At 39.3% G+C, this 72,089-nt stretch overlaps 3 non-coding genes across 3 annotated transcripts; 2 read left to right on the top strand and 1 right to left on the bottom strand.

The window, feature by feature from the left end:
- Positions 1 to 24,203: 24,203 nt before the first annotated feature.
- On the top strand, positions 24,204 to 24,310 carry LOC112760320 (small nucleolar RNA R71). Its single transcript, XR_003180766.1, has one exon. It is a non-coding gene; the product is annotated as a small nucleolar RNA R71 (small nucleolar RNA).
- Positions 24,311 to 56,089: 31,779 nt separating this feature from the next.
- LOC112760838 (small nucleolar RNA R71) lies at positions 56,090 to 56,197 on the top strand. The gene has a single exon (XR_003181259.1). It is a non-coding gene; the product is annotated as a small nucleolar RNA R71 (small nucleolar RNA).
- A 3,798-nt stretch (positions 56,198 to 59,995) lies between these two features.
- On the bottom strand, positions 59,996 to 60,102 carry LOC112760776 (small nucleolar RNA R71). Its single transcript, XR_003181199.1, has one exon. It is a non-coding gene; the product is annotated as a small nucleolar RNA R71 (small nucleolar RNA).
- Between the last annotated feature and the right edge of the window lie 11,987 nt (positions 60,103 to 72,089).

The following is a 72,089-nucleotide window of genomic DNA, read 5'->3' on the forward strand; positions in this document are numbered from 1 at the left end:
CTGCTCCTTCAGATACTTGAGAGGTTGGACCGGCTCGACCAGCAGGCAAAGCGAAGAGAGCGCCGTAACAAGCGCTGATTTACATACCTCAAGGAGCTGATTGTTGGCATCCACCCACCTGAAGAAGACCCAGACACCCCGAATTCCACTTCATCCACCAGCACAGGGAGCCATGACAATCTTGACTGTGGAGATGCTGCTACCAGCCCCCCTTTGTTCCTGCACCGAGGACGGTGCCAAGCTTTAACTGTGGGGAGGTTGATCAGTACCTGACTTCTAGAGGTAACTGCTCTTTCTTAACACCAATAGGTTATTTTTTCTTTTTTTAGGATATGATAGATTACATAGTAATAGGTGGTTGCATGCATGTTCTATTTGGTTGAAAAATAATAAGTTTCTTTTCAAGACTCTATTTTGAAAATTGTAAATTGGAACATGAATTATAGCTAAGAACACACAACCTATGAGATTTGAGCATAATTACATGGTTACACTATTTAACCATAATATTTTATTCTTGTGTGTTTTCTTCTCTATGATTGTAATTTTTATTTTGTTCCATTCTATATGTCCAATCTTTAATGTGTTTATATGCATGCATATGATTGAGGCCATTAATTGTTTTTGCTCACTTATCCCAAATAGCCTACCCTTTCATTTCCCTTTGTTAGCCACTTTGAGCCCTTTTATCCCCATCTGTTCTATATTTTACTACATCACTAGCCTTAAGCAGAAAAATAATTAAGCACCCCAATTGAATCTTTGGTTAGCTTAAGATAGAGATTGTGTGTCAATTAAGTGTGGGAAAATTGTGGGAACATGGGTTAATAGGGAAGTGTTGAATTGATAAAATATCAGGAATTTGGGCACCTACTCATGTAAGACGAAGAAAAATTAAAGAAAAAAAAATCCATGTGCATTGATAATATTATGTTTTCTTTTACTTTAAAAAAAATTATTCAATAAATAAATAAATAAATAAGGGGACTGATGAGCGGATATTTTATACGCTTTTTGGGGATAATTTCATATAGTTTTGAGTATGTTTTAGTTAGTTTTTAGTTTATTTCCAGTAGTTTTTAGGAAAAATTCATGTTTCTGGACTTTACTATGAGTTGTGTGTTTTTCTGTAATTTCAGGTATTTTTCTGGCTGAAATTGAAGGAGTTGAGCAAAAATCTGATTCAGGCTGAAAAAGGACTGCTGATGCTGTTGGATTCTGACCTCCCTGCACTCAAAGTGGGTTTTCTGGAGCTACAGAACTCGAAATGGCGTGCTTCCAATTGCGTTGGAAAGTAGACATCCAGGGCTTTCCAGCAATATATAATAGTCTATACTTTGTACAAGAATTGACGACATAAACTGGCGTTCAACGCCAGTTTTCTGCCCAAATCTGGCGTCCAGCGCCAGAAAAGGATCAAAAACTGGAGTTGAACGCCCAAACTGGCACAAAAACTGGCGTTCAACTCCACAAATGGCCTCTGCACGTGAATTGCTTAAAGTCTCAGCCCCAGCACACACCAAGTGGGCCCCAGCACACCAAGTGGGCCCCAGAAGTGGATCTCTGCATCATCCATCATAGTCCACTCATATTTTGTAACCCTAGGCTACTGGTTTAGTATTTAAACAACTTTTTGAGACTTATTTTGTATCTCATGACATTTCAGATCTAAACTTTGTATTCTCTGACGGCATGAGTCTCTAAACCCCATTGTTGGGGGTGAGGAGCTCTGCTGTGTCTCGATGAATTAATGCAAGTATTTCTGTTTTCCATTCAAACACGCTTGTTCCTATCTAAGATGTTCATTCGCGCTTAACTGTGATGAAGGTGATGATCTGTGACATTCATCACCTTCCTCAAATCATGAACGTGTGCCTGACAACCACCTCCGTTCTATATACGATTGAATGAGGATCTCTTAGATTCCTTAATCAGAATCTCCGTGGTATAAGCTAGAACTGATGGCGGCATTCATGAGAATCCGGAAAGTCTAAACCTTGTCTGTGGTATTCCGAGTAGGATTCAAGGATTGAATGACTGTGACGAGCTTCAAACTCCTGAAGGCTGGGCGTTAGTGACAGATGCAAAAGGATAGTAAATCCTATTCCAACCGGATCGAGAACCAACCGGTGATTAGCCGTGCTGTGACAGGGCGCGTAAGCGTAGTTTTCACTGGAAGGATGGAAGGTAGCCATTGACAACGGTGATCCACCAACACACAGCTTGCCATAGGAGGACGTGCGTGCGTGAACAAGAAGACAGAGGAAAGCAGAGATTCAGAAGACAAAGCATCTCCAAAACTCCAACATACTCTCCATCACTGCACAACAAGTAACTTTTAATATATGCTCTACTGGTTACTCACAATTCAATTGATAAACATAATTGACTTCCTGACTAAGATTTACAAGATAACCATAGATTGCTTCAAACCAACAATCTCCGTGGGATTCGACCCTTACTCACGTAAGGTATTACTTGGACGACCCAGTGCACTTGCTGGTTAGTGGTACGCGTTGTGAAAAGTGTGATTCACAATTCGTGCACCAAGTTTTTGGCGCCGTTGCCGGGGATTGTTCGTGTTTGAACAACTGACGGATTATTTTGTTGCTTAGATTAGGAAAAATTTTCTCTTTTTTGGTTTAGAGTCTTTTATTATTTATCCCTTGTTAAAACACTTTAAATTTATAGCTCAGTTATTTAGAACGTGGTGTTTATGTTCATGATAATTGGCTATCATATTTTTTTAAAAACCTTTTTCAAAAATAATTTTTCTATTAAATCCTGTGCCAAACTTTAAGTTTGGTGTTTTCAAAAATAATCTTTCTTAAAATTTTTGAAGGTCCCATAACTCATTTGGCTAGAGCATTAATTTGATTGGGTTAGAATCTTTTATACTCTTTTCAAAACCTTCTTTTTCAAAAATATTTTTTCTATTAAATCTTGTGCCAAACTTTAAGTTTGGTGTTTTCTTGTTGATTCCCCTTTGATTTTCGAAAATTTTGGTTTGGTTTTCTAAAAATTTTAAGTTTGGTGTTCTTCCTTCATGTTCTTGTGTTCTTGTGAGTCTTCAAAGTGTTCTTGAGTTTCCTTGTGTCTTGATCTTAAAATTTTTAAGTTTGGTGTTCCTTGGTGTTTTCCCTCCAAATTTTTCGAAAACAAGGAGCATTAGATCTAAAAATTTTAAATCTTGTACTATCTTATTGTTTTTCTCTCTCCTCACTAAATTCAAAAATATCTTTTCAAAATATCTCTTCTAACTTCCTAACTTCTTATCTTTTCAAAATTTGTTCCAACCAACTAACTAACTTTTTGTTTGTTTCTTAACTTTTTCAAAACTACCTAACTAACTCTCTCTCTCTAATTTTCGAAAATATCTCCCCTCTTTTTCAAAAATTTCTTTTTTTCTTAACTAACTATTTTTTATTTTTTACGAAAAAAAAAGAGAAAAAAATATATATATATTTTATTATTTCAAAATTCAATTCCTTTTTAGTTATTTTATTTTATTTAAGTATTTACTTCTTATAAAATAAAATAAATAAAAAGGTAAATCAGTCCAAATTATATCCATATATCCATCATGGACATAAGTGAAGATGGACAGTCCAGGAGGACTTTGGGGTCATATTCTAACCCCTCTACTGCTTCATATGGGAGTAGCATCTGCATACCCTCCATTGGAGTTAGTAGTTTTGAGTTGAATCCTCAGCTCATTATCATGGTGCAGCAAAGTTGTCAATATTCTGGTCTTCCACAGGAAGAACCTACAGAGTTTCTGGCACAATTTTTACAAATTGCTGACACAGTACATGATAAGGAAATAGATCAGGATGTCTACAGATTATTACTGTTTCCATTTGCTGTAAAAGATCAAGCCAAGAGGTGGTTAAATAACCAACCTAAGGCCAGCATAAGAACATGGAAACAGCTGACAGAAAAATTCCTAAATCAGTATTTCCCTCCAAAAAGGATGACACAGCTAAGGCTGGACATCCAAGGCTTTAAGCAAGGAGATAATGAATCTCTTTATGATGCCTGGGAGAGATACAAAGAGATGCTACGAAAATGCCCCTCTGAAATGATTTCAGAGTGGGTTCAGTTAGACATCTTCTACTATGGGCTTGCAGAAGGAGCTCAGATGTCTTTAGATTACTCAGCTGGTGGATCTATCCATATGAGAAAGACAATTGAAGAAGCTCAAGAGCTCATTGATACAGTTGCCAGGAATCAGCATCTGTATCTAAGCAGCAACCCTTCCATGAATGAAGAGGTTAAAACAGTAACTGCTGAATTCAGTACTGTAAAACAAGCTGCTGAATTCAATCAGCAATTAGATTTTCTAACAAAACAGCTAACTGAATTCAAAGACAGGTTACAGGAGACAAGGATAGCTAATATACATATGGACGAACAGTTTAAGCAAACAAAGCAGCAGCTATCAAAGCAAATAGCAGAAGAATGCCAAGCAGTTCAATTAAGAAGTGGGAAAAAATTAAATACCCCACCTCAAGGCATCAAAAATTCAAGAAATGAGCGACCCACCAAAGATTCCCCTGAGGACAGTAAGAGCCCAGGGAAAAATAATTCTAGCACTAAAATGCCAGAAAATGGGTGGAAGGCTGGCGCTGAACGCCCAGACCATGCCCAAAACTGGCGTTCAGCGCCAGAAACAAGGCAGGATTGGCGTTCAACGCCAGAAATGGGCAAGAATCTGGCATTGAACGCCCAAAGGGGGCCTAATCCAGTGTTGAACGCCCAAAATGGGCACATTTCTGGCGTTCAGGCGCCAGGAACAGACAGTGAGTTGGCGTCTAACGTCACTCCAGCTTCTGACTCTGGCATTCAATTGCCAGTGAGGGATCAGACACACACAAGTGCTGATAACAACCCCTCTAAAAAGGCTTCTTTAACCACTAAGGTTGAGGAATATAAAGCCAAGATACCTTATCCTCAAAAACTCCGGAAAGAGGAGCAGGATAAGCAATTTGCTCGCTTTGCAGATTATCTAAGGACTCTTGAAATAAAGATTCCATTTGCAGAGGCACTTGAGCAAATACCTTCTTATGCCAAGTTCATGAAAGAGATCTTGAGTCATAAGAAGGAGTGGAGAGAAACAGAAAGAGTTCTCCTCACTGAAGAATGCAGTGCAGTCATTCTGAAAAGCTTTCCTGAAAAGCTTAAAGACCCTGGGAGTTTTCTGATACCATGCATATTAGAAGGTGATTGCACCAAGATAGCTTTATGCGATCTTGGGGCAAGCATCAACCTGATACCTGCATCCACTATCAGGAAGCTTGGCTTAACTGAAGAAGTTAAACCAACCCGGATATGTCTCCAACTTGCTGATGGTTCCACTAAATACCCATCAGGCGTGATTGAGGACATGATTGTCAGAGTTGGGCCATTCGCCTTTCCCACTGACTTTGTTGTGCTGGAAATGGAGGAGCACAAGAGTGCTACTCTCATTCTAGGAAGACCCTTCCTAGCAACTGGACGATCCCTCATTGACGTCCAGTAGGGGGAAATAACCCTGAGAGTCAACGATGACGAGTTCAAGTTGAACGCTGTCAAAGCCATGCAGCATCCAGACACATCAATAGACTGCATGAAAGTTGACCTTATTGACTCTTTGGTAGAAGAGATCAACATGGCTGAGAGTCTCGAATCAGAGTTGGAAAACATCTTTAAAGATGTTCAACCTGATTTGGAGGATTCAGGGGACGTGAAAGAGCCTCTGAACTTTCTTCTGAAAGAGGAAAAATCTCCTAAACCAGAGCTCAAGCCACTGCCACCATCCTTGAAATATGCATTTCTAGGAGAAGGTGACACTTTTCCAGTGATCATAAGCTCTGCTTTAAATTCACAGGAAGAGGAAGCACTTATTCAAGTGCTAAGGACACACAAGACAGCTCTTGGGTGGTCCATAGGTGACCTTAAGGGCATAAGCCCAGCTAGATGCATGCACAAAATCCTATTGGAGGATAATGCCAAACCAGTGGTTCAACCACAGAGGCGGCTAAATCCAGCCATGAAGGAAGTGGTGCAGAAAGAGGTCACCAAATTACTAGAGGCTGGGATTATTTATCCCATTTCTGATAGCCCCTGGGTGAGCCCTGTTCAAGTCGTCCCAAAAAAGGGAGGCATGACAGTGATTCATAATGAAAAAAATGAACTGGTTCCTACAAGAACAGTTACAGGGTGGCGCATGTGTATTGACTACAGAAGGCTCAATACAGCCACCAGAAAGGATCATTTTCCTTTACCATTCATAGACCAGATGCTAGAGAGACTAGCAGGTCATGATTATTACTGCTTTTTGGATGGCTATTCAGGCTATAACCAGATTGCAGTAGATCCCCAGGATCAAGAGAAAACAGCATTCACATGTCCATCCGGAGTGTTTGCTTATAGAAGGATGCCCTTTGGGCTATGCAATGCACCTGCAACCTTCCAGAGATGCATGCTCTCTATTTTCTCTGACATGGTGGAAAAATTTCTGGAAGTCTTCATGGATGACTTCTTAGTATATGGAGACTCATTCAGCTCATGTCTTGATCACCTGAAACTTGTTCTGAAAAGATGCCAAGAAACCAACCTAGTTTTAAACTGGGAAAAGTGTCACTTCATGGTGACTGAAGGAATTGTTCTTGGGCATAAAATCTCAAACAAGGGAATAGAGGTGGATCAAGCAAAAATAGAGGTAATTGAAAAATTACCACCACCTGCCAATGTTAAGGCAATCAGAAGCTTTCTGGGGCATGCAGGATTCTATAGGAGGTTTATAAAGGATTTTTCAAAAATCGCAAAACCTCTAAGCAATCTGCTAGCTGCTGACACACCATTTGTGTTTGACACAGCATGCCTGCAGGCGTTTGAAACGCTGAAAGCTAAGCTGGTCACAGCACCAGTTATTTCTGCACCAGACTGGACATTGCCATTTGAGTTAATGTGTGATGCCAGTGATCATGCCATTGGTGCAGTATTGGGACAGAGGCATGACAAGCTTCTGCATGTCATTTATTATGCCAGTCGCGTTCTAAATGATGCCCAGAAAAATTACACAACCACAGAAAAAGAACTACTTGCAGTGGTTTACGCCATTGACAAGTTCAGATCATACTTAGTAGGATCAAAAGTGATTGTGTATACTGACCATGCTGCTCTTAAATATCTACTCACAAAGTAGGATTCAAAACCCAGGCTCATCAGATGGGTATTGCTTCTGCAAGAGTTTGATATAGAAATAAGAGACAGAAAAAGGACAGAGAACCAAGTGGCTGATCATCTGTCCCGGATAGAGCCAGTGAAAGGAACGTCCCTCCCCTTTCTTGAGATCTCTGAGACGTTCCCTGATGAGCATCTATTTGCCATTCAGGAAGCACCATGGTTTGCCGATATTGCAAACTATAAAGCTGCAAGGTTCATACCTAAGGAGTATAATAGAATACAAAAGAAGAAATTAGTTACTGATGCAAAGTACTACTTGTGGGATGAACCTTATCTCTTTAAGAGATGTGCAGACGGAATTATCCGTAGGTGTGTCCCCAGAGAGGAAGCACAGAGAATCCTATGGCATTGCCACGGATCTCAATATGGAGGCCATTTCGGAGGTGAGCGAACAGCCACCAAGGTCCTCCAATGTGGCTTCTATTGGCCCACACTCTATAAAGATTCCCGAGAGTTTGTACGTAATTGTGACAGTTGCCAAAGAGCTGGTAATCTGCCTCATGGTTACGCCATGCCTCAACAAGGAATCTTGGAAATAGGGTTGTTTGATGTATGGGGATTTGACTTCATGGGACCTTTCCCACCATCATACTCAAACACTTATATTCTGGTGGCAGTTGACTATGTATCAAAATGGGTTGAGGCTATTGCCACACCCACCAATGATACTAAAACAGTGCTGAAGTTCCTCCAGAAACATATCTTTAGCAGGTTTGGTGTCCCTAGAGTGTTAATCAGTGATGGGGGCACTCACTTCTGCAATAAACAGCTTTACTCTGCCATGGTTCGGTATGGAATTCGCCACAAAGTTGCCACACCATATCATCCACAAACCAATGGGCAAGCTGAAGTCTCTAATAGAGAATTAAAGAGAATCCTGGAACGGACAGTAAGTACCCGTAGAAAGGATTGGGCAAGGAGCTTGGATGATGCTCTGTGGGCTTACAGAACAGCATTCAAGACCCCTATAGGGACCTTTCCATACCAACTCGTGTATGGTAAGGCATGCCACTTGCCCGTGGAACTGGAACATAAGGCCTACTGGGCAACCAGATTCCTAAACTTAGATGCCAAATTAGCAGGAGAAAAACGATTGCTCCAGCTAAATGAGCTAGAGGAATTCAGATTCACAGCTTTCGAAAATTCCAAGCTTTATAAAGAAAAATAAAAAAAGTGGCATGACAGAAAGCTGTCATCTAGAATCTTTGAACCAGGATAGAAGGTTCTGTTGTTTAACTCTAGACTCAGGCTATTCCCCGGGAAACTGAAATCCCGGTGGAGGGGACCATACGTGATTACAAGTGTATCACCATATGGTTATGTGGAGCTTCAAGATATTGATTCTGATAAGAAGTTCATTGTCAATGGACAGAGAATCAAGCATTATCTTGAGGGCAACATTGAGCAAGAATGCTCAAGGCTGAAGCTAGATTAAAAGCTCAGCAAGGTCCAGCTAAAGACAATAAAGAAGCGCTTGCTGGGAGGCAACCCAGCCATAGGGCAACAATCCTCTAAGCATTTTGCCCTATTTTTATTTTTAATTGTTTATATAAAGTTCACTGACACTAAGGTAAAGAATCATTTGCATAAGTTTACAGGGTTACAGAAGGAATCTACACACAAAACAGAGATAGGGAGCTTACTGGCAAGAAAACGCCAGTGAAGGCCATTTTGGGCGTTCAGCGCCCAAAATAGGCATCCAGTGGGCGCTGAACGCCAGTAAGGATAGCTATCTGGCGTTCAACGCCAGAAAAGGGCAACAACTGGGCGTTGAACGCCCAGGATAGCAGCATTTGGGCATTGAACGCCCAAAACAGGCAGTGTTTGGGCGTTCAAACGCCAGGATGGTGGGGAGGAGCTCTCCTTCTACCCATCTCCTTCTTTTTCTTTTGCTTGAGGACAAGCAAAGCTCTAAGTTTGGTGTGCTTATCCGTGATCACTAAGATCATGGCCCCTAAAGGAAAACAACCCACTCCAAGAGGAGCAAGGGCGTGATTTAAAGGAACTGAAGCGCCAGAAATTCTCTCTTGAAGGACCAAGCACCTCACAGACTAGAGGAACATCCACTTCCCAAACCTCAAGGTTGTTGAGTTCTAATCTTAGCCTTAACTCTGTGATAACTGTTCTTATTTTAATTTTACCTTAGGAGTCATATAGTAGTAATTAGTCTATTTTGATTTTATCTCCAATTAAGCTATAGTTTATTTTTCTCATCATCAGCAAACATGAATAAAATAGTAGATCTTTTAAATAAGAAGCAATAAAATTTCGAGTTTTAATAAGAGAAATTCTAATTAGTTAAATGTGGTGGCAATGCTTTCTGTCTTCTGAATGAATGCTTGAACAGTGCATATATCTTTTGAATTTGTTGTTTAAGACTGTTAAATATGTTGGCTCTTGAAAGAATGATGAACATGAGACATGTTATTGAGAATCTGAAAAACCATAAAAATGATTCTTGAAGCAAGAAAAAGCAGCAAAGAACAAAGCTTGCAGAAAAAAAAAAAAAGAGAGAAAGAAAAAAGAGAAAGCAAGCAGAAAAAGCCAAAGCCCTTAAAACCAAAAGGCAAGGGTAATAAAAAGGATCCCAAGGCTTTGAGCATCAGTGGATATGAGGGCCAAAAAGGAATAAAATCCTGGCCTAAGCGGCTAAATCAAGCTGTCCCTAACCATGTGCTTGTGGCGTGAAGGTGTCAAGTGAAAGCTTGAGACTGAGCGGTTAAAGTCAAGGTCCAAAGCAAAAAGAAGAGTGTGCTTAAGAACTCTGGACACCTCTAATTGGGGACTTTAGCAAAGCTGAGTCACAATCTGAAAAGGTTCACCCAGTTATGTGTTTGTGGCATTTATGTATCCGGTAGTAATACTGGAAAACAAAGTGCTTAGGGCCACGGCCGAGACTCATAAAGAAGCTGTGTTCAAGAATCATCACACTGAACTAAGAGAATCAATAACACTATCTGAATTCTGAGTTCCTATAGATGCCAATCACTCTGAGCTTCAATGGATAAAGTGAGATGCCAAAACTGTTCAGAAGCAAAAAGCTACTAGTCCCGCTCATCTAATTAGGATCTGAGCTTCAATCAAAAACTCTGAGATATTATTGCTTCTCAACCTATTAGTCTTCTATTTTATTTGTCTAGTTGCTTGAGGACAAGCAACAGTTTAAGTTTGGTGTTGTGATGAGCGGATATTTTATACGCTTTTTGGGGATAATTTCATATAGTTTTGAGTATGTTTTAGTTAGTTTTTAGTTTATTTCCAGTAGTTTTTAGGAAAAATTCATGTTTCTGGACTTTACTATGAGTTGTGTGTTTTTCTGTAATTTCAGGTATTTTTCTGGCTGAAATTGAAGGAGTTGAGCAAAAATCTGATTCAGGCTGAAAAAGGACTGCTGATGCTGTTGGATTCTGACCTCCCTGCACTCAAAGTGGATTTTCTGGAGCTAAAGAACTCGAAATGGCGTGCTTCCAATTGCGTTGGAAAGTAGACATCCAGGGCTTTCCAGCAATATATAATAGTCCATACTTTGCACAAGAATTGATGACGTAAACTGGCGTTCAACGCCAGTTTTCTGCCCAAATCTGGCGTCCAACGCCAGAAAAGGATCAAAAACTGGAGTTGAACGCCCAAACTGGCACAAAAACTGGCGTTCAACTCCACAAATGGCCTCTGCACGTGAATTTCTTAAAGTCTCAGCCCCAGCACACACCAAGTGGGCCCCAGCACACCAAGTGGGCCCCAGAAGTGGATCTCTGCATCATCCATCATAGTCCACTCATATTTTGTAACCCTAGGCTACTGGTTTAGTATTTAAACAACTTTTAGAGACTTATTTTGTATCTCATGACATTTTAGATCTAAACTTTGTATTCTCTGACGGCATGAGTCTCTAAACCCCATTGTTGGGGGTGAGGAGCTCTACTGTGTCTCGATGAATTAATGCAAGTATTTCTGTTTTCCATTCAAACACGCTTGTTCCTATCTAAGATGTTCATTCACGCTTAACTGTGATTAAGGTGATGATCTGTGACATTCATCACCTTCCTCAAATCATGAACGTGTGCCTGACAACCACCTCCGTTCTATATACGATTGAATGAGGATCTCTTAGATTCCTTAATCAGAATCTCCGTGGTATAAGCTAGAACTGATGGCGGCATTCATGAGAATCCGGAAAGTCTAAACCTTGTCTGTGGTATTCCGAGTAGGATTCAAGGATTGAATGACTGTGACGAGCTTCAAACTCCTGAAGGCTGGGCGTTAGTGACAGATGCAAAAGGATAGTAAATCCTATTCCAACCGGATCGAGAACCAACCGGTGATTAGCCGTGCTGTGACAGGGCGCGTGAGCGTAGTTTTCACTGGAAGGATGGAAGGTAGCCATTGACAACGGTGATCCACCAACACACAGCTTGCCATAGGAGGACGTGCGTGCGTGAACAAGAAGACAGAGGAAAGCAGAGATTCAGAAGACAAAGCATCTCCAAAACTCCAACATACTCTCCATCACTGCACAACAAGTAACTTTTAATATATGCTCTACTGGTTACTCACAATTCAATTGATAAACATAATTGACTTCCTGACTAAGATTTACAAGATAACCATAGATTGCTTCAAACCAACAATCTCCGTGGGATTCGACCCTTACTCACGTAAGGTATTACTTGGACGACCCAGTGCACTTGCTGGTTAGTGGTACGCGTTGTGAAAAGTGTGATTCACAATTCGTGCACCAGGGACAAAATTACCCCAAATGCTAAGTTTAATAAAAGATCAATGCATATGTGATAAAAATTAAAAGAAAAGTTGATGCATGAGTATGTGAAATATGCAAAAGTGGGAATTTTGGGTATCTAGGCATGATTTTAAAAGTATAAAGAGTGTATGTAGAGGTAAGAGCTTAGGTTAATCAAGGATTCAATTTATAGCTCACTTAGCCATATATATATACCCTCACCCTTACCTTAGCCCCATTACAACCTTGAAAAGACCTCATGATATTTGCATTGGTACATTAAATACTTGTTGATTGGTTAGGTGAAGAACAAAGTTTAGAAAGCATGACTAGAGAAGACTAGAGTGGATTACCCTATACACTTGAGTGATTAGAGTGCATATACACTATCAGTGAGGATTCAATGCTTGATTCTATGTTCCCTGCTTTCATGAGCTATTTTCTTACAAGTTTACTTGTCTTTACTGTATTATTTTAATTAGTGATATCTGACTTATGTTTGTCTTGAAGAACTTATTTACTTTTAACCAAGTAGGCAGGATCATCTTAGCATATAGTTGCATTCATACATAGGTTGCATTTCATGAGTCTTACTTTCCCTTATTTAGTCTTTTAATCTCCTTGAGCTAAGCATGAGGACATGCTAATGTTTAAGTGTGGGGAGGTTGATAAACCACTATTTTATGGTTTATCTTGTGTTCAATTGAGTGGTTTCATCAAGTCTCTACCCACTTATTCATACAATTTGCATGGTTTTACAATTCCTTCCTAGTTCTATTCTATGATTGAAAACTTGCTTCCTAAGCCCTTTAATTTGTATATTTTAAATCCTTCTTTATACTATTTAATGCCGTGATCTGTGTGTTCAGTGTTTCAGGTCTTATAGGGTAGAAATGACTTAGAGGATGGAGAGGAAGCTTGCAAAAATGGAAGGAGCACAAGAAATAAAGGAGACAACCAGCGAGCATCGACGCGCACGCATGGCTCACGCGTGCGCGTGACTTGAAGATCTGCACAATGATGTGCGTGCATACCTGACGCGTGCGCGTTGATTGGAGTTTTGCACGACAACACGTACGCGTGACATGCGCGATCTGCAGAAATAACAGAAAACACTGGGGGCAATTTCAGGCCGAATTTGGACCCAGTTCCTGGCCCAGAAACACAGACTAGAGCCAAGGAACATGCAGAGACTCAACACACATTCTCATTAGCATAGTTTTAGTTTTTAGATCTGAATCTAGAGAGAAAATTACTCTTCCTTTAGGTTTTCTTTACATTCACATGTTATTAGTTTTATGCTTTTGTTTTGGATATTGAGAAGAGTCATCACCTCCGTTGAAGTTACTATTCTAGTTTGTTTTCTTATTCCCTTACTATTCCATATTCTTAATTCTTGTTTAGAGTTACAATTGGATTATTTTTAGAATTTATTAATGCAAAGGATTACTTTTACTTTTAATTAATTTGTAGTTATTGTCTATCATGTCTTCCTTTTATTCCCTTTTATAATTTTGTGCAAGTAATACCCATGTCAATGGAGTAGACTCTCAACTTGACATGGGGGTTGATTAAAAGGAGACACTTGAGTTGGAATGCTCAAGTAATTAGTAAAATTGGAAGTTGTTGGCTAATTCTCTATTTACTATTGCTAGACCTTCCCAAGGGAGAGGACTATGATTTGTGAATAAGAGTAGCTCAATCACTTGACTTTCCTTTATTTAGTAAGGGTTAACTAAGTAAAAATAACAACCTCTTTATACTACACTTAAGAGAATTCCAACAAGGATAAAACTTCCAATTAATAATTCCCCGAATCAAGGCTTTTTATTCTGAATATATAATTCTCTTTTAATTTATAATTATTTATTTTCTGTCATTCAACTCTCAAATTTCTCAGAAAAATCCTGATTAATAAGATAGCACCCTTTTGTCAACTTGTTGGGAGACGACCTGGGACTCATACTCCCAGTATTTTTATTCTAATTTTGTAACAATCTTTCTAAATTGACGAGCAGATTTTTGTTGGTTAAGAACTATACTCACAATGTATTTCTATATTGATTTCTTAATTGGCTGACTTCTGCCCTCCGTCAGTAAGGATTACATAAGAAAGGTAAAACAGTCTTTTTAGTGCTTAAATCCACTTCTGGGGCCCACTTGATGAGTGTTTGGCTGAGTTTTGATGAGATCCACATGCTATGAGGCCTCTAGGGCATTGAACGTTGGACTCCTCCTTTGGGCGCTGGATGCCTGGAATGGGGCAGGAGGCTGGCGTTGGACGCCAGTTTTGGACCTTCAATTTTGAAGCAAAGTATGAACTATTATACATTGCTGGAAAGCTCTGAAGGTCCGCTTTCCAGATTTGTTGAGAACGATCAATTTAGATTTCTGTAGCTCCAAAAAAGTTCTTCCGAGTCTAAGGAGGTCAGATCCAGACTGCATCTGCAGTGCTTTCTCTGTCTCTGAATCAGACTTTTGCTCTAGCTCCTCAATTTCAGCTAGAAAATACCTAAAATTGTACAAAAACACAAAAACTCAAAGTAGAATCCAAAAGCTCTGGAAGTCAGCTTTCCAGATCTATTGAGAACGATCCATTTAGACTTCTGTAGCTTTAAAAAAGTTCTTCCGAGTCTAAGGAGGTCAGATCTGGACTGCATCTACAGTGCTTTCTCTATCTCTGAATCAGACTTTGGCTCCAGCTCCTCAATTTCAACCAGAAAATATCTGAAATTATACAAAAAACTCAAAAACTCAATGTAGAATCCAAAAATGTGAATTTAACACTAAAACCTACGAAAACTTAATAAAACTTAAACAAAACATGCTAAAAACTATATGAAAATGATGCCAAAAAGCATATAAAATATCCGCTCATCACAACACCAAACTTAAACTGTTGCTTGTCTCCAAGCAACTAAAAACACAGTAGGATAAAAAGAAGAGTAAGATACAATAAATCTCATAGTTTCCAATGAAGCTCAGTTTTAATTAGATGAGCAGGACTTAGTAGCTTTTTGCTTCTGAATAGTTTTGGCATCTCACTATCCATTGAAACTCAGAAGTGTTGGTCTTTTTAGGAATTTAGAATCCAGATGATATTATTGACTCTCCTATTTTAGTTCTTTTTTATTCTTGAATACAGATTTTAGAGTCTTGGTCGTGACCCTAAGCACTTTATTTTCCAGTATTACCACCGGATACATAAATGCCACAGACACTTTAACTGGGTGAACCCTTTCAGATTGTGATTCAGCTTTGCTAGAATCTCCAGATAGAGGTGTCCAAAGTTCTTAAGCACACTCTTAGGATCTTTGGATCCTTTTACTATTGCCTTTTGGTTTAAAGGGTTACTGGCTTTTTGCTCTTGCCTTTTAGTTTAAAGAGCTATTGGATTTTCATGCTTTTTATTTATTTATTTTTTGCTATATTTTATTAATTTTTGAATGCATTATTTTTTATTTTATTTTTTTATTTTTTATTTTTATTTTTTTTGCAACATGCTTTTTTCTTTTTCTTTTTGCTACTTTTTCTTGCTTCAAGAATCAATTTTTGGATTTTTCAGATTATCAATAATACTTCACTTTTATCATCATTCTTTCAAGAACCAACATTCTAAAATTTCAACTTCAAATATGCACTATTTATTCATGCATTCAGAAAACAAAAGCAATGCCACCACATCAAGATAATTGAACTATTCTTATTATAAAATTGAAAATCATGTATCTCTCAATTCTTTTCAAATAAAATTTTCTTTTAAGTAATGGTGAGAGACATATGGAATATTTTATAGCTTAAAGACATAGACGGAATGATCATGTAACAAGAACAAGAGAACAGACAATACAACATAACAGAAAATAGAAAAATACATAAGAAAAGGACGTAAAGAGAACGAATTCACCTTTAATGGTGGCGGCTAGTACTCCTCCTTGAGGATCCAATGTGGTGCTTGATCTCTTCAATGTCACTCCTTTGCCTTTGTTGTTCTTCCCTCACAGCTTTTTGATCTTCTCTAATGGATCTTTGGTCTTCCCTTATTTCATTGAGGATGGTGGAATGCTCTTGATGCTCCAACCTCAATTGCTCTATGTTAGAGCTCAATTCTCCCATGGCAGTATGCCATTGATCCCAATAGCTTTGAGGATGAAAATACACCCCTTGAGGCATCTTAGGGATCTCATGCTGAGGCGGCTGCACAGGCTCATATGCATGCTCTCTAGTTTGCTCCATCCTCTTCTTAGTGATGGGCTTGTCCTCCTCAATGAAGATGTCTGCTTCTATGACAATTCCAGCTGAATTGCATAGATGATAGATGAGGTGTGGGAATGACAACCTTGCTTTCGGGGAAGGCTTCTCAGCTATCTTGTACAATTCTTGAGGAATCACCTCGTGTACTTCCACCTCACTTCCAATCATGATGCAATGGATCATGATGGCTCTTTCAGTAGTCACTTTTGACCAGATGCTAGTGGGGATGATAGAGCGTTGGATGAATTCGAATCATCCTCTAGCTACGGGCTTGAGCTCAAGCCTTCATAGTTGAATGGGCTTGCCTTGAGAATCCCTTTTCCACTGTGCTCCTTCCACACAGATGTCTGAGAGCACTTGATCCAGTCTTTGATCAAAGTTGACTCTCCTAGTGTAAGGATGTGGTAGGTAAAGATGATGTAGGACCCACTGGTCCTGAGAGGCTAGAGAATTCAGATTCCCTACCCTCTGCACTGGCATTTGAACGCCCAAGGTCTGCTCTCTGGCTGGCGTTCAACTCCGACAACACTCCATCCAGAGTGTGCTGTTTTCACTACTGAACATTTTTGTCTCTGTTCTGACTGCTGTACATAATTATGAACCTAAAAAAAACTTTAAAGAAAAATAAAATTATGGAATTAAAAGAAATAGGAATAATTAATTAAGGTTGGGTTGCCTCCCAACAAGCGCTTCTTTAACGTCATTAGCTTGACGGTTAGCTCTTTACAGAGGTGAGTATGGGCTCAGAATTTCATCCCTTACAGTGAATTTTCTTCCTGTCTTTTCATGGATGAGCTCTACATGCTCTAGAGACAGGACACGACTCACTGTATGTGGTATGACTGGTTTCTTAGTGAAGAAACCTCTCATGCCAGGTGACAGGCCTTCAATGGGGACTTTCTTGTCCCTCTAGCCTTTAGGTACTTTCTTCTTAGTACGTTTGTTCTCAGTACTTATTAATGGCTGCCCAACACCAAACCTAGAATTGATGTTTGGGGCTTAGTAAAGCTCTGCACTGAAAGAGATGGTTGGAACACTAAGTGTTGCACCATTGTCTCTTGCTTATCAGAGGGAGAATTGGGATTGGACATCTTGAACAAGATGTAGTCCTCTCCTAGTTGGAAAACCATTTTTCCCTTTGCCACATTAATCATGGCTTTTGCAGTGCCTAGGAAAGGCCTTCCGAGAATGATAGAGTCATCCTCATCCTCTCCAATATCCAAGACTATGAAGTTTGTATGGATGTGGTGGTGTTCAACCTTTACTAAGACATCCTCTACTAAGTCATATGGCTTTTTTATTGACTTGTCTGCCATCTCTAGTGAGATGTTTGTAGCTTGTACCTTGATGAGAGGAACTTTTGCGTGGTCTAGAAATTTGCGGATAAATCCTCGTTGCAAGTATAGTTTCTAAACCTTCAAAAGTCCTTTTATACAAACGTTTTGGTTGGCACAAGTAACAAACCCCTTTAAAATTGATAACCGAGTATTTAAACCTCGGGTCGTCTTCTCCAGGAATTGCAGGGAAGTATGTTCTTATTATTGGTTATGAAGATTGTAAATTAGGATTGTGAAGATGAGGAGCAAGTAATTTAAATTGTAATTAAAATATGCAAAAGACTGTAAAATAAATAAATAACTGTAAAAACACACTTTTGGCAAGGTATGAGAAATTAGAGGTCCTATCCTAGCTATCCTTATCAATGATGATGAAAATTGAATCTTAATTCCACTTTGTTAACCTTTACTAAGGCAAAGGAAGGTTAAGGGATTAATTGGTTGATCTTCGGATCCTATTTATTTCCTAAGAAAAGATTGGGATTATTGAAGTTCAATTCAATTAACAAAGATAACAATTATCAATCATGTTTGAGTTTGATAACTCCTGAGTTACTGATTTCTTCACCAAGACCAAAAGGAGAAAAGTAAATCTACTGGAATAAAAATGTCTTCAGATTGGAATAACAATAATGTAAATAAAAGAAAGCAATAATAAACTGAAATACCTCAATTAGCACTAATAAAGATATCAAATGTAACATGGAAGAGTTCATAAATTAAATTAGAAAAATAAATAAAAGGAGCATTGAACCTGTGATGAAGAAGAAATAATCCTAAATCCTAAAACTAAATCCTAAGAGAGAGGAGAGAACCTCTCTCTCTAAAAACTACATCTACTCCTAAAATTGTGAATGTGAAAGCTTGTTCATGAATGGCTGCATTCCCCAACTTTATAGCCTCTAATCTGTGCTTTCTGAGCCGAAATCTGGGTTAGAAACAGCCCAGGAATCGCTGGTTGCGAAATCTGCCACGCTGGATTTTTGTCACTGCGATGCGTTCGCATGGAGCACACGGTCGCGTCACCTAGCGTCAGGGCAACTATAGCATATTATATATCAAATCGAAGCCCCGAAAGTTAGCTTTCCAACGCAACTGAAACCGCGTCGTTTGGACCTCTATAGCTCAAGTTATGACTGTTTGAATGCGAAGAGGTCAGGCTGACAGCTTTGCAGTTCCTTCAACTTCTTGTATTCCTTCCACTTTTGCATGCTTCTTTTCCATCCTCCAAGCCATTCCTGCCCTATAATCTCTGAAAGCACTTAACACACATATCAAGGCATCTAATGGTAATAAGAGAGGATTAATAATAAGCAAATATAAGATCAAAGAAGCATGTTTTCAATCATAGCACAAAATCAGGAAGGAGAATGTAAACTCATGCAAATAGTATGAATAAGTGGGTAAATAGTTGATAAAATCCATTCAATTGAGCACAAGATAAACCATAAAATAGTGGTTTATCATACCTCAAAGATTCCCAGCTTTTCCATTATAGAGAGTGGCATGAGGTTTATACTTGATCCTAGGTCACAAAAAGCTTTCTCAAAGGTCATGGTGCCTATGGTGCAAGGAATTAGGAAGCGTCTAGGATCTGGAAGCTTCTGAGGTAGCTTCTATTGAACCAAAGCCTTGAGTTCTTTGGAAAGCACTAGAGGTTCTTCCTCCAAAGGCTTTGTACCAAATAGCTTGGCATTTAGCTTCATAAGATCTCCCAGGTACCAAGCAACTTGCTCTTCTCTAGTGTCTTCATCCTCATTAGAGGATGAGTGTTCATCAGAGCTCATGCATTGCAGGATTGCATGCAAAGGAACCTCTATGGTCTCTATATGAGCCTTGGCTTCCTTTAAATCTTGGATATGGCTTTCTTGAGTAGGTATTGAGCACTCAGAAGGTGTGCCTTTACTGGCGTTCAATGCCAGTTCTGATGGCTCTTTGGGCATTGAACGCCCATGCTGTATACCCTTACTAGCGTTAAATGCCAGTTCCCTTACCATTTTGGGTGTTGAACGCCCAGCAGGGGTATCTTGGCTGGCTTTCAACGCCAACTTCCCTGTCTGTTTGGGCATTGAACGCCCAGTGAGGGGTTTCTCACTGGCATTTAGCGCCAGGCTTGCTGCCAGGTTGGGCGTTGAACATCCAGTGAGGGTTTCATCACTGGCGTTCAGTGTCAGCTCTGGTGCCATGATGGGCGTTGAATGCCCAGTAAGATTTTCTCACTGGTGTTCAATGCCTTCCCAGCCTCTCCAGATTCGGCCTCAGTGGTGATGACCTTGCACTCTTCTCTTGGGTTCATTTTAGTGTTATTTGAAAGAGTCTCAGGAGGAGTCTCAGGGATTCTCTTGCTCAGTTGACCATTTTGTACCTTCAAATTTCTGATGGAGGATCTTGTTTCAGTTATGAAACTATGAGTGGTCTTAGAGAGGCTGGAGACTAAAATGGCTAAGTCAGAAAGGCTCTGCTTAGGAGTCTCCATATTCCCTTGAGAAGATGCGAATGGTGGCCTGTTGGTGAACCTATTCTAGTTCCTTCCACCTTGATTATTATTGGAGCCTTGCTAAGGCTTTTGTTGATCCTTCCATGAAAGGTTAGGATGATTACTCCATGAAGGGTTGTAGGTGTTTCCATAGGGTTCTCCCATGTAATTCACCTCCTCCATGGTGGGTTGATCAGGATCATAAGCTTCTACTTCAGAAGAAGCTTCTTGAGTGTTGCCAGCTGCAGCTTGCATTCCAGTCAAATTCTAAGAGATCATATTGACCTGCTAGGTCAAGATCTTGTTTTGAGCCAATATGGCATTTAGAGTATCAACTTCAAGAACTCCTTTCTTCTGAGGGACCTCATTGTTCATAGGATTTCTCTGAGAGGTATACATGAATTGGTTATTTGCAAGCATCTCAATGAGTTCTCTTGCTTCTGCAGGTATTTTCTTCAAGTGGAGTGATCCACCTGCAGAGCTGTCCAATGATATCTTGGACATCTCAGAAAGACCCTTATAGAAGATACCTATGATGGACCATTCTAAGAGCATGTCAGAAGGGCATCTCCTGATTAGTTGCTTATATCTTTCCCAAGCTTCATAGAGGGATTCACCTTCTCTTTGTCTGAAGGTTTGAACTTCCACTCTGATTTTGCTCATCTTTTGAGAGAGAAAGAATTTAGCCAGGAAAGCATTGACCAGCTTTTCTCAAGAGTGTAGGCTCTCTTTTGGTTGAGAATCCAACCATATCTTAACTCTGTCTCTTATAGCAAAGGAAAAGAGCATAAGTTTGTAGACCTCAGGATTCACTCCATTGGTCTTAACAGTATCACAGATTTGCAAGAATTCAGCTAAGAACTAGTGTGGATCTTCCACTGGAAGTCCATGGAACTTGCAATTCTGTTGTAGCAAAGAGACTAACTAAGGCTTAAGCTCAAAGTTGTTAGCTTCAATGACAGGTACAGAGATGCTTCTTCCATAAAAGTCAGAGGTAGGCATGTTGAAGTCACCAAGAACCTTTCTTGCTTCTCCTTCAGGTTCGGCCATGTCTTCAATTTCTTGTTCAAAATTTTTTGAAAGGTTTCTTCTGGAGTGCTGTGCTTTAATTTGTTGTAAGCTCCTCCTTAAAGTCCTTTCAGGTTCAGGATCAAGATTAAAGAGAGGTTCTTTATTCCTGTTCCTGGTCATAAACAAGAAGAAACCAAAGACAGAGGAGAATGGGAGCTCTATGTTCAAGAACAGATGACTCCCTGTGAGATGTGAAGAAAGAAGAGAAAGATAGAAGAATGAGAAAAAATAGAAGTAGAGGGGAGAAGAATTAGAAATAGAAAAGATAAACAAGAATTAAAATATTTTTATTTTTATTTTATTTATTTATAAATTTCTAAAATAAAGGTTAATTAATTAAAAGGAATTGAAAATTTAATTATGAATTTCGAAAAAGAAGAGAGAGAAATAGAAGAAGGATTTTCAAAAATTAGGGGAGAGAAGAATTAGTTAGGAAGTTTTGAAAAAGAAGAGAGAGAAGATAAGTAACTAATTAAGAAAAGATTTGAAAACAAGATAAGATAGAAGATTAGAAAAAGATTTGAATTTAAAAATTGAAATTTGAAAATTAAATTTTAAAATTTAAATTTTGAATTTTGAAAAAGTCAACAAGAGAAGATAAAGATTTGAAAAAGATTTGAATTTTGAAAAGGTTTAATTTTTAAAATTTGAATTTGAGATAAGATAAGATAGGATTTTTAAATTTTAAATTTTGAATTTTTGAATTTTAAAGAAAGATAAAAAGATAAGATAAGATTTTGAAAAAGATATGATTTTTGAAAAGATTTGAATTTTGAATTTTAAAACTAAGATAACATAAAATAAAAATTTAAAATTAAAATTTGAATTTCTAATTAAAATAAAGATAGAAAAGATTTTTTTTTGAATTTTGAATTTAATAAGGAAAGAGAAAAATAACAAAAAGACACCAAACTTAAAATTTTTAGATCTAAAGGGATCTAGTGTGCGAAAATTAACAAGGAAAACACAAAGAGACACCAAACTTAAAAATTTTAAGATCCAAACAAAAGGAAAAACAAGAACACTTTGAAGATCAAGAAGAACACCAAGAACAAAACTCAAAGAATTCAAAGAACACAAGAACATGCAAAGGACACCAAACTTAAAATTTTTGAAAACCAAACACAATTTTCGAAAATTTAAAGAAAAGACACAAAAAGACACCAAACTTAAAGATTGACACATGATTTAAACAAAGAACCTATTTTTGAAAATTTTTAGAAAAAAAGACTCAAAAATTTTGAAAATTTCAACAAGAACAAAAACAAAACACTCAAACCAAGAATAAAGATTAAACAAAGAAAAAAAAATATTTTTTTTGAAAAAGGTTTTAGTTTTTTCGAAAAATGAAAAATAAAATAAAAGACTCTAACAAAATTAAAGACAATACCTGATCTAGGGAACAAGATAATATGTCTATTGTCCAAACTTGAACAATCCCCGACAATGGCGCCAAAAATTTGGTGCACAAATCCCACACTTTGTACAACTGAACCAGCAAGTGCACTGAGTCGTCCAAGTAATACCTGAGCGAGTCAGGGTCAATCCCACGAGGATTGTAGTTTGAAGCAAGCTATGGTTATCTTGCAATTAGTTTGATTGTCTGATTGTATAAAAGGAATAAAGAAAATGGTATAAAATACTTTGTGAATTCGAAGGTAACCAGTGATAAGAAATTGGTTAAGGTTTGGAGATGCTTTGTCCTTCTGGATTAACTCTGGTATTACTGTCTTCTTCAATTGTGAATGATTTCTTCTATGGTAGGCTATATGTGATTGATGCTGGTTTGAGCAGCCGCCAATACTCCTCTAGATCTGAATCCCAGGGTTAGTGCGGATCCATTCTGATTGAGGATCCTACTCAAAATGGCATAGACAAGGTCGAATCTTCTGGATCAGAGGATGCTGCGTCTTGGTTCTAGCCTCTACCACAGAGACCCTAATCTCCCTATACCTCGGCTGAACTGGTGTCTCGAGAAGTCCCCAATGAAGTCGTGGATTAGCTGTCTAAGAGATGTATAATCAAGCTAGCGGTTCATGCTTTCCACTTAAGTATTCACACAAACCCACGAAGAACATGGGTGGTTGTCAGGAACGTGGTCTTAGTATGAAGAACGAAGATGATTGTCACGGGTCATCCCATTCATCAAGTTGAAGAACGAATACATCTTAGGATTAAATCAAATACGGATTAAAAAGAAACAGAAATACTTTTATTAATCCATAAAACTCAGTAGGGATCCTCCCCTCAACCTAGGAGGTTTAGAAACTCATACTGATAGAAAATACAATGATGAACGAAAATATGGCACCCCCCTTATGATTATGTAAAATATCCCTTAAATACTAAACTAATGACTAAGGTTTACATAAGAAGGGTAAAACAGTCTTTTTAGTGCTAACATCCACTTCTGGGGCCCACTTGGTGAGTGTTTGGGCTGAGCTTTGATGAGATCTATGTGCTATGAGGCCTCTAGGGCATTGAACGCTGGACTCCTCCTTTGGGCGCTGGACGCTTGGAATGGGGCAGAAGGCTAGCGTTGGACGCCAATTTCGGGCCTTCTAATCCAAAGCAAAGTATAGACTATTACACATTGCTGCAAAGCTCTGGAAGTCAGCTTTCCGTAGCCATTGAGAAAGCTCCATTTGGACTTCTGTAGCTCCAGAAAATTTCCTCCGAGTGCAAGGAGGTCAGATCCAGACAGCATTTGCCGTGCTTTCTATGTCTCTAAATCAGACTTTTGCTCCAGCTCCTCAATTTCAGCCAGAAAATACCTGAAATTATACAAAAACACCCAAACTCAAAGTAGAATCCAAAAATATGAATTTAACACTAAAACCTATGAAAACTTAATAAAACTTAAACAAAACATGCTAAAAACTATATGAAAATGATACCAAAAAGTGTATAAAATATTCGTTCATCAGTATTCCTTGTCCTTAAATTTTGGGTAAAATCCGCCAAATCCATAATGACTTCCCAAGCTTCTTCTGCAGTTTTGTTCTTAGTAAGAGATCCTCCACTTGAGGCATCAATGAGGAGTTTGTCTTGAGGGACCAACCCTTGGCAAAAATAGCTTATGAGCACCAATTCATTAATGCGGTGGTGAGGACAAAATTCCAACAACTTCTTAAACCTTTCCCAATATTCAAAAAGGATTTCTCCATCCCTTTTCATAAGACATGAAATTTCCTTCCTTAGACGATCCATCTTTTGAGGTGGGAAAAACTTCTCAAGAAACTCCTTACGCAACAAATCCCAATTAGAAATCACCTCCTCAAGTTGGGTGTAAAACCATTCTTTCGCCTTTCCCTCCAAAGAGAAAGGGAAAGCAAAGACCATGACGACTATCTCATCTGAGCCATGTCTTCTTGCAGTAGAGGACACAACTTAAAAATCTTTCAAGTGCTTGAGGGGATCTTCACCGGGCAACCCGTGATATTTCGGAAGCAAGTTGATCATACCCGTCTTGAGCTCAAAGTTGTCATCGAGATCTGGGTATCGAACTTGTACCGGTTGCAAAGTGATGTCCAGGGCTCCGGCCTCCTTTGGAGTAATTCTCCGAGGTGGTGCCGCCATATTATTGTCACCTAATTCACTCACAGAAATTTCAGCACTTCTAATAGAAGAATACAAGGTTCCTTCGTTTAGTGAAGAATGAAAATCCCGGTTAGAAGGTGATAGTGACTCGGGTTACTCTTCAAGTGAGTCCGATTCACTATGCACAAATGCTAACCGGCGCCGAGCTTGCCTAAGATGTGTTAAAGTCCTTTCTATTTCAGGGTCAAAAGGGGCCAGGCTCGGGTCTGGAAGCGACCGTGTCATTCAATTGAGGAATCAATGAAATCATGCAATTACTGAAAGCAAGTCAAAAATAAGAGAATAAACAAAAATGATCTAATAGCTAATAACTATCAAAACTAGTTAGATAGAGGCGCCATCTACCAATTAGTGTCAAGTGACAAACCAAAAAAATCAAGTATTCACACTATTCACATATTCATAACAACGAAAATCATAACACTCATTGCACTTGTTTCCCCAGCAACGGCGCCGAAAACTTGGTGCGGGCCGCATCATCGGTTAGGAATTCTCTTTCTCCGAAAAGGGAGGAAAGATGGAATTTTAACGTTGCAGGTATAGTCCCAACCGACGAAGCGACTGACAACCGACGAAGCGACTCACAACCAAAGTTTAAATTAGATATGTCACAATTTAAAACCAATTAAATCCGGGAGTAGAATCCCGAGTCGTCTCCCAAGGAATTAGTAATCAATAGTGCACAGCTTCGGTTGTGACAATCAAGGGATTTTCAAAAAAGAGATGAACAATTAAAGGAATAAAAAAATATTCAAAATTGCAATTAATGAACTAATAAAGGAATTAAAGAACTAACTATGTAATATGGACAAGTAAGGTGTAAAAGTGATTGATGTGTGTGTGTGTGATTCAAAGTATAAATGGCTTCTTGGCTTGGAATAAGCTAGGGGATCCTTTCCTTGTTGTAACCACAACTATAACAATTATGATGGATTAATCTCACTTAGTTAACCCTTAACATCGAAGGATAGGTCAAGTGAGCATAATTGTTCTTAATCCCCAAATCCTAACTCACTTGCTAATTGCCTTAGCAACAAGTTATTGTTAGTGGAAACAAGAACAATTAACAATCCAATAATTATCAATAAATGTTGGACATTCCAACTCTAGGAACCCATATGCTCATTTTTCCCAAGCCAAGAGGTGGAAACTTACCTCATAATCAAAATTGACATTTCTACAAACACTTGGTGGGCATAAATACAAATCATGACAAACTTGAGAAAATGCTTGAAACTATGAGCAACAAATGATCAAAAGAAACAATACTAACTCAACCAAGCATATAATAATCATCAATCATCAAATTCATCAACATAAAAATCAAAATTGCAAAAAGTATATAAATTAATAATATGTCTTTAACTACAAGAAAGAGTATCAAAATTGTAGCAATAAAAGAGAACAATTAAGAAATACTTACAATGGAGGCAAACAAAAATCCAAGATCAAATCATCAAACTGGCACTGTTGCCGGAAATTTGCAAATGTGTGCCTTATTATTGGTTATTGTAAATATTGTGAATAAATTTGCTTTTTTGTTTCTTTGTTAGTTGTTTCTAGTTTTAGGAGTTTAGTTTCATTATCCCTTATTAGTTTTTGTTTTTATTTTCTCTTGATACTATGAATTCTCACCCCTTTGGCTATGAGTTTGGTTATAATCATGTTGTAGGAAGAGGAGATTACAATGAAAGCTTGCATTAAGGATGGGACAATCAAAGATGGGAGAGCCACAAGGATTTGATCAACCCTCTTGGCAACAACCTCCTCCAACTTACTATGAGCAACAGCCATTCCAAGGTGCATACCAAGACAATGGATATGGTGGACCCCTTGTAGTTACCAACAAGTCCCACTATATGCCTATGAACCCCCTCCTCTACTTAGCTTTGAACCACCATACTCACAAGCCACCCACTACCAAACACCCTCATATGATCCTAATCCTTATCAACATTACCAACCACCCCATGAGCCATATGAACTATACATAGAGCCACCCCAATTCTAACCCAATTACTTCCAAGAACCACCAGCTCCATATACACCATGTCCATATCCATCAATCCAAGAGCCATATGATCCTAATCATGCAATCCGAGTAGAAGAAGAATTAAAGGATCATCTCAAAGAAACAATGGATCGGTTTCATACAACCCTTCATTAATTGGAGCAAGTGGAAAATCGAAAAGCACACGAAACTCTCATGGCTAAAGAATCTCAATTTGAGAACCAAGGATTGAAGTGTGTTGTACAACAAGTGGAAAAGATGGAGTGTCTTAAACCACCACATCCTTGTTCTGATGAACCACCCTCATATTATGAACCTTTCCTCCCAAATAATGAACCCTCATATCCACCCCAATCTTCAATGAATGACACTCTAAGTGTTCTTCTTCAAGGGCAAAGAGAGATGCAAAGGACGACACAAGATTTTATAGCTACCTTGACCGAGGTAGTAGATAATTTAGCCTCTCTGTGCTTCGATACTCAAAGCACTCCCATGGCTACATGCGGAGAATCATTAGAAGAGCGTAGCATGAAGGAGATACTAGAAAATCTGGTGGAGAATAAGGAACATGACTTTGTATTGGAACAAGTGGAGGAAGCCATAATAGTCGAAGAGGAAGAAGTGGTTGACGACTTAGGAGATGCCGAACCTCCATGGGAATCTAGAGTTGTAGAGTATTCCTCCAAGAAGCTTGAAATTGATGTCAAGAAGGCCAGTGCATAACCTCCATGGCATATTACTTATGAAGACTTGGATAGGATAGATCAAGAAGCAAGTCCCCTTGGTGATGAAGATCATGAATCAAGTCCTCCTAGTGATGAATCTACAGCCACAAATGAACTCTTTGAATATGAAGACCCATCTCTGATTGAGTCTGAGAATGAAGTGGAAGTGAAAGTCCTTCGGAAAGGTTGGATGGGAGTTGAACATGCTTTGTCAAGAACGTTGGAGACTTCTCTACCTAGGTTGTTGTCTACTACATCATTTGAGTGGGTAAAACTTATCTCTATTCGCCTTACCGTTCCACTTGAATATGGTATTCTTGAAACGGATGGCCAACTTAGGAGGCTTTGTGGCATTAAGCGTAAGAGAAGGATGTTTAGTGGTTGGAGTTGGAAATCAAGGTTCATCACGGTTGATACTTCAAGAACTGGAACTAGTGAACATTTGGTTGGATCTAAAGAAAGAGTTTGGTATTGCATAAAGAATTCAGCCTATCTGTCACCCCATTGGAACAATGGTAATCCACTTCAAGACGGTTGTAGAAATAAGATTTGGGATCCGAGAATATATGAGGATCAATTTTGGGAGCTCAAAGCTTGTGAAGAACTCCATCAAAGCTTGGGGAATTTACTTGGAATAGATAGAGCGTATTGGAAGTCCAAGTATTGGTGGCAGTTTCAAGATGAGTTCAAGCACAAGCCACCATGACAAGGAGCTCACCAAATGTCCAACTTAAGGACAATAACTAAAAGTGCTAGGTGGGAGACAACCCACCATGGTACGATCTTTCATTTTTATTATTAGTTTTATTTTATTTTATTTTTATCAGTGTCCATTCATAATTTCTGCATCATCACCTGCATTATGCATAAAAAAAGAGGGAATCGACGCGCATGCGTCTACGACGCGCACGCGTCGTATGTGTATGCGCAAATGAACAGAGAGTTGTGCGAGAGCTGAGCGGGAGTGGTGCTTGGCGCATAGCCAGAGCCACGCGTACGCGTGCCTCATGTGTACGCGTCCCCTACGTTTTTGCCAATCCAGGCGTAAGCGTCAGCGATGCGTACGCATGGAATGAAATATTGGCGTAGTAAGGTCATTGAACAGAGAGTTGGGCTGCCACTGTGCTGGAATCGCGCGAGCAGTCACGCGTACGCGTGACCGACACTCATGCATCAGTTCCTATTTTTGGTCACCCATGCGTACGCGTCGAGTGGATATTTCAGTTTTCATGCATACGCATGATGCAGGCGCGCGCGTTGACTCCATTTCCTGTTTTCTATTTCTCTTCTTTCTTCTCTCCTCTCTTACTCCTTCTTCTTCTTTTCTCACTTTCTTCTCATCCTTATTCTCTTTCATTCTCTTTTACATACTACATTTGCATACTTTCCTTCATTGCATTTTAATTTTATTCATATTTTTATCTCCTTTTCTAATTTCCTATTTTAACATTGGTGTTAAATGTTCTTATTCAACTGTTGTATCTTTTCTGATATTATTTTGATGCTTAGTGACCTGTTTTACACTATTGGGTGATATTATTTATCTGTCAATGCTAATCTTTTATGATTCCTGTGTTCCTTTTGCATTGACATGAATTTATATTGACTCTCATTACCTACTATCTCTTCCCCATTATTGTAATTTTTGCACTATTGATATGCCATTTTCTTCTACTGTTTTCTCACTTGCATGTTGTAGCTACCGTGTAATTGAAACCCTCATTATTTGGCATTAACCTACCCATACTTTATTTTTTTCTTATCTTTATTTCTGGGTTACTTTTCTTCTTTTTCCTCTTCTTTCAGGATGGCCACCGAGAAGGGAAGGGAAAAGCTTCTCAATGGGGCGACAGATAAGTCCATCTACACAATCTTTGGAGAAAAGTATCAGTTGTAGCACCCGTCCACTTGCACATCTTAGCATGCACCGAGGACGGTGCAATCTTTACGTGTGGGGAGGTCGATACCGACTTCTGTGGGTTAGTTATTTTCTATTTCAACACCAATGTTTAATTTTCCTTGTTAAATTAGTTGTTGCATTCAGGGACGGATCCAGAAATGATATTATAGGGGGCCAATAACACATATAATATTAAAAATTATGTAAAAAAATTATATAATATAAGATGTATTATAAAAATATACGGATAGAGAATATATTTTAAAGTAAAAAAAATATATGTATACTTTTTACTAACGAAGTGATCGATTCTTCGTATCATAAAATTTACCGATAATAGAATTTGTGTCAAAATTTTTAACAATTTTCTTTTCAATATAATTAAAAGACAATTAACAAGAAATTCATATTTTATTTTGTTTCTAAGTTATTTTTCACAATATTCATAGTTGAAAAAGATCTCTTAATTATAGCAATTGAAACAGAGAGAATTAATACCAAACGAATAAAAAAACAGCCACAAGAAGAAAAAGAATTCATTTTATGAGATTTAAAATTTTTTATTTAATTAAAAAATATTAGTAATAATATCTTTTTCAGATTTTTTTAATATTATTACTTATTTTTTAGATATTAAAAATTATTAATATTTAAATTAGACTGAACTTTTATTTATATTAGACTAAATACTAAGTATTTTAAAAAAAATAAATTATACATAATAACTTATTACTATTAAAAAAGTTGGGGGGGCCGAGGCCGCCACTCGCCCCCCTTATATCCGTCCCTGGTTGCATTTGCATGTTTGATTGCATGTTTGTTTGATTTGGTGCATGTTCTTCTGCCACAACTTGGTTGGAGTGATAAGTTCTTTTTCAAGACCCTTTTTATAGCATTTCACTAATTTAAATTAAAACTTTTTTGTTAAACTTGTTTGAAGATTGTAATTTGGAACATGATTTATAGCTAAGAACATACAACCTGTGAGATTTTGAACTTAATTATATGGTTACATTATTTAACCATAATATTTTATTCTTGTGTGTTTTCTTCTCTATGATTGTAATTTATGGTTTGTTCCATTCTATATGTCCATTGTTGAGTGTATTTGTATGCATACATATGATTGAGGCCATCATTTGTTATTAGCTCACTTATCCCAAATAGCCTACCACTTCAATTACCTTTGTTTGCCATTTTGAGCCTTTTTACCCCAATTTGTTCTATATCTTACCACATCACTAACTCTAAGCGTAAAACAATAATGTCCTTAATTTGAATCCTTGGTTAGCTTAGACTAGTGAGAATGTTCATGATTTAAGTATGGGAAAGTTGGGTTTGGAAATATTTGATTTTAAGAATTGGGTGTTGTATATCTTTATGAAAATGTGAAGGAAATGTTTAGGACATGTTCATGCATTTAATAATTTAATTATATGCATTGAGGAAAACAAAAGAAAAAAATAAAAAAAGAACATAATAATAATAATAATAAATAAAATTAAAAAGAAAAAAAAAGAGATTGATAAACCACTATTTTATGGTTTATGTTATGCTAATTTAAGTGGTTTCTATCAAGCATTTGCACACTTATTCATACAATTTGCATGATTTTACAATTCCTTCCTAATTTTGTTCTATGGTTGAAAACTTGCTTCCTAAGCCTTTAAATTGTGTATTTTAATTTCCCTTTATACCATTCGATGCCGTGATCTGTGTGTTAAGTATTTTAAGGCTATATAGGGCAGGAATGGCTTAGAGGATGGAGAGGAAGATTGCAAAAATGGAAGGAGCACAAGAAATAAAGAAGATAAGCAGCGAGGAGCGACATGCACGCATGGCTCACGCGTGCGTGTGATTTGAAGATCTGCACAGTGACGCATGCGCATACCTGACGCGTACCCGTGACACGCAAAGAAGACCATCGACGCGTACGCGTGACTGACGCGTACGCGTGACATGCGCCACGTGAAGAAAACGCAGAAGACGCTGGATGCGATTTTCTGGGCTATTTTTGACCTAGTTTCAAGCCCGAAAAACACAAATTAGAGGCTGCAGAGTAGGGGAATCACATTCATTCATACAACTTTCATTCACATAATTTGAGGTTGAGATGTAGTTTTTAGAGAGAAAAGGTCTCTCCTCTCTCTAGGTTTTAGGATTCTTAGGTTTAGCTATTTTCAATTTTAGATTTCTACTCTATTTCAATTTAGTTTCTCTTCTACTCTTATTTGTTCTAGCATTATAGTTTATTTATTTCCCTTGTTGATTACTCTATGTTGCTATTTTAGTTTATGAATTCTCATGTTAGATTTGATTTCCTATTTAATGCAATTTGAGGTATTTTATATTTATGATTGCTTTCTTCAATTTATGTTATTGATGCTTTCAATTGGTTATTTGGATTTTATTATCACCTATTATTTTTCTATGCTTTTATGTTATACCTTCCAAGTGTTTGATAAAATGCTTGGGAGGGTTTTAAGTTAGATTTTTCTCCTCTTGGCTTTGGTTGAGTAATTGGAGACTCTTGAGTTATCAAACTCCTTTGTTGATTGATAGTTGAAAGTTCCTAATTGATTTGGATCCCTCTGAAGCTAGTCTTTCCTTAGGAGTTGACTAGGACTTAAGGAATCAAATTGATTTATCCACTTGACTTTCCTTCATAATTAGAGGTTAACTAAGTGGGAGCAATGGACAATTCTCATCACAATTGATAAGGATAGCTAGGATAGGACTTCTAATTCTCATACCTTGCCAAGAGCTTTCTTAATTATTAGTTTATTTTCTTATCATTTACATTCCTTGTTTAACCTTTCAAAAAACCAAAAATATACTATCTCATAACCAATAATAACTACACCTCCCTGCAATTCCTTGAGAGACGACCCGAGGTTTAAATACTTTGGTTTAATTTTATTGGGTTTGTTTTAGTGACAACCAAATTTTTGTATGAAAGGATTATTGTTGGTTTAGAAACTATACTTGCAACGGGAATTTATTGTGAACTCTTTACTAGCAAAAATCCGTTCATCAATAGCACTTAGAACATAAACTCTAAAGAAAACCCTAAGAGAGTTGAGAGAAAACTTAGAGAGAAAACTAAAACTAAAAGCCTCTTAATACTATCTAACACCACTCCTAATGGTATGCTATGTTTCTCCAAGTGTTGCCCATCAAATATGAGCTCTAGGCCATCAGATTTGGGCCTCCAAAGCTCCCAAAACATGAGTCACGTGCCTTTTTAATGAAGGCACGCGCTGGTACCTGTGCGTATGCACAAGAGGCTGTTTCTTAATGTTTCCTCCCTCTTGCATGCTCTTCTTCCATTCTTGCCAAGCCATTCCTACTTATTTCATCTAAAATCACTCACCAAAATATGAAGGCATCGAATGGAATGTAAATGGAATAAAATTGACTAAATTAAGCACAAAAGAGCATGTTTTCATAATCAAGGATAATTTGGGAGGAGAACTCAAAAGCATGCTATTTAAGGGAATAAATGTAGGTTTGCATGACAAAATCCATTCAATTTCAACAAAATATTATCATCAAATATGGATTTATCACCAAGCATAACATGCACATTCTCCAACTGTCTCAAAATATCTCCACCAGACAATTTGACAGGGGGACCTCTGTCCTCTACCTTGCCATCAAATCTAACCCGGCCTTGCCGATATCTGTGGCCTTGACTTAGAAAGCTCCGATGACACATGAAACACCATTTCTGATTGAAGGTGAGTCGGTTAGTCTCAGCATCCAAGTTTCACGTAGGACAAGCTCTCCCACCGTACGTATTCCACCCAGATAAGTTGCCCAATCCTAGAAAATCACTGATTGTCCGCATAATGCAGCATACATCTTGAATGTTTTTTTTCGCTAGTGTCGTACGTCTCATGGGCCAGATCGAGTACCTTGAGCTAAGATTTCCGAAGGGATTAGAACCATCGCTAGCTAAGGCTAAGCGAATGCTGCGCGGATCATTACTAAAGTCAATATATCTTCTGTCAAATGCCTTCCATGTCTCACTGTCCGTTGGATGCCTCAAAAGACCGTCTGAGTTAGGACCTTTCTTGTGCCACACCATGTCAGCGGATGTCTTACTGGACATGAACATCCACTGCAGTCGTGGAACAAGGGGAAAGTAATGAAGAACCTTCGCTGCCTGGGGCTTCCCATTCTTTTTAACAACCACATTGATAATTGTCATTCCTCCTAGTCTTTTGCTTCCATCTCGAGGTCCCACATCGCTTGCACCTAGACAATTCTTGATCGCTGCCCTGATATAGCATGTAGTCATTCGGACATGCATTTATCTTCTTGTACGCAATGCCGAGCTTTCTTATGATCCTCTTGGCATCGTGCAGTGAAGCCGGAATCTTTGCATGCTCAAAGGCGTCCCCCAGTAGCCCTAGTATCATTACGAAGGCCTTGTCGCTCACTCCGCACATGCACTTTATATGGTATAGCCTCACCAAGAAATCCAGCTTCGAGAATTTTGAGCATCCCAGATACAATTCTTGCTCTCTGGTGCACGAATTGTGAATCACACTTTTCACAACGCGTACCACTAACCAGCAAGTGCACTGGGTCGTTCAAGTAATACCTCACGTGAGTAAGGGTCGAATCCCACGGAGATTGTTGGTTTGAAGCAATCTCTGGTTATCTTGTAAATCTTAGTCAGGAAGTCAATTATGTTTATCAGTTGAATTACGAATAACCACGAGAGCATAAATTAAAGGTTACTTGTTGTGCAGTGATGGAGAATATGTTGGAGTTTTGGAGATGCTTTGTCTTCTGAATCTCTGCTTTCCTCTGTCTTCTGATTCACGCACGCACGTCCTCCTATGGCAAGCTGTGTGTTGGTGGATCACCGTTGTCAATGGCTACCTTCCATCCTTCCAGTGAAAACTACGCTCACGCGCTCTGTCACAGCACGGCTAATCACTGGTTGGTTCTCGATCCGGTTGGAATAGGATTTACTATCCTTTTGCGTCTGTCACTAACGCCCAGCCTTCAGGAGTTTGAAGCTCGTCACAGTCATTCAATCCTTGAATCCTACTCGGAATACCACAGACAAGGTTTAGACTTTCCGGATTCTCATGAATGCCGCCATCAATTCTAGCTTATACCACGGAGATTCTGATTAAGGAATCTAAGAGATCCTCATTCAATCGTATATAGAACGGAGGTGGTTGTCAGGCACACGCTCATGATCTGAGGGAGGTGATGATTGTCACAGATCATCACCTCCATCACAGTTAAGCGCGAATGAACATCTTAGATAGGAACAAGCGTGTTTGAATGGAAAACAGAAATACTTGCATTAATTCATCGAGACACAGCAGAGCTCCTCACCCCCAACAATGGGGTTTAGAGACTCATGCCGTCAGAAAATACAAAGTTTAGATCTGAAATGTCATGAGATACAAAATAAGTCTCTAAAAGTTGTTTAAATACTAAACTAGTAGCCTAGGTTTACAAAAACTGGATAAACTATGATGGATGATGCAGAGATCCACTTCTGGGGCCCACTTGGTGTGTGCTGCGGCCCACTTGGTGTGTGCTGGGGCTGAGACTTAAGCAATTCACGTGCAGAGGCCATTTGTGGAGTTGAACGCCAGTTTTTATGCCAGTTTGGGCTTTCAACTCCAGCTTTTGATCCTTTTCTGGCGCTAGACGCCAGAATTGGGCAGAGGACTGGCGTTGAACGCCAGTTTAAGTCGTCTATTCTTGTGCAAAGTATGGACTATTATATATTTCGGGAAAGCCCTGGATGTCTACTTTCCAACGCAATTGGAATCATGCCATTTCGAGTTCTGTAGCTCCAGAAAATCCACTTTGAGTGCAGGGAGGTCAGAATCCAACAGCATCAGCAGTCCTTTTTCAGCCTGAATCAGATTTTTGCTCAGCTCCTTCAATTTCAGCCAGAAAAATACCTGAAATTACAGAAAAACACACAACTCATAGTAAAGTCCAGAAATATGAATTTTTCCTAAAAACTAATAGAAATAGACTAAAAACTAACTAAAACATACTCAGAACTATATGAAATTATCCCCAAAAAGCGTATAAAATATCCGCTCATCACAACACCAAACTTAAACTGTTGCTTGTCCTCAAGCAACTAGACAAATAAAATAGAAGACTAATAGGTTGAGAAGCAATAATATCTCAGAGTTTTTGATTGAAGCTCAGATCCTAATTAGATGAGCGGGACTAGTAGCTTTTTGCTTCTGAACAGTTTCGGCATCTCACTTTATCCATTGAAGCTCAGAGTGATTGGCATCTATAGGAACTCAGAATTCAGATAGTGTTATTGATTCTCTTAGTTTAGTGTGATGATTCTTGAACACAGCTTCTTTATGAGTATTGGCCGTGGCCCTAAGCACTTTGTTTTCCAGTATTACTACCGGATACATAAATGCCACAGACACATAACTGGGTGAACCTTTTCAGATTGTGACTCAGCTTTGCTAAAGTCCCCAATTAGAGGTGTCCAGAGTTCTTAAGCACACTCTTCTTTTTGCTTTGGACCTTGACTTTAACCGCTCAGTCTCAAGTTTTCACTTGACACCTGCACGCCACAAGCACATGGTTAGGGACAGCTTGGTTTAGCCGCTTAGACCAGGATTTTAGTCCTTTAGGCCCTCCTATCCACTGATGCTCAAAGCCTTGGGATCCTTTTTATTTGCCCTTGCCTTTTGGTTTTAAGAGCTTTTGGCTTTTTCTGCTTGCTTTTTTTTTTTTGCAAGCTTTATTCTTTGCTGCTTTTTCTTGCTTCAAGAATCATTTTTATGATTTTCAGATTATCAATAACATGTCTCATGTTCATCATTCTTTCAAGAGCCAACATATTTAACAGTCTTAAACAACAAATTCAAAAGACATATGCACTGTTCAAGCATTCATTCAGAAGACAGAAAGTATTGCCACCACATTTAACCAATTAGAATTTCTTTTATTAAACTCGAAATTTTATTGCTTCTTATTCAAAAGATCTACTATTTTATTCATGTTTAATGATGATGAGAAAAATAAACTATAGCTTAATTGGAGATAAAATCAAATAGATACTAATTACTATTATATGACTTCTAAGGTAGACTTTTTATAAGGACACTGTCACAGAGTTAAGGCAGAAATTGGAAATTAACAACCTTTATTCTGGGTTTATGGGGGTTCCTCTGATCCTTGGGAGGCTTGGTATTACAGAAGACTTTTGGCGCTTCAGTTCCCTTAAGTCACGTCCCTGCTCCTCTTGTTCTTTAAACATATGGGTCAGCATTTGACTGTGTTTCTTCTGTTGTTTTATTATTTGCTCCATAGCTTCCTGTATCTTGGTGACAGACGTCTCAAGATATTCCCAATATTCCGCTTGAGGAATCTCTGGGAGGAATTCCTGTGCTCTCTTCTTGATAAGATCCTCCTGTGCTTGTTGTCTCTCCATTGATGCTTTGGTGATTGACTTTTCAATTAGGATATATTCAGTTATTCCCATCCTGACTCCAGCGTCCTTGCAGAGCAGAGAAATCACGCTTGGATAAGCCAATCTGGCCTCTTTTGAATTTTTGTTAGCAATCTTATAGAGCTCAGTTGAAATCAGCTGATGAACCTCCACTTCCTTTCCCATCATGATGTAATGAATCATCACTGCTCTTTTAATTGTGACTTCAGAACGGTTGCTAGTGGGCAACAGAGAACGCCCAATAAAGTCCAGCCATCCTCTGGCAACTGGTTTGAGATCCTCCCTCTTGAGTTGATTTGGGACGCCCTTTGTGTTGGTGGTCCACCTGGCTCCAGGGATACATATGTCCTCTAGAATCTTATCCAGGCCAATGTCTGCTCTCATCATCCTCCTGTTGAAGGAGTCTGGATCATCCTTTAGCTGAGGTAGCTTTAATATCTCTCTGATCTTGTCAGGGGTGGTATGAACAATCTTTCCCCTGACCATGGTCCGAAATTCGTAGCAGGCAATTCCAGATAGTCTTTGCTTGTTAGTCTGCCACATATTAGCATAGAACTCCTGGACCATGTTCCTTCCTACTTTCGTTTCAGGATTAGCTAGGACTTCCCAGTTCCTGATTCGAATTTGCTCCTGGATCTCCGGATATTCATCTTCTTTCAGATCGAATCTAACTTCCGGGATCACTGATCTCAGACCCATTACTTTAAGATAATGGTCTGAATGTTCTTTAGATAAGAACTTCCCTTGATTCCAAAGTGGTTTTGGAATGCTCTCTTTCTTGCCTCTTGGAGTGGATTGTTTTCCTTTGGGAGCCATGATCTTAGTGATACCGGATAAACACACCAAACTTAGAGGTTTGCTTGTCCTCAAGCAAAAGAAAAGAAAGGAGATGGATAGAAGGAGATCGAGGTGCACTTGGTGATGGAGGAGGGGGGAGGCCGAACCCAATTTTAAAGGGGTGGGGGGGTGGTATTTCGAAAGATTGGAAAAGATAAGATAAAAAGATTGAGTTGAAAAAGATAAGATAGAAGATATAGTGTAATTTTGAAAAGATAGGATAGATTTTTGAAAAAGATAAATTTGGATTTTGAAAAAGATAATATGAAGATAAAAAAAAGATATGGATTAGTTGAAAAGATTTTTGAATGAAAAAGATAGATTTGTTTTCAGAAAAGATTTTGAAAAGAGTTGGATTGAATTTGGAAAGATGGATTTTTAGAAATTAAGGTTTTTAGAAATCAGGGTTCTTGACATGTTCATGTAAAAATCATGCCTTGAAGTATAAAATTTGAAATTAAAATGGAAATACGTGTGGGATAAATGGATTTGGCTCCTCCCTGTCTTCCTGGCGTTTGAACGCCCAAACACTGCTTGTTTTGGGCGTTCAGCGCCCAAATGCTGATCTCCTGGGCGTTCAGCGCCCATTTGCTGCCATTCCTGGCGTTCAACACCCAGTGGGTGGCCATTTCTGGCGTTGAACGCCCAAATTGCTGCCATTACTGGCGTTCAGCGCCCAGTGGATGCCCATTTAGGGCGCTGAACGCCCAAAATGCCCCTTTACTGGCGTTTTCTTGCCATTGAGCTCCCTATCTCTGTTTTGTGTGCAAATTCCTTCTGTAACCCTGTAAACTTATGCAATTGATCCTTTACCTTAGTGTCAGTAAACTTTATATAAACAAATAAAAAGGAAAATAGGGCAAAATGCTTAGAGGATTAATGCCCCATGGCTGGGTTGCCTCCCAGAAAGCGCTTCTTTATTGTCTTTAGCTGGACCTTGCTGAGCTTTTAATCTAGCTTCAGCCTTGAGCATTCTTGCTCAATGTTGCCTTCAAGATAATGCTTGATTCTTTGTCCATTGACAATGAACTTCTTATCAGAATCAATATCTTGAAGCTCCACGTAACCATATGGTGACACACTTGTAATCACGTATGGTCCCCTCCACCGGGATTTCAGTTTCCCGGGAAATAGCCTGAGTCTAGAGTTAAACAACAGGACCTTCTGTCCTGGTTCAAAGATTCTAGATGACAGCTTTCTGTCATGCCATTTTTTTTATTTTTCTTTATAAAGCTTGGCATTTTCGAAAGCTGTGAATCTGAATTCCTCTAGCTCATTTAGCTGGAGCAATCGTTTTTCTCCTGCTAATTTGGCATCTAAGTTTAGGAATCTGGTTGCCCAGTAGGCCTTATGTTCCAGTTCCACGGGCAAGTGGCATGCCTTACCATACACGAGTTGGTATGGAGAGGTCCCTATGGGGGTCTTGAATGTTGTTCTGTAAGCCCACAGAGCATCATCCAAGCTCCTTGCCCAATCCTTTCTACGGGTATTTACTGTCCGTTCCAGGATTCTCTTTAAATCTCTATTAGAGACTTCAGCTTGCCCATTGGTTTGTGGATGATATGGTGTGGCCACTTTGTGGCGAATTCCATACTGAACCATGGTAGAGTAAAGCTGTTTATTGCAGAAGTGAGTGCCCCATCACTGATTAACACTCTAGGGACACCAAACCTGCTAAAGATATGTTTCTAAAGGAACTTCAGTACTGTTTTAGTATCATTGTTGGGTGTGGCAATAGCCTCAACCCATTTTGATACATAGTCAACTGCCACCAGAATATAAGTGTTTGAGTATGATGGTGGGAAAGGTCCCATGAAGTCAATTCCCCATACGTCAAACAACTCAATTTCCAAGATTCCTTGTTGAGGCATGGCGTAACCATGAGGCAGATTACCAGCTCTTTGGCAACTGTCACAATTACGTACAAACTCTCGGGAATCTTTATAGAGTGTGGGCCAATAGAAGCCACATTGGAGGACCTTGGTGGCTGTTCGCTCACCTCCGAAATGGCCTCCATATTGAGATCCGTTGCAATGCCATAGGATTCTCTGTGCTTCCTCTCTGGGGACACACCTACGGATAATTCCGTCTGCACATCTCTTAAAGAGATAGGGTTCATCCCACAAGTAGTACTTTGCATCAGTGACTAATTTTTTCTTTTGTATTCTATTGTACTCCTTGGGTATGAACCGTGCAGCTTTATAGTTTGCAATATCGGCAAACCATGGTGCTTCCTGAATGGCAAATAGATGCTCATCAGGGAACGTCTCAGAGATCTCAAGAAAGGGGAGGGACGTCCTTTCCACTGGCTCTATCCGGGACAGATGATCAGCCACTTGGTTCTCTGTCCCTTTTCTGTCTCTTATTTCTATATCAAACTCTTGCAGAAGCAATACCCATCTGATGAGCCTGGGTTTTGAATCCTGCTTTGTGAGTAGATATTTAAGAGCAGCATGGTCAGTATACACAATCACTTTTGATCCTACTAAGTATGATCTGAACTTGTCAATGGCGTAAACCACTGCAAGTAGTTCTTTTTCTGTGGTTGTGTAATTTTTCTGGGCATCATTTAGAACGCGACTGGCATAATAAATGACATGCAGAAGCTTGTCATGCCTCTGTCCCAATACTGCACCGATGGCATGATCACTGGCATCACACATTAACTCAAATGGCAATGTCCAGTCTGGTGCAGAAATGACTGGTGCTGTGACCAGCTTAGCTTTCAGTGTTTCAAACGCCTGCAGGCATGCTGTGTCAAACACAAATGGCGTGTCAGCAGCTAGCAGATTGCTTAGAGGTTTTGCAATTTTTGAAAAATCCTTTATAAACCTCCTATAGAATCCTGCATGCCCCAGAAAGCTTCTGATTGCCTTAACATTGGCAGGTGGTGGTAATTTTTCAATTACCTCTATTTTTGCTTGATCCACCTCTATTCCCTTGTTTGAGATTTTATGCCCAAGAACAATTCCTTCAGTCACCATGAAGTGACACTTTTCCCAGTTTAAAACTAGGTTGGTTTCTTGGCATCTTTTCAGAACAAGTTTCAGGTGATCAAGACAGGAGCTGAATGAGTCTCCATATACTGAGAAGTCATCCATGAAGACTTCCAGAAATTTTTCTACCATGTCAGAGAAAATAGAGAGCATGCATCTCTGGAAGGTTGCAGGCGCATTACATAGCCCAAATGGCATCCTTCTATAAGCAAACACTCCAGATGGACATGTGAATGCTGTTTTCTCTTGATCCTGGGGATCCACTGCAATCTGGTTATAGCCTGAATAGCCATCCAAAAAGCAGTAATAATCATGACCTGCTAGTCTCTCTAGCATCTGGTCTATGAATGGTAAAGGAAAATGATCCTTTCTGGTGGCTGTATTGAGCCTTCTGTAGTCAATACACATGCGCCACCCTGTAACTATTCTTGTAGGAACCAGTTCATTTTTTTCATTATGAATCACTGTCATGCCTCCCTTTTTTGGGACGACTTGAACAGGGCTCACCCAGGGGCTATCAGAAATGGGATAAATAATCCCAGCCTCTAGTAATTTGGTGACCTCTTTCTGCACCACTTCCTTCATGGCTGGATTTAGCCGCCTCTGTGGTTGAACCACTGGTTTGGCATTATCCTCCAATAGGATTTTGTGCATGCATCTAGCTGGGCTTATGCCCTTAAGGTCACCTATGGACCACCCAAGAGCTGTCTTGTGTGTCCTTAGCACTTGAATAAGTGCTTCCTCTTCCTGTGAATTTAAAGCAGAGCTTATGATCACTGGAAAAGTGTCACCTTCTCCCAGAAATGCGTATTTCAAGGATGGTGGTAGTGGCTTGAGCTCGGGTTTAGGAGGTTTTTCCTCTTTCAGAAGAAAGTTCAGAGGCTCTTTCATGTCCTCTGAATCCTCCAAATCAGGCTGAACATCTTTAAAGATGTCTTCCAACTCTGATTCGAGACTCTCAGCCATGTTGATCTCTTCTACCAAAGAGTCAATGAGATCAACTTTCATGCAGTCTGTTGATGTGTCTGGATGCTGCATGGCTTTGACAACGTTCAACTTAAACTCATCATCATTGACTCTCAGGGTTATTTCCCCCTGTTGGACATCAATGAGGGATCGTCCAGTTGCTAGGAAGGGTCTTCCTAGAATGAGAGTAGCACTCTTGTGCTCCTCCATTTCCAGCACAACAAAGTCAGTGGGAAAGGCGAATGGCCCAACTCTGACAATCATGTCCTCAATCACGCCTGATGGGTATTTAGTGGAACCATCAGCAAGTTGGAGACATATCCGGGTTGGTTTAACTTCTTCAGTTAAGCCAAGCTTCCTGATAGTGGATGCAGGTATCAGGTTGATGCTTGCCCCAAGATCGCATAAAGCTGTCTTGGTGCAATCACCTTCTAATATGCATGGTATCAGAAAACTCCCAGGGTCTTTAAGCTTTTCAGGAAAGCTTTTCAGAATGACTGCACTGCATTCTTCAGTGAGGAGAACTCTTTCTGTTTCTCTCCACTCCTTTTTATGACTCAAGATCTCTTTCATGAACTTGGCATAAGAAGGTATTTGCTCAAGTGCCTCTGCAAATGGAATCTTTATTTCAAGAGTCCTTAGATAATCTGCAAAGCGAGCAAATTGCTTATCCTGCTCCTCTTTCTGGAGTTTTTGAGGATAAGGTATCTTGGCTTTATATTCCTCAACCTTAGTGGTTAAAGGAGCCTTTTTAGAGGGGTTGTTATCAGCACTTGTGTGTGTCTGATCCCTCACTGGCGATTGAGTGCCAGAGTCAGAAGCTGGAGTGACGTTAGACGCCAGCTCACTGTCTGTTCCTGGCGCCTGAACGCCAGAAATGTGCCCATTTTGGGCGTTCAACGCTGGATTCTGCCCCATTTGGGCGTTCAACGCCAGATTCCTGCCCATTTCTGGCGTTGAACGCCAATCCTGCCTTGTTTCTGGCGCTGAACGCCAGTTTTGGGCATGGTCTGGGCGTTCAGCGCCAGCCTTCCACCCATTTTCTGGCGTTTTAGTGCCAGAATTATTTTTCCCTGGGCTCTTACTGTCCTCAGGTGAATCTTTGGTGGGTCGCTCATTTCTTGAATTTTTGATGCCTTGAGGTGGGGTATTTAATGTTTTCCCACTTCTTAATTGAACTGCTTGGCATTCTTCTGCTATTTGCCTTGATAGGTGCTGCTTTGTTTGCTTAAACTGTTCGTCCATATGTATATTAGCTATCCTTGTCTCCTGTAGCCTGTCCTTGAATTCAGCTAACTGTTTTGTTAGAAAATCCAATTGCTGATTGAATTCAGCAGCTTGTTTTACAGTACTGAATTCAGCAGTTACTGTTTTAACCTCTTCATTCATGGAAGGGTTGCTGCTTAGATACAGATGCTGATTCCTGGCAACTGTATCAATGAGCTCTTGAGCCTCTTCAATTGTCTTTCTCATATGGATAGATCCACCAGCTGAGTAGTCTAGAGACATCTGAGCTCCTTCTGCAAGCCCATAGTAGAAGATATCTAACTGAACCCACTCTGAAAACATTTCAGAGGGGCATTTTCGTAGCATCTCTCTGTATCTCTCCCATGCATCATAAAGAGATTCATTATCTCCTTGTTTAAAGCCTTGGATGTCCAGCCTTAGCTGTGTCATCCTTTTTGGAGGAAAATACTGATTCAGGAATTTTTCTGTCAGCTGTTTCCATGTTCTTATGCTGGCCTTAGGTTGGTTATTTAACCACCTCTTAGCTTGATCTTTTACAGCAAATGGAAACAGTAATAGTCTGTAGACATCCTGATCTATTTCCTTATCATGTACTGTGTCAGCAATTTGTAAAAATTGTGCCAGAAACTCTGTAGGTTCTTCCTGTGGAAGACCGGAATACTGGCAACTTTGCTGCACCATGATAATGAGCTGAGGATTCAACTCAAAGCTACTAACTCCAATGGAGGGTATGCATATGCTACTCCCATATGAAGCAGTAGAGGGGTTAGAATATGACCCCAGAGTCCTCTTGGACTGTTCATTTCCACTTATGTCCATGATGAATATATGGATATAACTTGGACTGATTTATCTTTTTATTTATTTTATTTTATAAGAAGTAAATACTTAAATAAAATAAAATAACTAAAAAGAATTTGAATTTTGAAAAAAAATTTTTTTTTTTCGTAAAAGAAAATAAAAATTAATTAGTAAAAAAAAAGAAATTTTTGAAAAAGAGGGAAGATATTTTCGAAAATTAGAGAGAGAGAGTTAGTTAGGTAGTTTTGAAAAAGTTAAGAAACAAACAAAAAGTTAGTTGGTTAGTTGAAACAAATTTTGAAAAGATAAGAAGTTAGGAAGTTAGAAGAGATATTTTGAAAAGATATTTTTGAATTTAGTGAGGAGAGAGAAAAACAATAAGATAGTACAAGATTTAAAATTTTTAGATCTAATGCTCCTTGTTTTTGAAAATTTTGGAGGGAAAACACCAAGGAACACCAAACTTAAAAATTTTAAGATCAAGGCACAAGGAAAACTCAAGAACACTTTGAAGACTCACAAGAACACAAGAACATGAAGAAAGAACACCAAACTTAAAGTTTTTAGAAAACCAAACCAAAATTTTCGAAAACCAAAGGGAAATCAACAAGAAAACACCAAACTTAAAGTTTGGCACAAGATTTAATAGAAAAATATTATTTATGAAAAAGAAGGTTTTGAAAAGAATATAAAAGACTCTAACCCAATTACCAAGAACACAGATTAACGCTCTAGCCAAATGAGTTATGAAAATTTTCGAAAATTTTAAGAAAGATTATTTTTGAAAACGTCAAACTTAAAGTTTGGCACAGGATTTAACAGAAAAATTATTTTTGAAAAAGGTTTTAAAAAATATGATAGCCAATTACCATGAACATAAACACCACGTTCTAATTAACTGAGCTATAAATTTAAAGTGTTTTAACAAGGGATAAATAATAAAAGACTCTAAACCAAAAAGAGAAAATTTTTCCTAATCTAAGCAACAAAATAAACCGTTAGTTGTCCAAACATGAACAATCCCCGGCAACGGCGCCAAAAACTTGGTGCACGAATTGTGAATCACACTTTTCACAACGCGTACCACTAACCAGCAAGTGCACTGGGTCGTTCAAGTAATACCTCACGTGAGTAAGGGTCGAATCCCACGGAGATTGTTGGTTTGAAGCAATCTCTGGTTATCTTGTAAATCTTAGTCAGGAAGTCAATTATGTTTATCAGTTGAATTACGAATAACCACGAGAGCATAAATTAAAGGTTACTTGTTGTGCAGTGATGGAGAATATGTTGGAGTTTTGGAGATGCTTTGTCTTCTGAATCTCTGCTTTCCTCTGTCTTCTGATTCACGCACGCACGTCCTCCTATGGCAAGCTGTGTGTTGGTGGATCACCGTTGTCAATGGCTACCTTCCATCCTTCCAGTGAAAACTACGCTCACGCGCTCTGTCACAGCACGGCTAATCACTGGTTGGTTCTCGATCCGGTTGGAATAGGATTTACTATCCTTTTGCGTCTGTCACTAATGCCCAGCCTTCAGGAGTTTGAAGCTCGTCACAGTCATTCAATCCTTGAATCCTACTCGGAATACCACAGACAAGGTTTAGACTTTCCGGATTCTCATGAATGCCGCCATCAATTCTAGCTTATACCACGGAGATTCTGATTAAGGAATCTAAGAGATCCTCATTCAATCGTATATAGAACGGAGGTGGTTGTCAGGCACACGTTCATGATCTGAGGGAGGTGATGATTGTCACAGATCATCACCTTCATCACAGTTAAGCGCGAATGAACATCTTAGATAGGAACAAGCGTGTTTGAATGGAAAACAGAAATACTTGCATTAATTCATCGAGACACAGCAGAGCTCCTCACCCCCAACAATGGGGTTTAGAGACTCATGCCATCAGAAAATACAAAGTTTAGATCTGAAATGTCATGAGATACAAAATAAGTCTCTAAAAGTTGTTTAAATACTAAACTAGTAGCTTAGGTTTACAAAAACTGGATAAACTATGATGGATGATGCAGAGATCTACTTCTGGGGCCCACTTGGTGTTTGCTGGGGCCCACTTGGTGTGTGCTGGGGCTGAAACTTAAGCAATTCACGTGCAGAGGCCATTTGTGGAGTTGAACGCCAGTTTTTATGCCAGTTTGGGCGTTCAACTCCAGCTTTTGATCCTTTTCTGGCGCTGGACGCCAGAATTGGGCAGAGGACTGGCGTTGAACGCCAGTTTACGTCGTCTATTTTTGTGCAAAGTATGGACTATTATATATTTCTGGAAAGCCCTGGATGTCTACTTTCCAACGCAATTGGAAGCATGCCATTTCGAGTTCTGTAGCTCCAGAAAATCCACTTTGAGTGCAGGGAGGTCAGAATCCAACAACATCAGCAGTCCTTTTTCAGCCTGAATCAGATTTTTGCTCAGCTCCTTCAATTTCAGCCAGAAAAATACCTGAAATTACAGAAAAACACACAACTCATAGTAAAGTCCAGAAATATGAATTTTTCCTAAAAACTAATAGAAATAGACAAAAAACTAACTAAAACATATGCAGAACTATATGAAATTATCCCCAAAAAGCGTATAAAATATCCGCTCATCACTCTCCATCTTCAAGCAGCTCATCAAAATCATGGGCCGCGTGACTAGGTTCGTTGTACAAATACGGCAACTCTTCAGCACCCCCCCAAATGTTCATTGCTTGAGTCTTCTTCATCGGCAAGGACACCTTGAAAGTTGAATGCTTCATGAACCATGTGGCGCATTGGATCTCGGTGGACGCTACACGGTTCACCTTCTTATCTCTCACTTGAGCTCTCTCCTACGTGTCTCTCACCATGATGCAACCAAAAGGTATAATTGGTAGGAAAAGGTTTTATCAGCAGATGATCATAGGCATCATCTCTAGTTTGGAAAAGCCGGAACCCACACGAAGGATATGGACAATGTATCATCCCATCGGATGATGCATTGGCAAATGCAAAGTCCAAAAATCTGTTCATGCCGGCCCTGTATTCGTAACTTCCTCGTGGCTTTGAGATCCAACTCTTATGTATATCTACTCTTTTGAAATCATGTAAACAAATGAATAAATATTTAAAAAGGTATTACAAATCGAAAATCTTTTAAAAAAATTCAGGCAAAGTGTCAAAAGAAATATTTAAAATTTATCACAATTATGTAATAGGAGAGTAATAATATATTTTAATTCAACAAGTAATCCTAGAGAGAGAACGGGAGAATAACTTAGAAATAAAACAGAGACAAAGGTACTTGTATCCCGGATAAACGATAGCATACAAATGGTATTAGGAAGGCTGCTTACTCATGGCCAAATTCTGTACTTTTAAAAAATTACTAGAAGAAAGAATTTCTGGTTCCAAAGCCAAAAAATGAACTGGAAAAGATAAGCTTCTTTAAAAAATAAAAAAGAAAGGAGGAATAAAAGTTAGAGTTTAAAAATATAAAAAATAAAAATATAAATAAAAAATGTTAGAGTTTATATAATCTTAAGAAGTTGCAAATAACAATTTCTTCAATACTACCATCATGGATAATAAACGCTTGCTGTTTCAAACATAATTGGGAAAAGAAATCATCATTTGTTCATGCAACTCAGAGAATATAAAATACAAGCTCATACTATATACTTTTAGGTTTGATGTATGTTGATAAACCCCATTTTTAGGGTTTATCTTGTGCTTAATTTAGGGAGTTTTATAACCTTTTACCCACATTTATTCAATGAAATGGCATGGTTTCATGATTGTCTCCCTAATTTGCGCTTAAGAGTGAAAATATGCTTTTTAGGTCCTTAATTGCTAATTTTGATTCACTTTTGATTCCACTAGATGTCTTGATATGTTTGTTAGTGATTTCAGGTTGAAAAGGCTAGGGATGGATCAAAGGAATGAAGAGAAAAGCATGCAAAGTGGAGAAATCATGGAAAATCAAGGATTGGGAGAAATTCACTCCACGTGCACGCGTGACAGATGCGCACGCGTGAAACGATGAGGTCACATGGCGACGTGTACGCGCACATGACGCGTACGCATGGATGGAAAATTGTCAAGCGACGCGTAAGCGTGCTGTACGCGTACGCGTCGGTGTTCGCACGTGACCCACTTAAAGTGAATCTGCTGGGGGCGAACTCTGGGCTTTCCAGGCCCAAATCCAACTCACTTCTGATGCTATTTAACCCAAGGAATGAAGAGAAATCAACACACATTGAACTTTTGAACACATTACATTAGTTTAGTTTAGTTTAGTTTAGTTTTGGAGTAAAGTTAGTTTCTAGAGAGAGAAGCTCTCACTTCTCTCTAGAATTAGGATTAAGTTAGATCTAGATTAGAATTTCTTAGATCTAGGTTAATTTCATGCTTTGATTCACTTTTACTTTTGTAATTCTTCTTCTTCTACATTTCCTCTCTCTAGTTTAGCCTTTAATTCTTGTAATTCTTTTCTTTTATGTTGATGCATTTTTGTTTCTTCTATTTCTCTTTTAATGCAATTTATGATTCATTTGTTTTTGTTTAATTCCTTGTAATTGAGTAGTATAGATTTACTTTCCTTTTTTGCACTCCAAGTGTTTGATAAAAAGCTTGGTTGGATTGTAGAATAGATTTTTCTCCTCTTGGTTTTGGTAGAGTAATTAGTGACTCTTGAGTTATCTAATTCCTTTGTTAATTGATAATTAGAAGTTGCTAATTGACTTGAATGCCACTAAAGCTAGTCTTTCTTTTAGGATTTGGCTAGGATTTGTGGAATCAAGTTAGTCCATCCACTTGACTTTTCTCCATAGTTAGGGGTTAACTAAGTGGGAGCAATGGACAATTCTCATCACAATTGAGAAGGATAACTAGGATAGGACTTCTAGTTTTCATTCCTTGCCAAGAGCTTTTCTAGTTGTTAGTTTATTTCCTTTGCCATTTATAATTCTTGTCTCTTATCTCAAAAACCCGAAAGATACTTCATAACCAATAACGAGAACACTTTATTGCAATTCCTAGGGAGAACGACCCGAGGTTTGAATACTTCGGTTTATAATTTTAGGGGTTTGTTACTTGTGACAACCAAATTTTTGTATGAAAGAATTATTGTTGGTTTATAAACTATACTTGCGACGAGATTTTATTAGTGAATTCTACACACACAAAAATCCATTCATCAAAATGGCACCGTTGCCGGGGAATTGCAATGGTGTTATATTATTAGTTATTGTACATATGTGAATATTGTGAATAGTTTGCTTGTTTGATGTAGTAGCTAGATTTTATCTCCTTGTTTTCGTGTTTTTTATTTTTGCCTTTGCTATCATGAATTCTCACTTTGGCTATGAGTTTGGTTCTAACTATGTTGTAGGAAATAGAAGCTTCAATGAGAATGTGCATCAATGATGGGACAATCAAAGGTGGGAGGAGCCATATGCATATGATCAATCCTATTGGCAACAACCCCCACCAATACACTATGAACAAGAGTCATTCTATGATGCATATCAATCAAATGGCTATGGCAAATCTCCTTGTGACTTTCAAGAACCACCACCATATGCCTATGAGCCATATCCTTAACATTTCCCTCAACCATACTCACAAGTCCCTTTCCACTAAACACCTCCATATGACCTTAACCCATATACACTATACCAACCACCTTTCGAGCTACATGAGCCACATATTGAACCACCACCATCTCAACCTCAATACTTCCAAGAACCACCTCCTCCATACTATGATCAAGATGAACCACCTCCAATGTATGAGAACTTTCAACCACAAGACGAGTTCTACCTTCCACCACCCTACATGGAAGAATGTCCATCTTTCGAGGAAGCAATGGATCGGCTTCAAGCAACCATCCGTCAAAAGTTTGATGCATGGGACTCACACCACATGTTCACGAATTGATACAATAGAAACCTCTGGTAAAATGCCCACCCGTAACCCGATAAAGTACATTACATAGTCCGTTTTAGGGATTGGCGACTTACCCATTCAATTACTTTTGCACCGGACATTCCCCAAATGGATACTTTCAGGTCGGGTGAATTCTATAATAGACACCTGGTGCACGAAATTGTGATCATCAACAATGGCGCCAAAGACTTGGAGCTCTCAAACGTGAATCACACTTTGTCACAATTCCGCATAACTAACCAGCAAGTGCACTGGGTCTCCAAGTAATACCTTACGTGAGTAAGTGTCGATCCCACGGAGACTGTCGGCTTGAAGCAAGCTATGGTCATCTTGTAAATCTCAGTCAGGAAGATTCAAATGGTTATGGAGGATTGATAATTAAAGATAAATAAAACATAAAATAAAGATAGAGATAGAGATACTTATGTAATTCATTGGTAGGAATTTCAGATAAGCGTATGAAGATGCTTTGTTCCTCATAAACCTCTGCTTTCCTATTGCCTTCATCCAATCATTCATACTCCCTTCCATGGCAATCTTTATGTTGGGCATCACCGTTGTCAATGGCTACTTCCCGTCCTCTCAGTGAAAATGTTCTACGCATGCTGTCACCGCACGGCTAATCATCTGTCGGTTCTCGATCATGTTGGAATAGGATCCATTGATCATTTTGCGTCTGTCACACGCCCAACACTCGCGAGTTTGAAGCTAGTCATAGTCATCCCTTCCCAGATCCTACTCAGAATACCACAGACAAGGTTTACACATTCCGGATCTCAGGAATTGCCGCCAATAATTCTAGCCTATACCACGAAGGTTCTAATCTTAGATTAGAAACCCAAGCGATACACATTCAAGCTTGTTTGCATGTAGAACGGAAGTGGTTGTCAGGCACGCGTTCATAGGTGAGAATGGTGATGAGTGTCACATAATCATCACATTCCTCATGTTCTTGAGTGCGAATGAATATCTTAGAGAAGAAGTAGGCGTGAATTGAATAGAAAAACAGTAGTACTTTGCATTAATTCATAAAGAACAGCAGAGCTCCACACCTTAATCTATGGTGTGTAGAAACTCCACCATTGAAAATACAAAAGTGATAATGGTGGTCATTGGCTTTGGCCCCAGAGAGGGAACTAGAAGAACTAAGATGAAAATACAATAGTAAAAGGTCTTATTTATAGAGAACTAGTAGCCTAGGATTTACAGAAATAAGTAATTAATGCATAAATCTTCTTCCGGGGCCACTTGGTGTGTGCTTGGGCTGAGCATTGAAGCTTTCACATGTAGAGACTTTTCTTGGAGTTAAACGCCAGCTTTTGTGCCAGTTTGGGCGTTTAACTCCAGCTTTTGTGCCAATTCTCGCGTTTTGACGCCAGAATTCTTAAGCTGATTTGCAACGCGGTTTGCGCCATCAAATCTTGGGCAAAGTATGGACTATTATATATTTCTGGAAAGCCCAGGATGTCTACTTTCCAACGCAATTGAGAGTGTGCCAATTGGGCTTCTGTAGCTCCAGAAAATCTACTTTGAGTGCAGGGAAGTCAGAATCCAACAGCATCTGCAGTCCTTTTTTAGCCTCTGAATCAGATTTTTGCTCAGGTCCCTCAATTTCAGCCAGAAAATACCTGAAATCACAGAAAAACACACAAACTCATAGTAAAGTCCAGAAAAGTGATTTTTATTTAAAAACTAATAAAAATATAATAAAAACTAACTAAAACATACTAAAAACATACTAAAAACAATGCCAAAAAGCGTATAAATTATCCGCTTATCACAACACCAAACTTAAATTGTTGCTTGTCCCCAAGCAACTAAAAATCAAATAAGATAAAGAGAATAGAATGTACAATGAATTCCAAAAACATCTATGAAGATTAGTATTAATTAGATGAGTGGGGCTTTTAGCTTTTTGCTTCTGAACAATTTTGGCATCTCACTTTATCCCTTGAAGTTCAGAATGATTGGCATCCATAAGAACTCAGAATTCAGATAGTGTTATTGATTCTCCTAGTTAAGTATGTTGATTCTTGAACACAGCTACTTTATGAGTCTTGGCCGTGACCCAAAGCATTTTGTTTTCCAGTATTACCACCGGATACATAAATGCCACAGACACATAACTGGGTGAACCTTTTCAGATTGTGACTCAGCTTTGCTAGAGTCCCCAATTAGAGGTGTCCAGAGCCCTTAATCACACTCTTTTTGCTTTTGGACCATGACTTTAACCGCTCAGTCTCAAGTTTTTACTTGACACCTTTACGCCACAAGCACATGGTTAGGGACAGCTTGGTTTAGCCTTTTGGGCCCTCCTATCCATTGATGCTCAAAGCGTTGGATCCTTTTTATTTTTCCCTTGCCTTTTGGTTTAAAGGGCTATTGGCTATGTTTGCTTGCTTTTTCTTTCTCTCTTTTTTTTTCTCTTTTTTTTCGCTTATATTTTTTTTTGCAAGCTTTTTTTATTCACTACTTTTTCTTGCTTCAAGAATCAATTTTATAATTTTTCAGATTATCAAATAACATTTCTCCTTTTCCATCATTCTTTCAAGAGCCAACAATTTTAACATTCATGAACAATCAAAGTAAAAAATATGCACTGTTCAAGCATTCATTCAGAAAGACAAAAGTATTGCCACCACATCAAAATAATTAATCTGTTATAAAATTCAAAATTCATGCACTTCTTTTTCTTTTTCAATTAAAAACATTTTCCATTTAAGAAAGGTGATGGATTCATTTTCATATCTTTGAGGCATAGACACTTAGACACTAGTGATCGTGTAATAAAGACACAAACATAAATAAACATAAAGCATAAAAATTCGAAAAATAGAAAATAAAGAACAGAGAGATTAAAGAACGGGTCCACCTTAGTGATGGTGGCTTGTTCTTCCTCTTGAAGATCTAATGGAGTGCTTGAGCTCCTCAATGTCTCTTCCTTGCCTTTGTTGCTCCTCTCTCATGACTCTTTGGTCTTCTCTAATTTCATGGAGGAGGATGGAATGCTCTTGGTGCTCCACCCTTAGTTGTCCCATGTTGGAACTTAATTCTCCTAGGGAGGTGTTGATTTGCTTCCAATAGTTTTGTGGAGGAAAATGCATCCCTTGAGGCATCTCAGGGATTTCATGATGAGGAATTTCCTCATGCTCATGGTGAGGTTCTCTTATTTGCTCCATCCTTTTCTTAGTGATGGGCTTATCCTCATCAATAAGGATGTCTTCCTCTATGTCAATTCCAGCTGAATTGCAGAGGTGACAAATGAGGTGAGGGAAGGCTAACCTTGCCAAAGTGGAGGACTTGTCCGCCACCTTGTAGAGTTCTTGGGATATAACCTCATAAACTTCTACTTCCTCTCCAATCATGATGCTACGGATCATGATCGCCCGGTCTATAGTAATTTCAGACCGGTTGCTAGTGGGAATGATTGAGCGTTGGATAAACTCCAACCATCCCCTAGCCACGGGCTTGAGGTCATGCCTCCTTAGTTGAACCGGCTTCCCTCTTGAATCTTTCTTCCATTGAGCGCCCTCTTCACAAATGTCTATGAGGACTTGGTCCAACCTTTGATCAAAGTTGACCCTTCTAGTGTAGGGGTGTGCATCTCCTTGCATCATGGACAAGTTGAATGCCAACCTTACATTCTCCGGACTAAAATCTAAGCATTTCTTCCGAACCATTGTAAGCCAATTCTTTGGGTCCGGGTTCACACTTTGATCATGGTTCTTGGTGATCCATGCATTGGCATAGAACTCTTGAACCATTAAGATTCTGACTTGTTGAATGGGGTTGGTGAGAACTTCCCAACCTCTTCTTCAAATCTCATGTCGGATCTCTAGATATTCACCCTTTTTGAGTTTGAAAGGGACCTTGGGAATCACCTTCTTCTTGACCACAACTTCATAGAAGTGGTCTTGATGTACCTTTGAGATGAATCTCTCCATCTCCCATGACTCGGAGGTGGAAGCTTTTGCCTTCCCTTTCCTCTTTCTAGAGGTTTCTCCGGCCTTTGGTGCCATAAATGGTTATGGAAAAACAAAAAGCAATGCTTTTACCACACCAAACTTAGAATATTTGCTCGTCCTCGAGCAAAAGAAGAAAGAAGAGAGTAGAAGAAGAAGAAATGGAGGAGATGGAGGTGGGTTGGTGTTTTGGCCAAGGGGGAGAAGTAGTGTTTATGTTGTGTGAAAATGAAGGAGTGAAGATGGGTTTATATAGGGGTGGAGAGAGGGTTTGGGTTCGGCCATATAGGGTGGGTTTGGGAGGGAAAATAGTTTGAATTTGAATGGTGAGGTAGGTGAGGTTTTATGATGGATGGATGTGGATTGGTGAAGGGTTTATGGAGAAGAGGGTAGGACTTGATAGGTGAGGGGTTTTTGGGGAAGAGGTATTGAGGTGTTTGGTGAATGGGTGAAGAAGAGAGAGAGAGGTGGGGATCCTGTGGGGTCCACAGATCCTGAGGTGTCAAGGATTTTTCATCCCTGCACCAAGTGGCGTACAAAATGCCCTTTTCTGACAATCCTGGCGTTAAATGCCAGGTTGTTGCCCATTTCTGGCGTTTAACGCCCAAAATGGTGCCAGACTGGGGGTTTAACGCTCATTCTGCTGCCCTTACTGGCGTTTAAATGCCAGTAGGCTTCTCCTCCAGGGTGTGCTATTTTTCATTCTATTTTTCAGTTTGTTTTTGCTATTTCAATTGTTTTTGTGACTTCACATGATCATCAACCTACAGAAAACATAAAATAACAAATAGAAATTTAACATAGATAAGTAAAAATTGGGTTGCCTCCCAACAAGCGCTTCTTTAATGTCAGAAGCTTGACAGTGGGCTCTCATGGAGCCTCACAGATACTCAGAGCATGATGATGGCCTCTCAACACCAAACCTAGAGTTTGGTTGTGGCCTCCCAACACCAAACTTAGAGTTTGAATGTGGGGATTTTGTTTGACTCTGCATTGAGAGAAGCTTTTCATGCTTCTTCTCCATGATTATAGAGGGAGATCCTTGAGCTTTAAACACAAGGGAGTCCTCATTCACTTGAAGGACCAATTCTCCTCTGTCAACATCAATCACAGCTTTTGCTGTGGCTAGGAAGGGTTTGCCAAGGATGATGGATTCATCCATACACTTCCCAGTCTCTAAGATTATGAAATCAGCAAGGATGTAATGGTCTTCAACTTTTACCAAGACATCCTCTACAAGTTCATAAGCTTATTTTCTTGAATTGTCTGCCATCTCTAATGAGATTCTTGCAGCTTGCACTTCAAAAATTCCTAGTTTCTCCATTACAGAGAGAGGCATGAGGTTTATGCTTGACCCTAGGTCACATAGAGCCTTTTCAAAGGTCATGGTGCCTATGGTGCAAGGTATTGAGAACTTTCCAGGATCTTGTCTCTTTTGGGGTAATCTTTGCCTAGTCAAGTCATCCAGTTCCTTGGTGAGCAAGGGGGTTCATCCTCCCAAGTCTCATTACCAAATAACTTGGCATTTAGTTTCATGATTACTCCAAGGTACTTAGCAACTTACTCTTCAGTAACATCTTCATCCTCTTCAGAGGAAGAATACTCATCAGAGCTCATGAATGGCAGAAGTAAATTCAATAGAATCTCTATGGTCTCAGTGTGAGCCTCAGATTCCCATGGTTCCTCATGAGGGAACTCCTTGGAGGCCAGTGGACGTCCAGTGAGATCTTCCTTAGTGGAGATCACTGCCTCTTCCTCCTCTCCAGATTCGGCCGTGTGGGTTATGGTGATGGCCTTGCACTCTCTTTTTGGATTCTCTTCTATATTGCTTGGAAGAGTACTAGGAGGGAGTTCAGTAACTTTCTTACTTAGCTGACCCACTTGTGCCTCCAAATTTCTAATGGAGGACCTTGTTTCAGTCATGAAACTTTGAGTGGTTTTAATTAGATCAGAGACTACAGTTGCTAATTCAGAGTGGCTCTGCTTAGAATTCTCTATCTGTTGCTGAGAAGACGATGGAAAAGGTTTGCTATTACTAAACCTGTTTCTTCCATCATTACTGTTATTGAAGCCTTGTTGAGGCCTCTGTTGGTCCTTCCATGAGAGATTTGGATGATTTTTCCATGAAGGATTATAGGTGTTTCCATAGGATTCTCCCATATAATTCACCTCTTCCATTGCTGGGTTTTCAGGATCATAAGCTTCTTCTTCAGATGAAGCTTCCTTAGTACTGCCTGGTGCAGCTTGCATTCGAGATAGACTTTGAGAAATCATATTGACTTGCTGAGTCAATATTTTATTCTGAGCCAGTATGGCATTCAGAGTATCAATCTCAAGAACTCATTTCTTCTGATTTGTCCCATTATTCATAGGGTTCCTTTCAGAAGTGTACATGAATTGGTTATTTGCAACCATCTCAATGAGTTCCTGAGCTTCTGCAGGCGTCTTCTTCAGATGAAGAGATCCTCCAGCAGAGCTGTCCAATGACATCTTGGACAGTTCAGACAGACCATCATAGAAGATACCTATGATACTCCATTCTGAAAGCATGTCAGAAGGGCACCTTCTGATTAATTGCTTGTATCTTTCCCAAGCTTCATAGAGGGATTCACCTTCCTTCTATTTGAAGGTTTGGACTTCCATTCTAAGCTTACTCAATTTTTGAGGTGGAAAGAACTTTGCCACGAAGGCATTGACTAGCTTTTCCCAAGAGTTTAGGCTTTCTTTAGGTTGTGAATCCAACCATGTTCTAGCTCTATCTCTCAAAAGGAAAAAGCATAAGTCTATAGACCTCGGGATCAACCCCATTAGTCTTGACAGTGTCACAGATTTGCAGGAATTCAGCTAAGAACTGATGAGGATCTTCCATTGGAAGTCCATGAAACTTGCAATTCTGTTGCATCAGAGAAACTAATTGAGGCTTAAGCTCAAAGTTGTTTCCTCCAATGGTAGGGATTGAGATGCTTCTCCCATAGAAGTCGGGAGTAGGTGCAGTAAAGTCACCAAGCACCTTCCTTGCATTGTTGGCATTGTTGTTGTTTTCGGCTGCCATGGCTTCTTCTTGTTTGAAAATTTCTGTTAGGTCCTCTACAGAGAGTTGTACTTTAGCTTCTCTTAGCTTTCTCTTCAAGGTCTGATGCCAGGGCATTTTGGCCAGTTTCACTGACCTTTTCTTTACTGTTTTTAGGGTAGTTTCATGCATTTCTTTAGGAAATAAGCTAGTTTTGGGTAGATATTCACTTACATCTTGATTCAAGCATACATTGTGCACTTTACATGATTTCATGAGGATTTTGCATGAATTTAAGGACAAAATTGGATGTTGCATTTCCCATGACTTGGACTAGAACTTTGATGCACGTTATTGCTTGATTTCAGGACAAAGGAAGCAAAGAAGAACCACATTAGTGGCTACGTTAGTTACACTAACGTTAACACTAACGTGGAATGGGTGTAACTTGCAAAGTTAATGAGAAAAGTGATTGCCAATAACGCTCTCGAAGCCATCATTGCCCACGTTAAGAGTCACGTTAACTAAGTTAACGTGAACTCTAATGCGGAAGTAAAGAAATGGAGCCAACGTTAGTGACACTTAACATTATCACTAACGTTGGACCAAGATTATTAGTGGCCTCTAACGTTAAGAAGAAAGGGGGGAGCCAACGTTAGTGACACTCAACATTGTCACTAACGTTGGCCAAAGCACATTAAGCCACGTTAACTCCCACGTTAACCTAAGCTAACGTGAAGGAACAAAGTGGTCGACAACGTTAGTGACACCCAACATTGTCACTAACGTTGGAAGAACACAAGCCCCCAATGAGCCATGTTGACTCCCACATTAACCTAGTTAACATGGAAGCTAACGTGAAGAAAGAAGGTAATTGCCAACGTTAGTGACACCCAACATTATCACTAACGTTGGAAGGAGCCACACATGCCACCATGAGCCACGTTAACTCACACGTTAACTTAGTTAACGTAGAAGCTAACGTGGATAAGGGAAAGATGAGCCAACGTTAGTGACACTCAACTTTGTCACTAACGTTGGAGATGGCTAGCAAGGCCACGTTAGAAGCCACGTTAACCTAGTTAACGTGGACTCTAACATGGAAAATAGGGGTAATTTGGAACGTTAGTGAAAATGGTAAGTGTCACTAACGTTCTCGAAGGATGGCAAGCCTACGTTAAAAGAGCCACGTTAACTAAGTTAACGTGGACTCTAACGTAGGAAGGGGGAGGCTTCTCAACGTTATTGGGAAAGTTGAGTCCCAATAACGTGTGCGAAGGACATAGTAGAAACGTTAGTGGCAACATTTGTGCCACTAACGTTGAGGTTAACGTGGCTTTTAACTTTGGTGAGGAACGTTAGTGAAAAAGGTGATTGTCACTAACGTTCTCGAACCCATATTTTCACTGAACGTTAACACCACTAACTTCCTGAGCCAAAGGCCCTGCCCACTTCATACTTTCTCTCTGCAAGTAAAAGCTAAGCCCAATGAAGAAGAAAACTGCTTCAAACTCAAGATCCAAAGGCCCAAGACTTGAAGAATCAACAAGAAGAACAGAAGAGTAGTATATATAGGAGTAGCTTTGAAATATTTTAGAGAGTGGGAAATTATAGGGAGACTCTTAGCATAGAACTACTCTCTGTATTTACTTTCTCTGCACTTCTAAGTTTTCATCATGTATTCTCCATCTTTGTTTTCATTTTTCAGAGCTATGAACAACTAAACCCCTGTCATTGGGTTAGGGAGCTCTGTTGTAATTTGATGGATCAATACTAGTTTTCATTATTCTTCTTCTATCTTTTCTCTTGATTTTACTTGAAAGCTTTCGATCTTCATCCAATTGAGTAGTTATCTTGAAAAAGAAGCTATTCATACTTGGATCTCTTCTGAACCTTGAAAGAGGAATGAAGAGATCAATCTAGAAATACTTTCTCATGCTGGACCAAATTGGGTTTGGATGGATATGTGACTATAATCCTCTCAACACTTGGTTTGGGAAATGCATGTGGTATAATCAGTGACCATACTTCATCTCTTCTCATGAGCAATTGACCAAGGAATTGGCTATTGATCAAGATTTGAAAGATTGAATTACAAGAAATTGTAATTCAATCACTTAAGATTGCCAAGGAGATCAATGAGTGCATTGATTGAGGAAGAGATGAAAATGAAATTGATCCGGAGAATGTAACATCTCCTAAGCCCAATGAATTTCCCATTTCTGATCTTACCCATTTTCTTTAATTTTTGTTATTTACTTTAATGAGCAATTCCCCCATTCCCATTTACAATTCTGCAATTTACCTTCAGTCATTTACTTTCAGATCTATAATTTTAGCATTTACTTTCCTGTCAATTACCTTCCCGCCATTTTATTTTCTGCAATTCTCAACTCAAATTCTGGATTCGCTCAACTAGAACAATCCTCTAATTAAAGTTGCTTGATCAATCAATCCTTGTGGGATTCGACCTCACTCTATTGTGAGTTTTTACTTGACGACAAATTCGGTACACTTGCCGAAGGAAATTTGTTGTGAGACAAGTTTTCCATGCATCAAGTTTATGGCGCCGTTGCCGGAGATTGATTGTGCATCAACAATGATTAGATTGGAGGATAACTAGATTGAGCATTTTATTTTTGTTTGATTTAAATTTCTGTTTGAGTCATTTACTTTCTGTTTTAGATAACTTCTTCCCTTCCCCCTTACTTTTTCTTTGTTATTTACTATTTATCTCACTAACCCACTAACTGTTTGATATATTGCATCACTCACACTAACAGTAATTCTGACAGATATACTTTCTGCACCTATTCTCTTTGCTTGTACTTGTTGGTTGTATGACAGGGAGAAGAAGTGGGGCTTCAACTTCCTTTGATTCTGAACCTGAGAGAACCTTCCTTAGACTAAGGAGGGAGGCAAGAGAAAAACGTGTAGTTGGTGGTGAAGAAGAGGAGGAACACTTTGAGGAATACTTTGAACCAGACATGGAAGAAAATATGGAAAACCATCATGAAGAAGAGGCTCACAACCATGGCAGAGGAGGTCGAGCAAATCATGCTGGGGAGGATAGAAGAGTTTTAGGCTCTTACATCAATCCAAACCCAGGAAACTGTGAAAGTAGCATTCAAAAGCCAACCATCCATGCCAACAATTTTGAACTGAAGCCACAGCTCATCACCCATGTGCAGAACAACTGTTCGTTCGGAGGGAGTGTCCAAGAGGACCCAAATCAACATTTAACCATTTTCCTGAGAATATGTGACACAGTGAAATCTAATGTTGTTCATTCTGACGCCTATAGACTACTCTTATTTCCATTCTCACTCAGGGATAAGGCAACTAAGTGGCTGGAGTCTTTCCCAAGGGAGAGCTTGACAACTTGGAAAGACGTGGTGAATAAATTTTTAGCAAAATTTTACCCTCCTCAACGAATCAATAGGCTGAGAGCTGAGGTCCAAACTTTCAGGCAACAAGATGGTGAGACTCTATATGAAGCATGGGAGAGGTTTAAAGACTTAACAAGGAGGTGCCCACCAGATATGTTCAACGAATGGGTGTAGCTGCACATTTTCTATGAAGGACTCTCTTATGAGTCAAAGAAGGCCGTAGACCATTCATCCGGAGGATCTTTGAACAAGAAGAAGACTATTGAGGAAGCCATAGATGTCATTGAAACAGTAGCAGAGAACGACTACTTCTATGCTTCCGAAAGAGGGAACACAAGAGGAGTAATGGAGCTAAACAATGTAGATGCTCTGTTGGCCCAAAACAAGCTCATTACCCAGCAGCTGGCTAACCTCACCAAGAAGATGGAGAGGAACTAAGTAGCAGCAGTCTCCACTTCATCAACAACCCAAGAAGGAGTGAATGAAGAAGCAGAGGGTAGTCAGGAGCAAGCCAACTACATTGGGAATTCACCTAGGCAAAACCATGATCCATACTCCAAGACATACAACCCTGGATGGAGGAATCACCCAAACTTTGGGTGGGGAAATCAACAAGACCAAAGCCTTGATCAAAGACGCCCAAATCCAAACAATGCAGCCACCCAACACTTCACATTTAAACCATATCAACACCCCCATAACAACAACTCCCCACATTCATATCAAGGCCAGAATAACCCTACTCAGCCTGACCTGTCATCATTTGATGAAAGAATCTCAAAGATTGAGAATCTTCTTGAAGGCATAAGCAAAGAGATTCAAGATAGTAAGGCATTCCGAGAAGAGGTGATATCCAATATGCAGAATCAGGATGCTGCCATCAAGAAACTTGAGACACAAATTGGCTACTTATTCAAACAAATCCCCCGCCACAACCTTCGCAGCAAGACTAGCTCAACACAAAGGGAGGAGTGTCAGGCTATCACCCTTAGGAGTGGGAAAGAACTGAAGAAAACCCCCCAGAAACCACAAAAAGAGGACTCAACTAAAGAGGAAGAAGAGCAGGACGAAGCTCGAGTTCCCACTTTGAATTTACAAAAAGGGGAAGGAGTGCTGAAACCAGATGTCCCAAGAGTCCCATACCCTCAGCAATTAAGGAAGAAAGGGGATGACAATCAGTTTTCGAGATTTTTGGAAATCTTCAAGAAACTGCAAATCAACATACCCTTTGCTGAAGCAATAGAACAAATGCCACTCTACGCCAAGTTCTTGAAGGAGCTCATGACTAAGAAGAGAAGCTGGAAGAATAACGAGACTGTGATACTAACCGAAGAATGTAGTGCTATCATTCAGCACAAACTACCCCAGAAATTGAAAGATCCCGGGAGTTTTCAAATCCCTTGTATTATAAGGGAAATCACAGTGGAAAAGGCTCTGTGTGACTTAGGAGCCAGCATCAATTTGATGTCAGTAGCTATGATGAGAAAGATGAAGATCGAGGAAGCTAAACTAACAAAGATGGCCTTACAATTGGCAGACAGATCGTTCAAGTTCCCGCATGGCGTCGTAGAAGATTTGCTGGTGAAGGTGGGAGATTTTATCTTCCCAACAGACTTTGTAGTGCTGGACATGCAGGAGGAAGCCAAGGCTTCCATTATTCTGGGAAGGCCATTCTTGGCCACTGCTGGAGCTGTAATTGATGTACAAAAAGGAGATCTCACCCTGAGATTACACAAGGAAAAGATGACGATCAATGTGTTCAAGGCCATGAGTTACCCACCAGAGCAAATAGGAGAATGTATGAGGTTGGACTCACTTGAAGACACAGTGCAGGAAAGTTTTGAAGAAGAAGAACCTGAAGGTATAATAGAGGAGGAGTCTACGTGTAGTGAAGAGGTTGCAACAGCAGAAAGTCAAATACAAGGTGCACCAAAGGAAGAGAACGAAAAGTCAGAAGCACCCAAACTTGAACTCAAAGCATTGCCACCCTCTCTCAAATATGCGTACTTAGGAGAAGATGAAAATTACCTAGTGATTATAAGCTCCTTCCTCAGCCAAGATCAAGAGGATGAACTGCTCAAAGTACTGCGAAACCACAAAGATGTTATTGGTTGGACTCTTGCTGACTTGAAGGGGATAAGTTCGGCCATATGTATGCACAAGATACTGCTGGAAGAAGATGCCAAACCATCCATTCAATCCCAAAGAAGGTTGAACCCAATCATGAAGGAAGTGGTACAGAAGGAAGTTATGAAGTTGTGGCAAGGGGGGTAATTTACCTAATCTCGGACAGCCCCTGGGTTAGCCCCGTGCATGTCGTCCCAAAAAAGGGAGGAATTACCTTGGTTCCTAATGAGAAGAACGAACTAATTCCTACAAGGACAGTCACAGGATGGCGGATGTGCATAGACTACAGGAAGCTCAACGAGGCTACACGAAAAGATCATTTCCCCCTTCTATTCATGGATCAGATGTTGGAAAGACTCGCAGGGCACGCTTATTATTGTTTTCTCGACGGTTATTCAGGATATAACTAAATAGTAGTTGATCCCAGAGATCAAGAGAAAACTTCATTCACTTGCCCATATAGAGTGTTTGTCTACAGGCGCATGCCATTTGGGCTATGTAATGCACCTGCGACTTTCCAACGCTGCATGCTTTCTATCTTTTCAGATATGATAGAAAAATTCATTGAAGTTTTTATGGATGACTTCTCGGTATTTGGAGATTCCTTTCCTAGCTGCCTACATCACCTTGCCTTGGTATTGAAAAGATGCCAAGAAACCAATCTGTTCTTGAACTGGAAAAAATGTCACTTTATGGTGACAGGAGGAATAGTCCTTGGTCACAAAGTTTCTAACCAAGGCATTGAGGTTGACAGAGCCAAAGTAGAACTTATTGAAAAACTGCCTCCACCCAGTGATGTCAGGGCAATTAGGAGCTTTTTAGGGCATGCTGGTTTTTACAGAAGGTTTATTAAAGATTTTTCAAAGATAGCCAAGCCCTTAAGCAATCTGCTTGTATCAGATACACCATTTATCTTTGCTGAAACATGCATGTTAGCCTTTGAAAATTTGAAAATGAGGTTGTCCCCTGCTCCTATCATTTCTCCACCTGATTGGAATTTACCGTTTAAATTGATGTGTGACGCATCAGATTTCGCAGTTGGGGCAGTGTTGGGACAGAGGAAAGATAACTTAGTTCATGTGATATACTATGCTAGCAAAGTCCTTAATGATACTCAAAGAAATTATACCACTACTGAAAAGGAGTTGCTAGCAATAGTTTTTACATTTGACAAGTTTAGATCATACCTCATTGGTGCGAAAGTGATTGTTTTTACAGACCACACAACACTTAAATATTTGTTTGCCAAGCAAGAATCAAAACCAAGACTAATAAGATGGATCTTATTGTTGCAGGAATTCAATATTGAGATCAGAGACAAGAAAGGAGTGGAGAATAAGGTAGCAGATCACCTATCCAGGATTCCTCATAATGAAGGTGGAGCACATGATACAAGTGTAAACGAGCTCTTCCCTGATGAGCAGTTGATGACAGTTCACAAAGCACCATGGTTCGCAGACATTGCCAACTTCAAGGCATCTGGAGCATTACCTCCAGAGATCAATAAACATCAAAAAAGGAAGCTCATGAATGATGCAAAGTACTTTGTCTGGGATGAGCCATATCTCTTCAAGAAGTGTTCAGATGGAATCCTTAGACGATGTGTTTCGGAAGAAGAAGGACGAGAGGTCCTATGGAACTGCCACGGCTCATGTTATGGAGGCCACTTTGGAGGAGAAAGAACAGCAGCAAAGGTGTTACAAAGCGGATTCTTTTGGCCCACCCTTTTCAAGGATGCAAAAGAACTAGTAAGGAGCTGCAATGAATGCCAAAGATCTGGAAACTTGCCCAAAAGAAATGAGATGCCACAGAATTTCATCTTGGAACTGGAACTGTTTGATGTGTGGGGAATTGATTTCATGGGACCATTCCCAACCTCATATGCAAACAATTACATCTTGGTAGCAGTAGATTACGTCTCCAAGTGGGTAGAGGCTATTGCAACCCCAACAAACGATAACAAGGTGGTCATGAACTTCCTCAGGAAGAATATCTTTAGCCGGTTTGGAGTCCCACGAGCACTCATCAGTGATGCAGGAAGCCATTTTTGTAACAAACCACTAGAAGCTCTTCTCCTACGATATGGGATAAAACATAAGATAGCCACACCATACCATCCCCAAACAAGTGGACAAACTGAGATATCCAACAGAGAGCTAAAGAGGATTCTGGAAAAGACTGTGGGTGCATCAAGAAAGGATTGGTCGAAGAAGCTGGATGATGCTCTTTGGGCATACAGAACAGCATTCAAAACACCACTTGGAATGTCCCCATATCAACTAGTGTATGGTAAGGCTTGTCATTTACCATTAGAGCTGGAACATAAAGCTCTCTGGGCTATCAAGATACTAAACTTCGACAGCATTGCCGCTGGTGCAAAGAGGATCTTACAGCTGCAAGAGATGGAGGAATTTAGGTCACAAGCCTATGAAAATACCAGGATGTACAAAGAGAAGGCAAAGAGAAGACATGACCTGCGTCTTGCACCCAGAAGTTTCGAAAAGGGGCAGCGAGTACTTCTTTACAATTCCAAATTGAGACTGCTCCCAGGAAAATTCAAATCAAGGTGGTCCGGACCTTTTCTTGTCACAAAAGTATCGCCATATGGACACATCGAAGTCATGGATGAAGGTTCAGAGAGGACTTTTACAGTTAATGGACAAAGACTCAAGCATTACCTGGGCAACATGGGGGAAAACCCCAGAGTAAACTATCATCTCAAGTGAAGGAGGAATCGTCAAGCTAGTGATGATAAAGAAGCACTTTATTGGGAGGCAACCCAACCTCAGGTATTTTCCTTTCCACCTTTATTTCAATAAAGATCACAAGTTGTTTCCCCTGTATTGTAAGGAGCTAAGTTTGGTGTTCCACACCAGAACAATCCAAGAGTGATAGTGTAATTCTAAGTTTGGTGTTCCACCAAAGGACAGTAGTTAGAATTACACTCCACTCCCAAAACACATTGCTAGCTCCAACCAATCAAGGGAAACCACTTAGATGTAGTTGGACTTTAGTTAATAAGTGTTTTGTTAACAATAAGATATGAGGTTCTCAGCATATATGCAAGGTTTGGTCCTAGGCACGGAACTAAGTTTGGTGTTCACACACCAAACTAAGTTCAGAAATCACAAGCATACATGCAAGCTAACTATTTCTCAAGTGCTTTGGGAACAAGCAACTTCAAATAACTTTGCAGGAATCTTATGAGGAAATGGTGCACTTTCACCCAAGGAAGTGAGGTAGCAAGGATTAGGATGGTGACAAAGAAAGAAGGCAACTAGAAATCGTCACCAGAAGGTTGTATTGTTACTTAATACCATTGTACCCAGAATTGTTGAAATTTGGAATTCCGGATGCACTTTTGATTAATAGTTGCTCGTAGTTTGAACTTTATTTTAATTCTGTCTTTTAAAGTTTTGATGCATATGTCTTTTGTCGCTGGTCTTTATGTTACTGCATCATTTCTTTACTTACTTGTATGCTTGTCCCTTTTGAATCAAATGAAAAGAGAATGATTGTTTTCAAAAGACCAGAGTGGAGTTCGTACTAGGGAATAAGTCCATGAGTTTGTGGTGTGGTCATAAGTTAGCTAAGTTGGTTCAACCATAAGGTGGGAAGACAACTATCTGTCATGAATACTATGCTTGAGACACACCCCATGAGATTAGATAAATAAGAAGATCCTAATAAGAAAAAGGGAAAGAACAATCAAAGTTGAGGAATAAAAGAAAAATAGTAAGCAATAAGGCTAGGCACCAATGGTTTTAATCTTGAAGCATGTGTCTGTGGTGCTCTTGTGTGAGGGATCTACTTGGATGAATAAGCTCTTAGGGGTGCCTTATCACTTGGTAACTTGGGTTAACTAACCCGGGATTATCAGCTGAAAGTCCACTATCAAGAGTAACCCTCACCACAGAGCATTTAGTAACCCAAAGAGGTGCTGGACACCAAGGTCTCAAGAAAAGAAAATAAATAAACTATGTGCCTGTGGTGTGTATGTATGGGGGAGAGACTTGAGCAAGTAAGTCCTTAGGGGTGTTTCAACACCTAGCACCTTGAACCAACTGGTTCGGGAGTGTTGGCTGAAAGCTTATTTTAAAGAGTTGCCCCCTTACAGAGCACTTAGCTTAAGAACAAAAATAAGCCCTCAAATAACAACAAAAGGATCAATGAATAAAAGTCTCATGGGATGCAATAACAAGTGAGTATTCTAGGACATGATAAAGGTCTGAAAACCAGGAATGAGCCTAAGTTGCTATGCATGAAACCACCATAAAACCAGGGACATGACTTCCACAAGAATGACTCATTTCTCTTAGCATTCCATTCATCATTCTCTTGTTCCAGTACTTGCTTAGGGACAAGCAAGCTTTAAGTTTGGTGTTGTGATGCCAGGGCATTTTAGTCAGTTTCACTGACCTTTTCTTTACTATTTTTAGGGTAGTTTCATGCATTTCCTTAGGAAATAAGCTAGTTTTGGGTAGATATTCACTTACATCTTGATTCAAGCATACATTGTGCACTTTACATGATTTCATGAGGATTTTGCATGAATTTAAGAACAAAATTGGATGTTGCATTTCCCATGACTTGGACTAGAACTTTGATGCACGTTATTGCTTGATTTCATGACAAAGGAAGCAAAGAAGAACCACATTAGTGGCTACGTTAGTTACATTAACGTTAACACTAACGTGGAATGGGAGTAACTTGCAAAGTTAATGAGAAAAGTGATTGCCAATAACGCTCTCGAAGCCATCATTGCCCACGTTAAGAGTCACGTTAACTAAGTTAACGTGAACTCTAACGCGGAAGTAAAGAAATGGAGCCCTCGTTAGTGACACTTAACATTATCACTAACGTTGGACCAAGATCATGAGTGGCCTCTAACGTTAAGAAGAAAGGGGGGAGCCAACGTTAGTGACACTCAACATTGTCACTAACGTTGGCCAAAGCACATTAAGCCACGTTAACTCCCACGTTAACATAGTTAACGTGGAAGCTAACGTGAAGGAACAAAGTGGTCGACAACGTTAGTGACACCCAACATTGTCACTAACGTTGGAAGAACACAAGCCCCCAATGAGCCATGTTGACTCCCACGTTAACCTAGTTAACATGGAAGCTAACGTGAAGAAAGAAGGTGATCGCCAATGTTAGTGACACCCAACATTGTCACTAACGTTGGAAGGAGCCACACATGCCACCATGAGCCACGTTAACTTAGTTAACGTGGAAGCTAACGTGGATAAGGGAAAGATGAGCCAACGTTAGTAACACTCAACTTTGTCACCAACGTTGGAGATGGCTAGCAAGGCCACGTTAGAAGCCACGTTAACCTAGTTAACATGGACTTTAACGTGGAAAATAGGGGCAATTTGGAACGTTAGTGACAATGGTAAGTGTCACTAACGTTCTCGAAGGATGGCAAGCCTACGTTAAAAGAGCCACGTTAACTAAGTTAACGTGGACTCTAACGTAGGAAGGGGGAGGCTTCTCAACGTTATTGGGAAAGTTGAGTCCCAATAACGTGTGCGAAGGACATAGTGGAAACGTTAGTGGCAACGTTTGTGCCACTAACGTTGAGGTTAACGTAGCTTTTAACTTTGGTGAGGAACGTTAGTGAAAAAGGTGATTGTCACTAACGTTCTCGAACCCATATTTTCACTGAACGTTAACACCACTAACTTCCTGAGCCAAAGGCCCTGCCCACTTCATACTTTCTCTCTGCAAGTAAAAGCTAAGCCCAATGAAGAAGAAAACTGCTTCAAACTCAAGATCCAAAGGCCCAAGACTTGAAGAATCAACTAGAAGAACATAAGAGTAGTATATATAGGAGTAGCTTTGAAATATTTTAGAGAGTGGGAAATTATAGGGAGACTCTTAGCATAGAACTACTCTCTGTATTTACTTTCTCTGCACTTCTAGGTTTTCATCATGTATTCTCCATCTTTGTTTTCATTTTTCAGAGCTATGAACAACTAAACCCCTGTCATTGGGTTAGGGAGCTCTGTTGTAATTTGATGGATCAATACTAGTTTTCATTATTCTTCTTCTATCTTTTCTCTTGATTTTACTTGAAAGCTTTCGATCTTCATCCAATTGAGTAGTTATCTTGAAAAAGAAGCTATTCATACTTGGATCTCTTCTGAACCTTGAAAGAGGAATGAAGAGATCAAGCTAGAAATGCTTTCTCATGCTAGACCAAATTGGGTTTGGATGGATATGTGACTATAATCCTCTCAACACTTGGTTTGGGAAATGCATGTGGTATAATCAGTGACCATACTTCATCTTTTCTCATGAGCAATTAACCAAGGAATTGGCTATTGATCAAGATTTGAGAGATTGAATTACAAGAAATTGTAATTCAATCACTTAAGATTGCCAAGGAGATCAATGAGTGCATTGATTGAGGAAGAGATGAAAATGAAATTGATCTAGAGAATGCAACATCTCCTAAGCCCAATGAATTCCCCATTTCTGATCTTACCCATTTTCTTTAATTTCTGTTATTTACTTTAATGAGCAATTCCCCCATTCCCATTTACAATTCTGCAATTTACCTTCAGTCATTTACTTTCAGATCTATAATTCTAGCATTTACTTTCCTGTCAATTACCTTCCCGCCATTTTATTTTCTGCAATTCTCAACTCAAATTTTGGATTCGCTCAACTAGAACAGTCCTCTAATTAAAGTTGCTTGATCAATCAATCCTTGTGGGATTCGACCTCACTCTATTGTGAGTTTTTACTTGATGACAAATTCGGTACACTTGCCGAAGGAAATTTGTTGTGAGACAAGTTTTCCGTGCATCAAGGTCCTTTCAAGTTCAAGATCAGCCTCAACAAGAATGCTTTTGTCCTTGCTCCTGCTCATATGAAAGAGAAGAGAACAAGAAAGTATGAAATCCTCTATGTCACAGTATAGAGATTCCTTGAAGTGTCAGAGGAAAAGAAGAATAGAAGGAGAAGGTAAAAAGAGAAGAATTCGAACTTATCAAGAGGGATAGAGTTCGAATTGTACATTGAGGAGGAATGTTAGTGATGACAAGTCATCTTAGCCTATTTTAACTAGTCTTTTTCTTTTGTTTTCATTAGAATTATGCACTTTCTTGAGCTACAAGCAAGCCAATTAGGTAGATTTTCATGTTTCCTTTGATTTAATCAACCATGTATGAATTCATGCTATTTCATGAGGTTTTATACTATAATTGTCACATATTATGAAAGAATGAATATCTCATGATTTTAAGCATAGCTTTGATGTGTTTGGTTGATTAATGATAGGTGAAGAAAGCTTGGAGAAAGGTTGAAGCAAGAAGGAATAGCTAGGAGTAAAGAGAAGACAATGGAATAAGTGAAATTGAACCAGGAAGCAAAAAGCTGGACCTAAAGTTAGCCTCAAACTTTTGCACAAACTTTTGGGTGAAAAGTTAGCCCCAACGTTAGCCCCTAACTTTTGGGCTAACGTTGGAACTTGAAAATCACCCCTGGGCACCAAAAGTTTGCGCCAATGTTAGCCCCTAACTTTGAGGCTAACGTTGGCATGAGAAAAACACTCCCTGGGCACCAAAAGTTTGTGCCAACGTTAGCCCCTAACTTTGAGGCTAACGTTGGCACATGAAAACTACAAGGGGAGGAGCAAAAGTTTGCGCCAACGTTAGCCCCTAACTTTGAGGCTAACGTTGGCGCCACAAGTGCACCAAGGAAGGCCAACGTTGGTGCAAAAGTTAGACCCCTAACTTTTGCACCAACGTGAGTATCAGCAAGTTGTGTTGGCTGATATGAAAAGTTGGACCAAAAGTTAGACCCTAACTTTTGCTCCAACTTTTGGTCCAACTTTTGCAAAACTCCAACCCGGTTCAATTGCTTCACTTTGGTTCTTCTCCAAACTTCAAGAGCAATCAACCAAGCCTCTTTCAACCCAATTCTACCAACAGCAAAGGCCCAACTCAAGGCTTGAAGATCATTTGAAGAAAGTGTATAAATAGGATAGAATTCAAGTTCTTCGGGGAGCTTTCCCTTTGAATTTTCATAATAGTTTTCGGAGAGCTTTGGGTATTGAGTGATCTTGAATCTCTTAGTCTTGGGGAAGGAGAATTCACTTCTCTTCCTCTCAGTTTTATTGCTTTCAATTTCAATTACAATTGTCTTGGATTTTGGGTTGGGGAATTGAAGAAATTCTGTTTCAATCTCAACCTTGGATCTCTCTGCTTTATTTACTGCTTGATTGAATTTCAATTTCTGTTAATTGCTCTTCATCCACTTTCTTTGCAATTTACAATTCCCTTGCAATTGTTCTTGTTGGATCTAGGAAGGCATTGAGATCTAGACTTGGTTTTCTAGTCTCTGGGCCCTGAGATCTGAATTCCTAATTTACATTTTGTTTCTTGCTTTTAATGTTCATTTACTTTACTGCTTCAAGATCCGATTCAACCCAAACCTTCTTTTACTCTTTTGTTTGATGCAAGTTACTTTCCTTTGTTTAATTTCTGCAAATCCAACTCCTAATCCCCTTTACATTTCGATCCATTTACATTTCTTGCACTTTAAGTTTCCGCAATTTACATTTCTTGCACTCTAAGTTTCTGCCATTTAATTTCTTGTTCTTTAAGATTCAGCAATTTAATTTCCTGCTCTCTTTAATTCCATGCAATTTAATTTCTGCAAATCACAAAACACTCAACAAAATCTTGATTCGCTTGACTAAATTAACCACTAAGCTAAAATTGCTCAATCTTTCAATCCCTGTGGGATCGACCTCACTCCCGTGAGTTTTTATTACTTGATACGACCCAGTACACTTGCCGGTTAGATTTGTGTGTTTTGGGAGAAATTCATTTTTCACCAAAATACTCATCAAGTTTTTGGCGCCGTTGCTGGGGATTGATTAGATTGACAATGATTAAGTGAGGTGGTGATCTAGATCAAGCACTTTCTCTTTATTTTTCTCTAATTTCGACTAACCCACTAACTGTTTGAATTTTTGCCTGAGATGACTAAAACTTCGCTTTAGCAACAAAGTGAAGTTTTCCGGGAAATTTCTGGCTCTATGCAATGCTCTTGCTTACACAAGAGAAGCAATTTATGCCACTAATCTCCCAAGTCCATCAACTGTTTGATACTTTGTGCCAGCTAACCTTCTGAATCACATTCTGAGCTTGGAAATATTCAATCATCACTTGAATTTTTGTGACTGTGCAGATCATGGAGGGGAACTCAACAAATTCTAGCAATCATGAGAGTAATATCCCACCTTGGATGATAATGTAACCCATAGTTCGAAGCAACTATCCATAGCCATGAATGATGTTGCCCAATGGTTTGAAGCTTTCCACAAGGAAGCATTATCGGATGGAAGAACTGATGAATGGCTCCTAGTCAAATGAACCCATCACAAAGAATTTTAACCAGAGGCAGAAGTGCATCCATTCACACAAAGAAAGAAATTGAAGGTGCTCGTGCAGTAATAAGCCAAAACAAGCAGATACATCAGCAGACTCTACAACAACTGGACATGATGGCTAGGAAAATCACTGAGTTGAGACATGCTGTAATACATACATACAACCTGACTCAAAGCTCATATGGGAGTAATCAAGCTGAACACAGTTTTGGGGTCATTAACCATGAGCAACAGAATTATGAGCAACTACAATCTCCAAGCAATCACTCTAGCATGCTCCAACACAGGCCTCAGAATGATGTGTACAATCCACCTTGGAGAACTCATTCTAATGGAGGGGGGTTGAGAACCAAAACCAAAAACAAAGGGACTTCAACTGCAACAATCCCAGCTTCAAAAACCAACTTAAAACACACCCCACAACAACAATCACACACACTTCCAACCCCGTCCTACCTCACCATTCGCTCAAAATGACCTTCATCAACCACCACAATTGACACAGCCACAACCACTTCCAACCTTTCAAAGAATCTATATTCTAGAAATGCTGATGGAGAGGTCCATAAAAATTCAAGAAATGGTGGTAATAGAGCGGGAAGAAATAAA

This window comes from Arachis hypogaea, chromosome 16 (assembly GCF_003086295.3).
Source record: "Arachis hypogaea cultivar Tifrunner chromosome 16, arahy.Tifrunner.gnm2.J5K5, whole genome shotgun sequence".
NCBI lineage: Eukaryota > Viridiplantae > Streptophyta > Magnoliopsida > Fabales > Fabaceae > Arachis > Arachis hypogaea.